The following is a 72,089-nucleotide window of genomic DNA, read 5'->3' on the forward strand; positions in this document are numbered from 1 at the left end:
TACATATGTTAAGCAAAATATTGGAGAATGTGTTCACCAAGTATTTGGTATCCAATGGTGTTTATGCTAACAGAAACTCAACATATAGTATTGTGTTTATGTTTATTATTTGTTTTTTTTATACACCTACTTTGCTCAATACAAATACTAGCATATGGAACAAATCTCCGTGATTTTAAAAGCTCTCATGGCGTACAAAAAACGAAAACGACAATGTTTAACCTTTATTCGACTCGAAGTTAAACAAATAGTTGACCTAAAAAACAACAACAAAAATGCCCGAGTTTTATTACGGTTGTGATTTTTTTAAAACGCTATATATGGAGACCCATCGCCCTTTAGTTTGTGATTCCACTTCATCAAAAAGGTAGCTACGCCCCTGCTTAACTTTGTTAAGGTGACTTATTGTTATGCTAAAATAATCTGAATATAATTGTAAACATGAACACATGTTCCCAATCTAACAACAAACCCATGTGATATTGATAGTTAATAAATACATTAGAACACGGAAAGGGTATGTACTATGAAACTTAGAAGGCAAATTCAAGCAATTTGATTGGACGAGAAGTTGTAAGTATGTGATAATACAATATTTTTGTGTGTTAAAAGTGCTCTGACACTCATACAGGTGAATATACTCATCCACGCACGGTAAACAGTATATGTGTAAGCAACGAACCGAATGGTGATTTTTGGGCCAGTATTGTGATGTAAACATACGCATCCACGACTGCGTAGTCTTGATTTATTCAACTCGGATAAAGTAAAAGATTACCTCTATAAGTGAGAGATCTTATAACACACAAAGAACACATTGTTTTGTCATACTTTGAAAAGTGATTGACACTGACGAAGGCCATTTGTTGTGCCGAAATGTCTATCAATACGATTTCGTGTTGTTCGTATATTTTAACGATGCACAAATCTTAGTTAACACTTTTTAAATTTTGACCGTGTGCGATGTATCGACGTTAGACGATCCGATATGCATTAAATTTACTGGTTGGTTGTTACAGGTTTTCCTAAATTTAGGCTTTTTGTAAAATGCCTGAAAACTTTAGGTATTTTCTATCTTACAGACATTCTAATATTGACTATTTTTTCAGCCATTTTTAAAAAGTCTGGAAAAATTGAAAGGCATTTTACCAAAGGCTGGAAATTATTTTACAGAATGAAATGTCACAACACTTAGCCATTGAGAGTATTGAACAATAGAGCAGTTTTATCTATGATGATTACTGAATTTTCAGAGTTTTAATAATAATAAAAAAAATCTACAGAACAATTAATATTCCCACAACAACTGAACTCAACAAATATTTATTATTTCATTAAATGTTTGGATGGCAGGATCTGTTTCACATTTTTCCTAATTTATTTTTGCAATTAATCGTTTGGCGTTTAATTTGGTCTAAGCACACACCATATTTGTTGAAACCAGACCCTGACACATTCATCTCTTATTTCTCAATAATAATAAAGCTGGAGAACATGCAATTTGACAAAGTGATATTCTAATTCAATTTTCTCAAAGGCCTACCAAATGTCACAAAACGGCAGACAAAAAAACATTGACATTTCAGGATTAAACCCAAAAATAAAAAAATCGAACCACCAATAGTTAGTAAATGATTTTATTTATTATATATATACACTACAAACACCACATTGTTTTGGTTTCTGACTCTTATTTACACACTCAAGTAAAGAAAATTTTCACAAGAAATGTTCGGGCGTTACTTTTTACACTTTATCTGATCCTTGTCCATATATTCATTTAATAAAATTGATGAAATTTGACGATCATGATCATATGTTTTTGTTTCAAAGTGCATTACGTCATTTATTCAATTAAACGGAACGGAAATGTTTGAAAGGGTTATCATTTAACTCCATTGTCAGTCCTCGGTTCCGATATTTACAACAACTTCGACAAAAACATTTCCTTCATATTCAATGGTTAGCATACTTCACGAAAGACCTAGAAGAAAAACATAAAATAAGTTCAAATGATTACTCAAAGTTTGAGCATAAAATATTTTCTTGGATGAATTCAAATATATCTTTGCCTGGTTTTCAAACTCAGTTTGATGAAAACGTAACCGTTATGAGTCGATATTAGAAGTCTACGGAAAACACCTAGACGATGTTTGCCTTAAAATATGAAAGTTGCTATCGAAGATTTTACCGAGATATGTAGTGTTATGGATGTTTTTTTGTTAGAAATGAATTGTATTTTAGAAATGATATATATAACTAGTATCTCAATTGTTTGTAAAACAATTGAAAGGTCTTTCCTGTTAAAGTGATGTTTTCGTAATGTACTTTGTACGACCTTTCATTTGATATACGACAAGCATACCTTCTGAAACTTTTCGCATTTTACACTTAATGACCCCATCCGCCTTAATTTTCGAGATCGGAAGTATGATATATGTAATGTAGACTTGATGATCTTTCATTTGATATGCGACAACGCCATGTTCTAGAAAGTTTGATTTTAGCACTTAATAACCCCATCCAACTTATTTTTTTGAGGACAGAAATCTGATATTTGAAATGTACACGTTACGACCTTTCATTTGATATACAACAACCTTACCCTTAAAAACAAATTTATTTTTTGCACTCAATGACCCCACCCAACTCATTTTTTGGGGACGTCAATTTGATATTTGAAATGTACGCTTCATGGACTTTCATTTGATATGCGACAACCTAACCATCTGAGAAGTTTGAATTTTTTGCACTAAATGACCCTACCCTTCCCACTGGAATGAAAAAGGGGTTTAGAATTTTCATTTTTGAGTAGAGCCTATTAAGACCTTCAATTTCATATATCAAATGACTCCATTTGGCAAAGTGCCAAAAATGATGCAATATCAATTGTATAAATAGAACTTATGAAACTCACAAAGTCAATGCAAAACATGAAAATTTCAAATTGATTTTTTGGTTTTTTTTTTCGTTGAATGTTTTTGGTATTTGGTCAAACATATGACCATGTTAAACTCTTCACTTTCTGAAAATTTCAGGTGGTTACCTGTTGTTAATTCAGAAATACATGCCTCCGCTCGCAAAATTTCAAACTGCATTATCTCTAAAACGACAATAGATATCTCAAATCTGTTAAATGATAAATGATCTGCAGTTGAAGGGCAACATTGTATAAAAATTTGGGACAATTCCAAAGTTCATCAAGGTCACAAGGAATCGTCAAATATATGATGCAATACCAAACTTGAAAACCCGAAATCGTAGAGACATGGGACTACCACCATTCAACTTAAGACCACTTGACCTTTCAAATGTCACAAGGTCAAGGTCATAGTACACTTTCAAGGTGAAGGTAAAATTTCAACATGACCTGACATTGACCTCAAATTGAAGGTCGTGAATAACTGATAATTTTTGCAGTTTTTAGTAGGTTGATATCTGTTACCATTTAAAATATATTCACACAATACTATACTTTTAAGAATTATCTTGATGTAACTTTTGAACAGACGGTCGGACATGTTTGAGCTTAATGTATAAAATGTAGAGCTTGTCGAGAGGAACATTTTATACACAGTATGTATGCAGCAAACTCTTATCGTTTTCCTAATATGCAAGCTTGAAATTGCAGCGTAAATTTTTTTCGCACTCGGTGACCTTTGACCTTGGTTGCAAATTAAAGGTCACATGAATTAAAGATTATTGGTGAAGGTCCCAAGTCTCTACGACTTCCGGTTCTCGAAATAGATTTTTTTTTAAATTGTGCATAATTTTTCAAGGGAAATAACTCCTTATAAGGGTTGATATCAAAATAATTGTTTATGTTTATTAACATCGCCATCTGTTATTGTACATGTTGCCATTTTCAAATCGATTCTAGCTCTAACACTTTTGAAAAAATTGCAAATAAAAGAAATTGCTTCAAGGGGATATAACTCTCAAAAGGGAAGATGAAATCCTACGCAGCCTCATATGGTAATACATCATGATGAGATCTACCTATTGTCCACATAAAGTTTTGTTATCTTTAAAAACAATGAGGGGGGGCCATGTCGAAAAAAAACAATAAAAGGGAGATAACTTCTAAAGGGGATGATGAAATCCTTAACAGGGTCATCTGGTAATACTTCATGATGAGGTCTACTGATGGTCCATATTTGGTCTTGATAACTTTAACGGAAACGGGGGTAGGGCATGTGAAAAAAATGTTGGAAGAAAAAAAAGAAAAAAAAAAAAAGAAAAAGAAAAAGAAAAAGAAAAAAAAACATTAGAAAAACAATAAGGTCTTTCCTAACGGAGTGGAAAGACCTTAAATATCTATAATGATATGCAAATGTCTACTGCAGAGATACAAAGGAACATACATGATTTTATTGTCTATTTAGAAGAGGAGGCCAAGAAAAACCCATATTTGAAGGAAAGAGTAAGATTTTTCCAAAAAAATATGTCCATGTTAATGTATTTCATGCAGTTTATACAAACTGACAGAAAATCTTCCCTGTGCATGAGAATGTTTGTAACACAAGCTAAATATGCTGAGAAAATGGATTTGTAATCAATGAAATACTATGATGAAATATTTCATCCTTGCAAAATTACAAGATAAAGAAATATTGGTTACTATATCATAGCTTTATTACTTTAGTACCAATACTAATTTTGTATAAATATCTTCATTTTTAAACGGAATATGTGTTATATGTAATATAATTATTTTGATAACTGAATATAACTTTCTTTTTTTATCAATCTAATTAAAATATAGATCTCGGATTTCGTTATACTACGTTACTACATACGAGGCTCGTATGTAGTAACGTAGTATAACGAAATCCGAGATCTATATTTTAATTAGATTGTTTTTTTATGTCATATAAAATCTTATCTAACCGCACTGATTCCAAAAAAAAATAAAAATACACCGAATATGATATCATCAAAATGCTGGACTTTTTGATAGACAACATATTTGTTAAGTTAAGTGGATTGATATTTCAACAGACAGTCGGTATTCTAATGGGTGCTTATTGTGCATCCCTACTGACCGACTTGTTTTTATTTTTATACTCATATGAAGCAGTATTCATACAAAACCTTCTCAAAGACAAAAAGAAAAACATATTGAAAAGTTCTTTTATTTCACTTTCATATATATTGATGATGTCCTGTCACTCAATAACCCACATCTCAGTGATTGTATCTCATATATGCCAGTGAACTTGAGATCAACGATTCTACCGAAACTAGAATGTCAGCTTCTTTTCCTCGATATTGACACAGATTGACGACTTTCAACTAGAATCTATGACAAACGAGATGATTTCAACTTTCCAATTGTCAAATTCTCATTTTTCATATTACTTTGAATATTTTTGAACGAAAAAGAAGATATTCGCGTGTGTGTTGATTGCAAAACTCCCATGTTTTCGTACGTTAAGTGTTTTATCAGAAACCGTATTGACAGAACATGTCAAGGATCACTTCAAACCTATGAGTAGGAATAATTTGTGTAGATTTATTGAGAAAAAACTCTTCAAAAGTCACTGTTTGCCCATTATGCTGTCTGTCAAAATATGACCTAATTTTAAACTTTGTTTACTGTTGAAGTGCAATGTCTAATATAACCCTACAAATGTACAGGAACCTACAAATAATTATCCTTTAAATCTTTTTTAGAAATATTGCATTCAGACATAGATATTTCAAAAGACGGCATTTCAAATTTTCTAAAGTTTTGTCGGTCAAAAAGTAACGGGCGATCAAACTGTCTATATTTACATGAAAGAGTGGTATATATCATCGCATCATGTGCTTTGTAATTGGTTTGGGTACACATGATTACTATGTCAATGATCTATGTGTCAAAAATGGATAGTGTAACTTGCAGATGGGTAAGTTTAGTGTCGGTCAAATATTTTTTTCAAGAATAACGGGCGTTCTAATATTTAATGATTGTACAAAGTGTCTCATTTGAGATAAAACCACTAAGTATCATGCTATGGTTATATTTAATATAGATATTGTGAAAGTTATTGACAATAATTGTTAGTTAAAATGAAATATTTTAATGAAAACAAGGAAACTATTTTTGCCAATTACTATTTGACAATTAATCAACGAACGCCCGTTATTGTTTGACCTCCCTGTGTAACGGGCGAACATTTGCAAGTATCTAACTCATTGTTTTGAACAGAGAATATCATGATACCAGTGAACTGTTATTATTCTACCCTTACATAGAAATTGTGCAATAGAAAGTCGAAGTTGAGTCATTCAGTTCCAAATTCCACAATCATATAGAACAGGTGTTATTTTTGACAATATTCCCTAAAATAATTAGTTTATAATTCCTGTCGAACTGTGTTGATATACGCAATGTTATTTAGTAGTATGCAAGAAATGCTGGTTCTACATCTTTGATTAAGTACCAAAGTTTTCAGCACATCATTTCTTCTATAATTCTCATGTATGAGTGTAAAATTTAACTTGTAAAATGTCAAACTGTCAAACAAAACTTCTGTCACACTATACAAATGAATTATTATTAGTATCTATTTTCTATTGATTCTTTATGTTTTACATACAACCATTTTGAAGTATGTTACCAATTCTGACTCTACCAGTGTCTAGTTGTGAGAAATTAGGTTGAAAAATAACAAAATACACAGAATATACAGAATATTTTTGTGACGCCCGTTACATGGATGTGACATGTGACTTATAAAATGTCAAACTGTCAAATAAAATTTCCATCACACTATACAAATAAACCATTATTAATATCCATTTCCCATTGACTCTGTGGGTTTTCACTACTACCAGTTATATAATCTTAACCATTTTGACTCTCCTGATGTCTAGTAGTGATTAGTTGGAATGGAAACTAAACAAATATACATCATATTTTTGTGACGTTCATTACTTTTTTTAACCTCATTATTCTTTTTAACTTTAAACTGCCAAGATGTGCATTTTCATGAGTTCAGAACAAGAATGAAAACCATATAATTTAATTAATTTGAAATACATTCAAAACTTTCTTTAATCTAAAATTAGCATGTCAAACTTGTCAATGTAACGTCCATCATAAAATAAATTATCATTTTTTTCAGTTCTGTTTTCCGATATGTATTGCAGTACTTGATATGGAGAGCTTTTACTATAGCGCAAAGGCACGACATCATTTTCTAGAAAAGGAGCTTTGATTATTGAAATACTTTAAGCCGATTTGCCATGACGAGACAAATGTATTACATTCATTCCTTTTTTCACTAAGAATTGTGTTCCCAACAAGTTTCCTTCCATGGCGGCTCGATGGAGCAAATTATATCCATCCTTATCAAAACACTTGTCCAGTATTTTGCAAGAGTAATCTTTCAAGTATTTGTTCAGAAACTCAAGATTATAATACATTGTCTGTGTATTTCTATCGTTCATAATAATCTCATGAAGAGGGCTAAAGCTGTCGTTACATTTGAGGGAATTATCTGTCGTTAAAAAGAATTCTGCAATATCTGGCCCGTCATATTCTGTAATGAAGTGTAGTAATGGGGGGTTGTTTTGAACAATATGTTGAAATTGTTCTTTAGCGTAAACCGTAAGCATCAAAATCGGGTAAATCCTAGATTTCCGGATTGCTATTGATAGCAATTTAGTTGCATTGAATTTTGCAAATCCGTCCTTTTGATCAGAGACCTATAATACTATGTATGTTTACTTATGTTAAGCAACATATATGAGAATGTGTCCACCAAGTATTTGGTATCCAATGATTTATGCTAACAGAAACTCCACATATAGTATTGTGTTTATGTTTATGTTTATTGTTTGTTTTTTTAAATCTACTTTGCTCAATACAAATACTAGCATATGGAACAAATCTCCGTGATTTTAAAAGCTTTCTCGTACAAAAAACGCATACGACAATGTTAAGTCTTCATTCGACTCGAAGTTTAACAAATAGTTGACCAAAAAACCACAACAAAAATGTCCAAGTTTTATTTCGGTTGTGATTGTTTTGAAACGCTATATATGCGGAGCTTCCGGGGGGCTTCGCCCCCTGGACCCCTACCAGGGCTTTGCCCTGGACCTACTGGGAGCCTAAGGCGGCCCCCAGACCCCTCGCCCTTTAGTTTGTGATGCCACTTCATTAAGAAGATAGCTACGCCCCTGACATCTCTTATCTCACACCCTGAAGGGATGCGTATAGGATCGAAGAACTTACGTGTTTGCATTGCCTGAAATATTTCGTCAACAGGCGTATTTTCAGATGTGTCATTTTGGGTCAAAAGCCTCATAACACCATGTCCAGATAAACTACGAAATACATTAATAAATCCAAAGTAATTTCCGTATTTAGCAGCGTAGTGCAGAAAATTCTTTCCTTCATTATCAATATGGAGAAAGTTATGCTTAGAATTGAGACAAACCTGAAACATTGCAAATATAAACCCATTCTCTCTAACACCGGTATACAGATCATCATGAGTTTGTCTCAATGGAAGTAGCATACTGTAATGTAAAATACTTCAATTTTTATAATCCAAACAATCAGGAATATTAAATTGATATCGGTCGTATCTATGAAAAAGAAACAATGTAATGACTGGCATATGGCTGCTGAGTGATATACACTTGAACCGTTAACAGAACTAGAAGAAAAAATTAAATTCAATTATTTCTTCATATAATTGAAAACTATGAAAATATAGTTATAATGGCAAAACGCAAAGTGCATCGGAGTAGCTTCATCGGCATCCCGTTGTTCCCAATCTACAAATCTATTTTCATCTGTTCATACATGAGCAACATCATGTCAAAATTACCATACATTGCTATAAAATGAACGACAGTTGCTCCAGCGGGACATTGTTCAGTAGTTAGCAACATTAATTCTAATAGATCTAATTTGGATCGCATTGCAGACAAACTTTGGTTTCAATCCATTGAACAGTTTCAGGGGAGAAGATTTAAAAAAAAATAAAATCAACGGACGACAGACGCAAAGTGATGGCAAAGCTCACCTGGCCCGAAGACTATAAGTCAATTTATCAGTAAAAGTTGGAAAAAAAAGAAAGCTAAATTGCATGGCCTTGCTCCAGATGATTCTTTCTTAGTCATGAAGAAGTATTGACGTCTAAATTTTTTTAACCCAAATCTAAATCTCATTGTTCACTGTAAAAAAATGTATATAGAGATAAGGAGATGAGGTATGATTGCCAATGAGACAACTATCCACCAAAATTCAAATAAAGGGGATGTAAGCAATTATAGGCAACCGTACGGCCTTCAACAATGAGAAAAACCTATACCGTATAGTCGGCTATAGTTCATTTATTAGTATAAAAAATATACAAGTAAAAACACTCAAAACGTTTGACCTGGATGCTGTCTCTTGATCTTGATACAACTTTCGTCAAAGTTTCGAGCAATTTCATGAAGGTTCGTTATTGAATGTTTAAAAAATATTTAGACAACGGCACGACGACGTGACGTCGGCAGAAAAGTAGATCGCTTTGTCTTGACTACAACGAAAAAATGTGAGTCTGAAATCCTTTCAGGAAATTAACAAAAATAGAAATCACTTTCTTTTCAAAATTGAATTGTTCTAGATCTATCTCCAAATTTAGGTCATAACAAATTCCAATTTTCATCGTTTTTATGTGATCCGCGATATCGTTATTGTTTTGAGAGATGTCGAGGGAAAATCAATCAAAAGTTGGTATCAAATTCTTTTTGAAATTCAATTTGGGTAAGATTTTCAAACTATTTTTGGTAGGTGCTTTTCTTAATTCATTTTAGTATCTCACGTTTTCTTTTCACCAAAATCACTAATAACAACATCGCTTGCATCTTTTGTAGAAAAAGAGACAGAAGAATCCAAGGAATACAGCGATGGACAAAAAGAAAAACAGCGAAAAGAAAACAAGTCCACAAAATATTACAAAAAAAAAACCTAAAGATTGAGCAACACGAACACCACCAAAAAACGTTGATGATCTCTGCAGTTTCTGCTCAACTCGTAACACCCGCCTGTTGCTCCTGTAAATAAAGGTTGACAAGTCTAATCCACGGATAAACATCTTACCAAGGATTTGTATAGTTAGACTAACTAGCATGACCAAAAACTTTAACCTGAAGTGGGACAGACGAAGGGACGCACAGACCAGAAAACATAATGCCCCTACTACTATCGTAGGTGGGGCATAAAAACAAGAGTGCACACGCTGAAATGTCTCGCCTGTTTTACTGACCATTGATTTTATGTTGAAAGTCTTAAAGATAAAGGTTTTACTACAAGTATCACATAAACGCATCCAGGTCTTCTACCTTCTGAAATATAAAGCTTTATACAAATAGTTTAGGCCACTGCAGCCGGATAGTAATACTTATGTCTCGCATACTGCGACTTTCGTCGCAGGCGAGACAAAAACTTTTTAAAATGATCTTACTAGTGAGTTGAAGACTTGAGAGCAATTTCCGATATATTCATTATTTCCAAGGGAAACTCATTAAAAACATTTGATCGGCACTTATTTTTGAAATGTTTCCAAGGGGCATAACTTTTTTGAAAATAATTGATCAGCTGATTCTCAAACTCGTTAAAGACATTGCTGATATAAACCTATGATATAAGTTTTATAAAATTCTGGCAAGAATTGTACACATGAGAGTGCTCACAAGGCAATTTTCCATATAATTAATGTTTCCAAGGGGCATTACTCTTTTAAAAATAATCGATCAGCACTGATTTTCGAACTTGTTAAAGACATTGCTAATATTAACCTATGACATATGTTTCATAAAATTCTGGCAAGAATTGTACAAATAAGTGTGCTAACGATGCAATTTTCCATATAATTAATGTTTCCAAGGTGCATAACTCTTTCAAAAATAAAAAGATAAAGAAATATTGGTTACTATATCATAGCTTGATTACTTTAGTACCAATACTAATTTTGTATAAATATCTTCATTTTTAAACGGAATATGTGTTATATGTAATATAATTATTTTGATAACTGAATATAACTTTCTTTTTTTATCAATCTAATTAAAATATAGATCTCGGATTTCGTTATACTACGTTACTACATACGAGGCTCGTATGTAGTAACGTAGTATAACGAAATCCGAGATCTATATTTTAATTAGATTGTTTTTTTATGTCATATAAAATCTTATCTAACCGCACTGATTCCAAAAAAAATAAAAATACACCGAATATGATATCATCAAAATGCTGGACTTTTTGATAGACAACATATTTGTTAAGTTAAGTGGATTGATATTTCAACAGACAGTCGGTATTCTAATGGGTGCTTATTGTGCATCCCTACTGACCGACTTGTTTTTATTTTTATACTCATATGAAGCAGTATTCATACAAAACCTTCTCAAAGACAAAAAAGAAAAACATATTGAAAAGTTCTTTTATTTCACTTTCATATATATTGATGATGTCCTGTCACTCAATAACCCACATCTCAGTGATTGTATCTCATATATGCCAGTGAACTTGAGATCAACGATTCTACCGAAACTAGAATGTCAGCTTCTTTTCCTCGATATTGACACAGATTGACGACTTTCAACTAGAATCTATGACAAACGAGATGATTTCAACTTTCCAATTGTCAAATTCTCATTTTTCATATTACTTTGAATATTTTTGAACGAAAAAGAAGATATTCGCGTGTGTGTTGATTGCAAAACTCCCATGTTTTCGTACGTTAAGTGTTTTATCAGAAACCGTATTGACAGAACATGTCAAGGATCACTTCAAACCTATGAGTAGGAATAATTTGTGTAGATTTATTGAGAAAAAACTCTTCAAAAGTCACTGTTTGCCCATTATGCTGTCTGTCAAAATATGACCTAATTTTAAACTTTGTTTACTGTTGAAGTGCAATGTCTAATATAACCCTACAAATGTACAGGAACCTACAAATAATTATCCTTTAAATCTTTTTTAGAAATATTGCATTCAGACATAGATATTTCAAAAGACGGCATTTCAAATTTTCTAAAGTTTTGTCGGTCAAAAAGTAACGGGCGATCAAACTGTCTATATTTACATGAAAGAGTGGTATATATCATCGCATCATGTGCTTTGTAATTGGTTTGGGTACACATGATTACTATGTCAATGATCTATGTGTCAAAAATGGATAGTGTAACTTGCAGATGGGTAAGTTTAGTGTCGGTCAAATATTTTTTTCAAGAATAACGGGCGTTCTAATATTTAATGATTGTACAAAGTGTCTCATTTGAGATAAAACCACTAAGTATCATGCTATGGTTATATTTAATATAGATATTGTGAAAGTTATTGACAATAATTGTTAGTTAAAATGAAATATTTTAATGAAAACAAGGAAACTATTTTTGCCAATTACTATTTGACAATTAATCAACGAACGCCCGTTATTGTTTGACCTCCCTGTGTAACGGGCGAACATTTGCAATTATCTATCTCATTGTTTTGAACAGAGAATATCATGATACCAGTGAACTGTTATTATTCTACCCTTACATAGAAATTGTGCAATAGAAAGTCGAAGTTGAGTCATTCAGTTCCAAATTCCACAATCATATAGAACAGGTGTTATTTTTGACAATATTCCCTAAAATAATTAGTTTATAATTCCTGTCGAACTGTGTTGATATACGCAATGTTATTTAGTAGTATGCAAGAAATGCTGGTTCTACATCTTTGATTAAGTACCAAAGTTTTCAGCACATCATTTCTTCTATAATTCTCATGTATGAGTGTAAAATTTAACTTGTAAAATGTCAAACTGTCAAACAAAACTTCTGTCACACTATACAAATGAATTATTATTAGTATCTATTTTCTATTGATTCTTTATGTTTTACATACAACCATTTTGAAGTATGTTACCAATTCTGACTCTACCAGTGTCTAGTTGTGAGAAATTAGGTTGAAAAATAACAAAATACACAGAATATACAGAATATTTTTGTGACGCCCGTTACATGGATGTGACATGTGACTTATAAAATGTCAAACTGTCAAATAAAATTTCCATCACACTATACAAATAAACCATTATTAATATCCATTTCCCATTGACTCTGTGGGTTTTCACTACTACCAGTTATATAATCTTAACCATTTTGACTCTCCTGATGTCTAGTAGTGATTAGTTGGAATGGAAACTAAACAAATATACATCATATTTTTGTGACGTTCATTACTTTTTTTAACCTCATTATTCTTTTTAACTTTAAACTGCCAAGATGTGCATTTTCATGAGTTCAGAACAAGAATGAAAACCATATAATTTAATTAATTTGAAATACATTCAAAACTTTCTTTAATCTAAAATTAGCATGTCAAACTTGTCAATGTAACGTCCATCATAAAATAAATTATCATTTTTTTCAGTTCTGTTTTCCGATATGTATTGCAGTACTTGATATGGAGAGCTTTTACTATAGCGCAAAGGCACGGCATCATTTTCTAGAAAAGGAGCTTTGATTATTGAAATACTTTAAGCCGATTTGCCATGACGAGACAAATGTATTACATTCATTCCTTTTTTCACTAAGAATTGTGTTCCCAACAAGTTTCCTTCCATGGCGGCTCGATGGAGCAAATTATATCCATCCTTATCAAAACACTTGTCCAGTATTTTGCAAGAGTAATCTTTCAAGTATTTGTTCAGAAACTCAAGATTATAATACATTGTCTGTGTATTTCTATCGTTCATAATAATCTCATGAAGAGGGCTAAAGCTGTCGTTACATTTGAGGGAATTATCTGTCGTTAAAAAGAATTCTGCAATATCTGGCCCGTCATATTCTGTAATGAAGTGTAGTAATGGGGGGTTGTTTTGAACAATATGTTGAAATTGTTCTTTAGCGTAAACCGTAAGCATCAAAATCGGGTAAATCCTAGATTTCCGGATTGCTATTGATAGCAATTTAGTTGCATTGAATTTTGCAAATCCGTCCTTTTGATCAGAGACCTATAATACTATGTATGTTTACTTATGTTAAGCAACATATATGAGAATGTGTCCACCAAGTATTTGGTATCCAATGATTTATGCTAACAGAAACTCCACATATAGTATTGTGTTTATGTTTATGTTTATTGTTTGTTTTTTTAAATCTACTTTGCTCAATACAAATACTAGCATATGGAACAAATCTCCGTGATTTTAAAAGCTTTCTCGTACAAAAAACGCATACGACAATGTTAAGTCTTCATTCGACTCGAAGTTTAACAAATAGTTGACCAAAAAACCACAACAAAAATGTCCAAGTTTTATTTCGGTTGTGATTGTTTTGAAACGCTATATATGCGGAGCTTCCGGGGGGCTTCGCCCCCTGGACCCCTACCAGGGCTTTGCCCTGGACCTACTGGGAGCCTAAGGCGGCCCCCAGACCCCTCGCCCTTTAGTTTGTGATGCCACTTCATTAAGAAGATAGCTACGCCCCTGACATCTCTTATCTCACACCCTGAAGGGATGCGTATAGGATCGAAGAACTTACGTGTTTGCATTGCCTGAAATATTTCGTCAACAGGCGTATTTTCAGATGTGTCATTTTGGGTCAAAAGCCTCATAACACCATGTCCAGATAAACTACGAAATACATTAATAAATCCAAAGTAATTTCCGTATTTAGCAGCGTAGTGCAGAAAATTCTTTCCTTCATTATCAATATGGAGAAAGTTATGCTTAGAATTGAGACAAACCTGAAACATTGCAAATATAAACCCATTCTCTCTAACACCGGTATACAGATCATCATGAGTTTGTCTCAATGGAAGTAGCATACTGTAATGTAAAATACTTCAATTTTTATAATCCAAACAATCAGGAATATTAAATTGATATCGGTCGTATCTATGAAAAAGAAACAATGTAATGACTGGCATATGGCTGCTGAGTGATATACACTTGAACCGTTAACAGAACTAGAAGAAAAAATTAAATTCAATTATTTCTTCATATAATTGAAAACTATGAAAATATAGTTATAATGGCAAAACGCAAAGTGCATCGGAGTAGCTTCATCGGCATCCCGTTGTTCCCAATCTACAAATCTATTTTCATCTGTTCATACATGAGCAACATCATGTCCAAATCACCATACATTGCTATAAAATGAACGACAGTTGCTCCAGCGGGACATTGTTCAGTAGTTAGCAACATTAATTCTAATAGATCTAATTTGGATCGCATTGCAGACAAACTTTGGTTTCAATCCATTGAACAGTTTCAGGGGAGAAGATTTAAAAAAAAATAAAATCAACGGACGACAGACGCAAAGTGATGGCAAAGCTCACCTGGCCCGAAGACTATAAGTCAATTTATCAGTAAAAGTTGGAAAAAAAAGAAAGCTAAATTGCATGGCCTTGCTCCAGATGATTCTTTCTTAGTCATGAAGAAGTATTGACGTCTAAATTTTTTTAACCCAAATCTAAATCTCATTGTTCACTGTAAAAAAATGTATATAGAGATAAGGAGATGAGGTATGATTGCCAATGAGACAACTATCCACCAAAATTCAAATAAAGGGGATGTAAGCAATTATAGGCAACCGTACGGCCTTCAACAATGAGAAAAACCTATACCGTATAGTCGGCTATAGTTCATTTATTAGTATAAAAAATATACAAGTAAAAACACTCAAAACGTTTGACCTGGATGCTGTCTCTTGATCTTGATACAACTTTCGTCAAAGTTTCGAGCAATTTCATGAAGGTTCGTTATTGAATGTTTAAAAAATATTTAGACAACGGCACGACGACGTGACGTCGGCAGAAAAGTAGATCGCTTTGTCTTGACTACAACGAAAAAATGTGAGTCTGAAATCCTTTCAGGAAATTAACAAAAATAGAAATCACTTTCTTTTCAAAATTGAATTGTTCTAGATCTATCTCCAAATTTAGGTCATAACAAATTCCAATTTTCATCGTTTTTATGTGATCCGCGATATCGTTATTGTTTTGAGAGATGTCGAGGGAAAATCAATCAAAAGTTGGTATCAAATTCTTTTTGAAATTCAATTTGGGTAAGATTTTCAAACTATTTTTGGTAGGTGCTTTTCTTAATTCATTTTAGTATCTCACGTTTTCTTTTCACCAAAATCACTAATAACAACATCGCTTGCATCTTTTGTAGAAAAAGAGACAGAAGAATCCAAGGAATACAGCGATGGACAAAAAGAAAAACAGCGAAAAGAAAACAAGTCCACAAAATATTACAAAAAAAAAACCTAAAGATTGAGCAACACGAACACCACCAAAAAACGTTGATGATCTCTGCAGTTTCTGCTCAACTCGTAACACCCGCCTGTTGCTCCTGTAAATAAAGGTTGACAAGTCTAATCCACGGATAAACATCTTACCAAGGATTTGTATAGTTAGACTAACTAGCATGACCAAAAACTTTAACCTGAAGTGGGACAGACGAAGGGACGCACAGACCAGAAAACATAATGCCCCTACTACTATCGTAGGTGGGGCATAAAAACAAGAGTGCACACGCTGAAATGTCTCGCCTGTTTTACTGACCATTGATTTTATGTTGAAAGTCTTAAAGATAAAGGTTTTACTACAAGTATCACATAAACGCATCCAGGTCTTCTACCTTCTGAAATATAAAGCTTTATACAAATAGTTTAGGCCACTGCAGCCGGATAGTAATACTTATGTCTCGCATACTGCGACTTTCGTCGCAGGCGAGACAAAAACTTTTTAAAATGATCTTACTAGTGAGTTGAAGACTTGAGAGCAATTTCCGATATATTCATTATTTCCAAGGGAAACTCATTAAAAACATTTGATCGGCACTTATTTTTGAAATGTTTCCAAGGGGCATAACTTTTTTGAAAATAATTGATCAGCTGATTCTCAAACTCGTTAAAGACATTGCTGATATAAACCTATGATATAAGTTTTATAAAATTCTGGCAAGAATTGTACACATGAGAGTGCTCACAAGGCAATTTTCCATATAATTAATGTTTCCAAGGGGCATTACTCTTTTAAAAATAATCGATCAGCACTGATTTTCGAACTTGTTAAAGACATTGCTAATATTAACCTATGACATATGTTTCATAAAATTCTGGCAAGAATTGTACAAATAAGTGTGCTAACGATGCAATTTTCCATATAATTAATGTTTCCAAGGTGCATAACTCTTTCAAAAATAAAAAGATAAAGAAATATTGGTTACTATATCATAGCTTGATTACTTTAGTACCAATACTAATTTTGTATAAATATCTTCATTTTTAAACGGAAGATGTGTTATATGTAATATAATTATTTTGATAACTGAATATAACTTTCTTTTTTTATCAATCTAATTAAAATATAGATCTCGGATTTCGTTATACTACGTTACTACATACGAGGCTCGTATGTAGTAACGTAGTATAACGAAATCCGAGATCTATATTTTAATTAGATTGTTTTTTTATGTCATATAAAATCTTATCTAACCGCACTGATTCCAAAAAAAATAAAAATACACCGAATATGATATCATCAAAATGCTGGACTTTTTGATAGACAACATATTTGTTAAGTTAAGTGGATTGATATTTCAACAGACAGTCGGTATTCTAATGGGTGCTTATTGTGCATCCCTACTGACCGACTTGTTTTTATTTTTATACTCATATGAAGCAGTATTCATACAAAACCTTCTCAAAGACAAAAAAGAAAAACATATTGAAAAGTTCTTTTATTTCACTTTCATATATATTGATGATGTCCTGTCACTCAATAACCCACATCTCAGTGATTGTATCTCATATATGCCAGTGAACTTGAGATCAACGATTCTACCGAAACTAGAATGTCAGCTTCTTTTCCTCGATATTGACACAGATTGACGACTTTCAACTAGAATCTATGACAAACGAGATGATTTCAACTTTCCAATTGTCAAATTCTCATTTTTCATATTACTTTGAATATTTTTGAACGAAAAAGAAGATATTCGCGTGTGTGTTGATTGCAAAACTCCCATGTTTTCGTACGTTAAGTGTTTTATCAGAAACCGTATTGACAGAACATGTCAAGGATCACTTCAAACCTATGAGTAGGAATAATTTGTGTAGATTTATTGAGAAAAAACTCTTCAAAAGTCACTGTTTGCCCATTATGCTGTCTGTCAAAATATGACCTAATTTTAAACTTTGTTTACTGTTGAAGTGCAATGTCTAATATAACCCTACAAATGTACAGGAACCTACAAATAATTATCCTTTAAATCTTTTTTAGAAATATTGCATTCAGACATAGATATTTCAAAAGACGGCATTTCAAATTTTCTAAAGTTTTGTCGGTCAAAAAGTAACGGGCGATCAAACTGTCTATATTTACATGAAAGAGTGGTATATATCATCGCATCATGTGCTTTGTAATTGGTTTGGGTACACATGATTACTATGTCAATGATCTATGTGTCAAAAATGGATAGTGTAACTTGCAGATGGGTAAGTTTAGTGTCGGTCAAATATTTTTTTCAAGAATAACGGGCGTTCTAATATTTAATGATTGTACAAAGTGTCTCATTTGAGATAAAACCACTAAGTATCATGCTATGGTTATATTTAATATAGATATTGTGAAAGTTATTGACAATAATTGTTAGTTAAAATGAAATATTTTAATGAAAACAAGGAAACTATTTTTGCCAATTACTATTTGACAATTAATCAACGAACGCCCGTTATTGTTTGACCTCCCTGTGTAACGGGCGAACATTTGCAAGTATCTATCTCATTGTTTTGAACAGAGAATATCATGATACCAGTGAACTGTTATTATTCTACCCTTACATAGAAATTGTGCAATAGAAAGTCGAAGTTGAGTCATTCAGTTCCAAATTCCACAATCATATAGAACAGGTGTTATTTTTGACAATATTCCCTAAAATAATTAGTTTATAATTCCTGTCGAACTGTGTTGATATACGCAATGTTATTTAGTAGTATGCAAGAAATGCTGGTTCTACATCTTTGATTAAGTACCAAAGTTTTCAGCACATCATTTCTTCTATAATTCTCATGTATGAGTGTAAAATTTAACTTGTAAAATGTCAAACTGTCAAACAAAACTTCTGTCACACTATACAAATGAATTATTATTAGTATCTATTTTCTATTGATTCTTTATGTTTTACATACAACCATTTTGAAGTATGTTACCAATTCTGACTCTACCAGTGTCTAGTTGTGAGAAATTAGGTTGAAAAATAACAAAATACACAGAATATACAGAATATTTTTGTGACGCCCGTTACATGGATGTGACATGTGACTTATAAAATGTCAAACTGTCAAATAAAATTTCCATCACACTATACAAATAAACCATTATTAATATCCATTTCCCATTGACTCTGTGGGTTTTCACTACTACCAGTTATATAATCTTAACCATTTTGACTCTCCTGATGTCTAGTAGTGATTAGTTGGAATGGAAACTAAACAAATATACATCATATTTTTGTGACGTTCATTACTTTTTTTAACCTCATTATTCTTTTTAACTTTAAACTGCCAAGATGTGCATTTTCATGAGTTCAGAACAAGAATGAAAACCATATAATTTAATTAATTTGAAATACATTCAAAACTTTCTTTAATCTAAAATTAGCATGTCAAACTTGTCAATGTAACGTCCATCATAAAATAAATTATCATTTTTTTCAGTTCTGTTTTCCGATATGTATTGCAGTACTTGATATGGAGAGCTTTTACTATAGCGCAAAGGCACGGCATCATTTTCTAGAAAAGGAGCTTTGATTATTGAAATACTTTAAGCCGATTTGCCATGACGAGACAAATGTATTACATTCATTCCTTTTTTCACTAAGAATTGTGTTCCCAACAAGTTTCCTTCCATGGCGGCTCGATGGAGCAAATTATATCCATCCTTATCAAAACACTTGTCCAGTATTTTGCAAGAGTAATCTTTCAAGTATTTGTTCAGAAACTCAAGATTATAATACATTGTCTGTGTATTTCTATCGTTCATAATAATCTCATGAAGAGGGCTAAAGCTGTCGTTACATTTGAGGGAATTATCTGTCGTTAAAAAGAATTCTGCAATATCTGGCCCGTCATATTCTGTAATGAAGTGTAGTAATGGGGGGTTGTTTTGAACAATATGTTGAAATTGTTCTTTAGCGTAAACCGTAAGCATCAAAATCGGGTAAATCCTAGATTTCCGGATTGCTATTGATAGCAATTTAGTTGCATTGAATTTTGCAAATCCGTCCTTTTGATCAGAGACCTATAATACTATGTATGTTTACTTATGTTAAGCAAAATATATGAGAATGTGTCCACCAAGTATTTGGTATCCAATGATTTATGCTAACAGAAACTCCACATATAGTATTGTGTTTATGTTTATGTTTATTGTTTGTTTTTTTAAATCTACTTTGCTCAATACAAATACTAGCATATGGAACAAATCTCCGTGATTTTAAAAGCTTTCTCGTACAAAAAACGCATACGACAATGTTAAGTCTTCATTCGACTCGAAGTTTAACAAATAGTTGACCAAAAAACCACAACAAAAATGTCCAAGTTTTATTTCGGTTGTGATTGTTTTGAAACGCTATATATGCGGAGCTTCCGGGGGGCTTCGCCCCCTGGACCCCTACCAGGGCTTTGCCCTGGACCTACTGGGAGCCTAAGGCGGCCCCCAGACCCCTCGCCCTTTAGTTTGTGATGCCACTTCATTAAGAAGATAGCTACGCCCCTGACATCTCTTATCTCACACCCTGAAGGGATGCGTATAGGATCGAAGAACTTACGTGTTTGCATTGCCTGAAATATTTCGTCAACAGGCGTATTTTCAGATGTGTCATTTTGGGTCAAAAGCCTCATAACACCATGTCCAGATAAACTACGAAATACATTAATAAATCCAAAGTAATTTCCGTATTTAGCAGCGTAGTGCAGAAAATTCTTTCCTTCATTATCAATATGGAGAAAGTTATGCTTAGAATTGAGACAAACCTGAAACATTGCAAATATAAACCCATTCTCTCTAACACCGGTATACAGATCATCATGAGTTTGTCTCAATGGAAGTAGCATACTGTAATGTAAAATACTTCAATTTTTATAATCCAAACAATCAGGAATATTAAATTGATATCGGTCGTATCTATGAAAAAGAAACAATGTAATGACTGGCATATGGCTGCTGAGTGATATACACTTGAACCGTTAACAGAACTAGAAGAAAAAATTAAATTCAATTATTTCTTCATATAATTGAAAACTATGAAAATATAGTTATAATGGCAAAACGCAAAGTGCATCGGAGTAGCTTCATCGGCATCCCGTTGTTCCCAATCTACAAATCTATTTTCATCTGTTCATACATGAGCAACATCATGTCAAAATTACCATACATTGCTATAAAATGAACGACAGTTGCTCCAGCGGGACATTGTTCAGTAGTTAGCAACATTAATTCTAATAGATCTAATTTGGATCGCATTGCAGACAAACTTTGGTTTCAATCCATTGAACAGTTTCAGGGGAGAAGATTTAAAAAAAAATAAAATCAACGGACGACAGACGCAAAGTGATGGCAAAGCTCACCTGGCCCGAAGACTATAAGTCAATTTATCAGTAAAAGTTGGAAAAAAAAGAAAGCTAAATTGCATGGCCTTGCTCCAGATGATTCTTTCTTAGTCATGAAGAAGTATTGACGTCTAAATTTTTTTAACCCAAATCTAAATCTCATTGTTCACTGTAAAAAAATGTATATAGAGATAAGGAGATGAGGTATGATTGCCAATGAGACAACTATCCACCAAAATTCAAATAAAGGGGATGTAAGCAATTATAGGCAACCGTACGGCCTTCAACAATGAGAAAAACCTATACCGTATAGTCGGCTATAGTTCATTTATTAGTATAAAAAATATACAAGTAAAAACACTCAAAACGTTTGACCTGGATGCTGTCTCTTGATCTTGATACAACTTTCGTCAAAGTTTCGAGCAATTTCATGAAGGTTCGTTATTGAATGTTTAAAAAATATTTAGACAACGGCACGACGACGTGACGTCGGCAGAAAAGTAGATCGCTTTGTCTTGACTACAACGAAAAAATGTGAGTCTGAAATCCTTTCAGGAAATTAACAAAAATAGAAATCACTTTCTTTTCAAAATTGAATTGTTCTAGATCTATCTCCAAATTTAGGTCATAACAAATTCCAATTTTCATCGTTTTTATGTGATCCGCGATATCGTTATTGTTTTGAGAGATGTCGAGGGAAAATCAATCAAAAGTTGGTATCAAATTCTTTTTGAAATTCAATTTGGGTAAGATTTTCAAACTATTTTTGGTAGGTGCTTTTCTTAATTCATTTTAGTATCTCACGTTTTCTTTTCACCAAAATCACTAATAACAACATCGCTTGCATCTTTTGTAGAAAAAGAGACAGAAGAATCCAAGGAATACAGCGATGGACAAAAAGAAAAACAGCGAAAAGAAAACAAGTCCACAAAATATTACAAAAAAAAAACCTAAAGATTGAGCAACACGAACACCACCAAAAAACGTTGATGATCTCTGCAGTTTCTGCTCAACTCGTAACACCCGCCTGTTGCTCCTGTAAATAAAGGTTGACAAGTCTAATCCACGGATAAACATCTTACCAAGGATTTGTATAGTTAGACTAACTAGCATGACCAAAAACTTTAACCTGAAGTGGGACAGACGAAGGGACGCACAGACCAGAAAACATAATGCCCCTACTACTATCGTAGGTGGGGCATAAAAACAAGAGTGCACACGCTGAAATGTCTCGCCTGTTTTACTGACCATTGATTTTATGTTGAAAGTCTTAAAGATAAAGGTTTTACTACAAGTATCACATAAACGCATCCAGGTCTTCTACCTTCTGAAATATAAAGCTTTATACAAATAGTTTAGGCCACTGCAGCCGGATAGTAATACTTATGTCTCGCATACTGCGACTTTCGTCGCAGGCGAGACAAAAACTTTTTAAAATGATCTTACTAGTGAGTTGAAGACTTGAGAGCAATTTCCAATATATTCATTATTTCCAAGGGAAACTCATTAAAAACATTTGATCGGCACTTATTTTTGAAATGTTTCCAAGGGGCATAACTTTTTTGAAAATAATTGATCAGCTGATTCTCAAACTCGTTAAAGACATTGCTGATATAAACCTATGATATAAGTTTTATAAAATTCTGGCAAGAATTGTACACATGAGAGTGCTCACAAGGCAATTTTCCATATAATTAATGTTTCCAAGGGGCATTACTCTTTTAAAAATAATCAATCAGCACTGATTTTCGAACTTGTTAAAGACATTGCTAATATTAACCTATGACATATGTTTCATAAAATTCTGGCAAGAATTGTACAAATAAGTGTGCTAACGATGCAATTTTCCATATAATTAATGTTTCCAAGGTGCATAACTCTTTCAAAAATAAAATGCTCCGCTGGACTCACACCTTGATACAACCGCAGAGGTCATCCCTTGAACAGTTGGGGCAAGTATGGACACTACATTCAAGCTTGATACAGCTCTGGATTTGGATTGTCATTGAATATTTGACATAGCATTGGTTTCTGACACAGAATGAATGTGGTTGAAAAACTGAAAAATTTGAAATTGGACTTCTACCTATCATGGCCCAATTTCCAAATTCTAAATACACGGTTAGACTCAGCATATCAAAGAATCCCAAGAAATCATTTTTTTTTAATTCAAACTGAGTTTAATTTTGAACCCTTTAAGTTTTAACATCAATGTGGACCAATTTGATAAAGGGGCCCAAAATCCAAAATCTAAATACATTCATTGTTAGATTCAGCATATCAAAGAACCACATATATTCAATTTTTGTTGAAATCAAACAAAGTTTAATTTTGGATCCCTATTTAGACCAACTGAAAACTTGGCCCGAATTCAAAAATCTAAATACATGCTTAGATTCAGTTTAGCAAAGAACCCCTTGAATTCATTTTTTCATAAAATCAAAATAAGTTTAATTTTGGACTATGTGAACCAATTTGAAGACCGGTCCCAAAATCAAAAATTTAAAATACACAGTTAGATTCAGCATATCAAGGAACACCAATAATTTAATTTTTAAAGAAATCAAAATGAGGTCAAGGTCAGATGAACCATGCCAGACAGACATGTACACCTTACAATCAATTTATGCATTAAATATAGTTGACCTATTGCTTATAGTATCTAAGAAACAAACTTCACCATGAAAACTTAACATTGACCAATGAACCATGAAAATGAAGTCAAGGTCAGATGAACCATGCCAGACAGACATGTACACCTTACAATCAATTTATGCATTAAATATAGTTGACCTATTGCTTATAGTATCTAAGAAACAAACTTAACCATGAAAACTTAACATTGACCAATGAACCATGAAAATGAGGTCAAGGTCAGATGATACCTGCCAGACAGACATATACACCTTACAATCATTCCATACAACAAATATAGTTGATCTATTGCTTATATTTGAAGAAAAACAGACCAAAACACAAAAACTTAACACTGAGAAATGAACCATGAACATGAGGTCAAGGTCAAATAAAATCTGCAAGACTGACATGTGCATCATAAAATATTTCCATACACCAAATATAGTTGACCTATTGCATATAGTATTAGAAAAAAGACCAAAACACAAAACTTAACTTTGACCACTGAACCATGAAAATGAGGTCAAGGTCAGATGACACCTACCCGTTGGACATGTACACCTTACAATCATTCCATATACCAAATATAGTAGACCTACTGCTTATAGTATCTGATATATGGACTTGACCACGAAAATTTAACCTTGTTCACTGATCCATGAAATGAGGTCGAGGTCAAATGAAAATTGTCTGACAGGCATGAGGACCTTGCAAGGTAGGCACATACTAAATATAATTATCCTATTAATCATAATAAGAAAGAAATTAACATTACAAAAAATGTTGACTTTTTTTTCAAGTAGTCACTGAACCATGAAAATGACAAGGACAATGGACATATGACAGACGGAAACTTCGTAACATTAGGCATCTATATACAAAGTATGAAGCATCCAGGTCTTCTAGGTTCTAAAATATAAAGCTTTTAAGAAGTTAGCTAACGCCGCCGCCGGATCACTATCCCTATGTCGAGCTTTCTGCGACAAAAACCGCTAGGACAATACCCCACAAAAACAATCCCAACCATCCTTTAGTGGTATGGAACCTTGTGCTCAAGTTTCATAGAGATCCATACACTTATATTCAATTTATTGTTTGGGGAACCAAAATGTCTTCAGACGCAGACATCACCATAATATAATATGAACGCAAAATATTTTGCAATCATATAAAAATATCAAAATGGCCATAATTTGGTTCTTAAATGGATCTAAATCAAAAGCCTTACTACTAGGTTAAACAAATCTCTTCATTAGAGTACATTCTAGGCTTCAAAGTCAACACATTTTGGATACATTATCAAACAAGAGGCTTTCAGAGTGACAGCAAACCGGATTTTCCTGCATGAAAATGATATTTGCAAATCTGGACCCCCAAACAGGATCAAGTAAAAAAAATATATATAGCATTCAGAAAATTAGTTTATACAGAATAACAAACAAACCTACCTCAAAATTCTTCAAAAAATTTACCAAGAAAAGAAAAAAAAAATTTCCAAAATATCTTAATACAATGTCTTTTAAAAATCTATAAAAATTATCTGTAATTATCTTCAAAATGTCTAATAATGAACAGTAAATTTCAAACTATATTTATACAGTCCTACAGAGCTTATCATCAACAACACTTAGGAAACACAAAATTTTCAAATAAATCTGTCACTCCAATTATAATTGTGATTGAAATTACCACATGTTTGTTATCTTAAAAACACTTAGTGTAATCAAACTTTATATATATAATCAATAGTTCCCAATATTTTTTCTTTCATTTGTCACAAACTAATATCTGCAACTTATCTATCAATGTCAACAACTTTATCTACACAATGTATTGTAACGAAATACATCCTTTAATAAAAATAGATTATTATCTAATGAAAATGATAATTGCAAATCTGGACCCCCAAACAGGATCAAGTAAAAATTAAACATTAACACACCCATCAAAAATAAAATACCACATAACAACTGTGACATCTACCTTCCAGACACACATGACTTAAAAAAAATAGTTATAAAGAAATTTTTGACAACTCCTGACTAAAATCAATTGAAGAGATACAATCATTGATAGACTATCTATCCATATACTTATTAATTACACCATTTCTGTTCAAAGGGAAATAACTCAAAATAAAAATAAATCATATAATAAATATCCGATTTCGTCAAAGCGTTTTCATGTTTATGAACGGACACAGTTTGGCAGCCGCCCGCCGTCGGACATCCTCAAATCAATAAAAAGATGATTTTGTGCATTTTTGGGACCAAAAAGCTTAAGGAAACCCTTGGCCGCAACCTAGGATCCAAAATGTTCTGTAGTCAAAAGTTGCCAATAATAATATTGAATCCCTATACACACAAACTTTCTGGATCAGGGGTGGCCGCCAAAGTAAATTATGTGAAAAAGTGTTGAAAATTATTGAAAATATGACCAAAACTGACGCTACAACACAAATAATACTTGAGGGGTCATTTCTTCGTCATTTTTAATGTGATGTGTCAAAAAGACGTCAGTTTGTACTAATAGTTACATCACAATTATTTCTATGTGAAATTTGTAGAATTTTGGCCAAATCAAAAAAACATCAACTTCTTAGGGCCAATTTTAATCCTTCGTGAACTTAGTCCTCTAAATGTTAATCAAAGAATTGATCAAAGGTAATTATAAAAATGTACATTAAATATCAGTTCTGATAGAAATTATGCCCTCAACAATGTCAGTACGGTACAAATAAAACAATACTAAATAATACAGTTTTAGATAATGCTTGCTTACACCTAATTTGTCAATACAGTTTACATGCATTCCTACACTAAAAAATTTGCCAACTTACACTGACAGATACAAAATAAATCTGAGAACCAAAAATATACTTTTATTCATGAATCAGTACCACTGTGGTCATGGTGATGATGTTTTCTCTCTTTACGCTTATGATGTTTTTTGTGCTCTATCTCACTACTGTCACTATCAGCTGAATCTGAGTCACTATCAGGGTCACACTGATGCTTGTATTTCTTTTGTTTTTTATGTCTTTTCTTTCTTTTACTATAATCATCATCACTTGAATCAGATAAGTCACTGTATTTATGTGAATGTTTCTTCTGACGCGAATATTCATCCTCACTGTCAGTTGATGATTCGCTGTAATGTTTATGCTTTTTGTGTTTTTTATGAGATTTTTTGTGTTCATCACTTTCTGACTCTTCAGAGTGTTCAAGGTGCTTTTTATGCTTTTTTCTCTTCTTTCCTTTATCTTTTGCCTTTTTCATAATAGGAGATCTTGATCTTGACCTGAAAATAGATATTACTGACAGCTACAGTTGCAAACACTTAGATAATATATGCCATTTTGATATTTATTGTAACATTTTTCAAAATCTTTTTTTTTTAAATGAAACAAATATTGCATTTTCAAATATATATTTGTTTTTAGTGTATTCCAGTGTAATCAAGGCCAACTATTTGTTTAAATTGGGTCAAATGTTTCAGAGGCGAAGATCTTTGAAACAAACTTTCAAATTATGTGTAAAAACACCCATTCAAGGGCTAAAACTTTAATGAACAGCCAATTGTCACTCACATAAAAGTATGTTATGCTTCTGCAGAACAGGGGCCTTAGTGGCAGAGGGGTCTAAGTAGTTCATCTACAGTGTAACTAGCTTTTCAACACTGAGGTTGTGTGTTCAAACACAGCACAATGTAGGTGTGTTCGACTTCAATCTTAATTGACTAGGATTGCTAGTTTTCCTGTCAAAGGTCAGAAGTGCTTTCCAGAACTCCAATGAAATTTAACTGACATGACATAGCCAATAGTACAACAATCTATCTATAGATTGATAGATTGATCTACTGAACAAAGCAATACATATTACCTATTTTTCAGCAAAACCAAAATATAAGTAACAATTAGATGGGCTGCTATATCCATGCATGTACATGGGAGTAGATTTGACATTCCAAGTTATTTCTAAAGCTTTATAATAAACCATGAAATTTAGCTACAAATTTAATGATTTATACATTAACAGTTTATGTAGGCCTTACAAACCTCTTTATATCAATGTTCCATCAGTGGTAATTCTTTGTTAAGTATGCCAAACCAGAAAACAATTTTAATCCAAACATATTTGGTCTCAGTAAAGCATGAGGGAAAAGGGGAATGGAGAATATACAGCAGGCAACTTTCATGCATAATGCAAGGCCATCCTTAAGAAATTCTTTGCTTGATGTTGCCTACCATGCCTTGTAGGGTTGGGTATGTAGGTAGGGATTTCTTTTTGGCCAACATCATAATTTACATGATCTAGACACGAAAACGATGTTGGGGCAAGAAAAAATATTGACAAAAAAAATTGAAACAATTTGTGTCATAAATGTTTTGGGGTAGGCTGCTTTTAATAGGTGGGTGGGTAGGCAACATCGAACAATTTAAATTTTATTTTTGGCCCAACAGCATACCAAAGATCACTAAGACTATTAAAAATCAGAAATACTGCTTTAATAAGAAACATCATCAGAAAACTTTGTATATTTGTACGATTTAAAAATTTCAAAGAAACAGGAGTATAACTACTGAATTGGATAATGTGAGTTGCTTGGATACTACTGTCACTGTATACTGATAATGTGAGTTGCTTGGATACTACTGTAACTGTATACTGATAATGTGAGTTGCTTGGATACTACTGTAACTGTATACTGATAATGTGAGTTGATTGGATACTACTGTAACTGTATACTGATAATGTGAGTTGCTTGGATACTACTGTAACTGTATACTGATAATGTGAGTTGCTTGGATACTATTGTAACGGTATACTGATAATGTGAGTTGATTGGATACTACTGTAACTGTATACTGATAATGTGAGTTGCTTGGATACTACTGTAACTGTATACTGAAAATGTGAGTTGCTTGGATACTATTGTAACGGTATACTGATAATGTGAGTTGATTGGATACTACTGTAACTGTATACTGAAAATGTGAGTTGCTTGGATACTACTGTTACTGTATACTGATAATGTGAGTTGCTTGGATACTACTATAACTGTATACTGATAATGTGAGTTGCTTGGATACTACTGTAACTGTATACTGAAAATGTGAGTTGCTTGGATACTACTGTAACTGTATACTGATAATGTGAGTTGATTGGATACTATTGTAACGGTATACTGATAATGTGAGTTGATTGGATACTACTGTAACTGTATACTGATAATGTGAGTTGATTGGATACTACTGTAACTGTATACTGAAAATGTGAGTTGATTGGATACTACTGTAACTGTATACTGAAAATGTGAGTTGCTTGGATACTACTGTAACTGTATACTGATAATGTGAGTTGATTGGATACTATTGTAACGGTATACTGATAATGTGAGTTGATTGGATACTACTGTAACTGTATACTGATAATGTGAGTTGATTGGATACTACTGTAACTGTATACTGAAAATGTGAGTTGATTGGATACTACTGTAACTGTATACTGATAATGTGAGTTGATTGGATACTATTGTAACGGTATACTGATAATGTGAGTTGATTGGATACTACTGTAACTGTATACTGATAATGTGAGTTGATTGGATACTACTGTAACTGTATACTGATAATGTGAGTTGCTTGGATACTATTGTAACGGTATACTGATAATGTGAGTTGCTTGGATACTATTGTAACGGTATACTGATAATGTGAGTTGATTGGATACTACTGTAACTGTGTACTGATAATGTGAGTTGCTTGGATACTACTGTAACTGTATACTGATAATGTGAGTTGCTTGGATACTTCTGTAACTGTATACTGATAATGTGAGTTGCTTGGATACTATTGTAACGGTATACTGATAATGTGAGTTGATTGGATACTACTGTAACTGTATACTGAAAATGTGAGTTGCTTGGATACTACTGTAACTGTATACTGATAATGTGAGTTGCTTGGATACTACTATAACGGTATACTGATAATGTGAGTTGCTTGGATACTACTGTAACTGTATACTGAAAATGAAAGGTTAATCTTAAGTTATGAGAAATACATCTGTTTTTTTCAAACCTTTTATGTTTTTTCTTTTTCCTTTTCTCTACTATTATTTTCTTTTTCTTTTCTTCTGTCTTGTACTTCTCTAAAAAATACAGTTTAAAAAATTTACTTCTGTGTAATAATAAACTTCAACCATATGAATCTTTCTTTCACTCAATTGTCAGTTAGAATCACATAGAATAACTGATTTTGGTAGAAAACTTAACTCAAAGCTAAATCACTATACCAAGTTATATACATATTGTAGCACACATCATATTATTGAAAATCAGAAAGTAATTTAACTAAAACAATGTAAATGTAATTGAAAGTGTACATCTGAGTAAACATTTTTGTCTGGTAAAAACTTTCAACACCTCATACAGTTCTTTATTGCTCATTAACTCAATAGAATTTTTAAAAACTTATATAACTGAATGATGTAAAGTTATATATACACAAATTTTATTTGGCTGATCATATTTACTGATATATACCACCAGTGACCTCATTTCTCTACTACAAAACTAACTTTGTGGCATAAACATATCAAACCTTGCTGGAACTGACTGAGTGGTGAGATAAAGTCATCTTCTGAGGTATCTGAGCTAGTACTACTGACATCTAAAACAATATCTTTACCAGGATCTGCCTTCACAAAATTTCGACACTGAAATGTTAGATGTCCAGCTGAAATAATTTTAAAAAAGTCATCAAGATCAAAAAGGTTCTATAATACATATTCAGCAAAAAATAAAAAATGAAAAAAAGAAAAACATATCTAATAATAAAATTGAGAATGGAAATTGGGAATATGTCAAAGAGACAACAACCCAACCAAAGACTATATACTTAAATGGAAAAGAATGGAAAAGTCATGGATGGTAAAGTATTTCAATTACACTGCACCTGCCTTATATTTACAAGAATGCTGAAATGACTCAACTGCTCAATTGATTTTATAATACTAAATAGTAAGTTGACAGTCAATGAGATAAAGAATTAAAGAACCTTAGTGAGCGGGCTCACATACACCACGTCCCCACATTGTCATTGGAGAAATAAAATAAGTGTAAGAAAAAAAAATTGTATCAGAAAAAATAATTGAATCGTATTTTCCTGTCGATATGCACATCTAAGTAGTATGACCTTATTAACTGAAAAGGTTTCATGAAATTCTGTTGTGTGGTTTGAGAGGAGTTGCGATGACAAAAGGTTGCAGTAGTATATTTGGCAAATAAGTTCATAGGGGCGTAACTCCTGGAAAAAAAAGTGAATCGTAATTTCCTGTCGATATGCACAACTACATAGTATGTCCTTATTATCTAAAAAGGTTTTGTGAAATTCTGTTGTGTGGTTTGAGAGGAGTTGCGATGACAAGAAATAGGACTGACGGACTGACGGACTGACAGACGGACGGGTCAAAAACATTATACCCTCCACAACTCGTTGCGTGGGGTATAATAAATTAGGAATGTGTCCATGGGACACAGATGATGCCCCCGCTTGCATATCATATAAAGTCATAAAGGGGTATAACTCAAGAACAGTAAAAGTGACGCTACCCAAACATGTACTTGAACTGAGTTTTGTGGTAATAAGTATTGTGTATAAGTTTCATAAAATTTGGTTGAGGCAAACTTAAGTAAGAGAACGGAAACAAAAAATTCAGCAATTTTTCCATTTGTTTATGGGCATAACTCTAGAACAATAAAAGTGACACCACCAAAATTCAAACTTGATCTGTATTTTGTGGTAATAAGCATTGTATTGTGTATAAGTTTCATAGCATTTGGTTGAGGCAAACTAAAGTTAGAGAACGGAAACAAAAAATTCAGCAATTTTTCCATTTTTAAAGGGGCATAACTCTAGAACTGTTAAAGTGACGCCACCAAAATTCAAACTTGATCTGTGTTTTGTGGTATTAAGCATTGTGTACAAGTTTCATAACATTTGATTGAGGCAACTAAAGTCACAGAACGGAAACCAACTTTGGGACGTACGTACGGACGTACAGATGGACAAGGGTAAAACTTGATGCCCCCTCCGCTACGGCGGGGCCATAAAAACTTACTTAATTTTAATAAGAATTAAAAATCTCAGAATAATTTTTATACCATATGGTAAACAATACCATGCACACTGTCAGATAAAGTTATGCATTAGGTGTTTCTTGGTTAATGTACTAAGCTTACAACATTGTTTAACTTTGCATAATTTCTAATCTGACTAAATTCAGACCAGTCTGGCCTCTCATTTGTTCTTGTTTATTAATAGACATCAGCAAGTCATGCAACTGATTTCAGACATGCACAGCATATCAATAAACAAAAGCAATTCAGCAACTGATTTCAGTCATGCATGACAAATCAATAAACCAAAGCAATTCAGCAACTGATGTCAGCCATGCATGACAAATCAATAAACAAAAGCAAGTCAGCAACTGATTTCAGCCATGCATGACAAATCAATAAACAAAAGCAAGTCAGCAACTCAGTCATGCCAGACACATCAATAAATAAAAGCAAGTCAGCAATTGAGATGTCTGATTTAAGACCTCCCACTTGTTCTTGTTTACTGAGATGTTGTTAGTTGCAGCAGTGTATGTGTCATACAAGTCAGCAAGTGAGATGTATGACTATAGACCTCTCAATTGCTCTTGTTTTTTTAGATGTGGCTAGTGGGAGCAGTGTGACATATAAAAACAAGATCAAGTTGTGCCAGTGAGATGTCTTAAACAGTAGCAATGTTCAACATATTAATAATCAAAAAATATTTTAATCAAACTACATAATTTCATGATTATTGCAAAGTTTTAAGAAATAAAATAAATTAAGGACATGTATGTTGTTGTTGAGTTGTGCATAGCTTGATAAAGTACATATTTTTAATATTATATATTGCAACCTGCAAAATTATACATACCATAGCCACATTTCTTACAGGCTGGTTTGAGACCATCATTTGTTTTATTGGTGTATTTGCTGCCTATACCTGAAAGTTTCAAAAATATTAAACAATAATATCACAAACAAACTGCTTCGCTGAGCACAGCTAGATACGCCCGCAGAGGTCCAACCCTGAACAGTTGACTAATTGCCAAAAAGTATTTCCAGATGATAATTTTTAATCGTTACCTGCAAAATATATATTCAGACAGGCACTGATCTAAAAAATGTTTGATTTGCAAGAACTCTGTGAAATAAATTTAAACAATTAAATTATGATGTAAAACATTAAAGGGGCATTTGCTGTCAAATTCATGTTCCCTGAGTTGACTAAAATTCTCATATTTGATTTAAAACATACTAAAATGTATATCCAAATTACAATAAGTTTGAAATAAACAATTAAAAATGCATATGACTCGATAATATATATCAGCATTTCGTGTGTATTTTAGTCTAGACCCCATCTAATTAACCATCGAGATGACCTCCGAAGACTGATATAAACCATGGAAGTATTATATTGACAGGAACTACAACGATTAATTAACACTTATTTATAACCCGGGTAGCACTGTAGAAAAGATATGGAAACTGTCTAATTAGAACGCTGTCGTTAATTTCTTTTGTGACTATCTGCGATGCCACGGTCATAAATTGACCAGAGATACTTCTTATCAATCACATGGTTTTTATCAAGACAGATTAACATCAATACCTGTCGGAAAACACCATTACTTATTTCAATTGCATCGGTTGACTTTTATTCATGAACAACTTATTTAAACAAATCGACTGATGCATAAAAGATGAAAATCGGCCCAGAATTAATTATTCAACAACGATTTAAAATAGTGAGTGATATTATTTTATTTCTTCAGGGGTTAAGTTAAAACTGTCAAAAGGGTGTGTTCCGGTTACTGCCGGGTCACGAAAATTTTCCTAATAAATATATACACTGTGACGAACCGATTAATATATATATAGCAAAGGACCTGGATTACCCTGGAAAGTAGAAATTTTCAGTTTTAAATGCGAAAATTAATCGATCAAGGACTAATTATCACAGAAATTATATACAACAAATATAGTTAAAATGAAAAATCTACAATTTCAACAACACATGTGGACGCAAACATGCATGGATAGTATCCAGCTCTCAAGACCAATACTAGTTCAGGTTAATGAAAAATTTCCTTGATCAATGAGTAGTTAAATTTCAAACTATCAGCAAACAGGAAGTGGATGTACTGCAGATCTAACAAGATGTGTTGAAACGACATGAAAATCAGCAGAGCAGAACAAAACATAAACTTGATCTGTAACTCATCATGCATATGGTAGACTCACATATTAAAAATCAGCGCAAAATAAGAAGGCATATAGAAAAGAAGTCCCTATAACTGTGATTTTCAACAATTTTCAAAGTCCAAAACCTGTAATTTCAGCAATAATCAGCAGAGCCAAACGAGACTTAAACTCGATCTGTAACACATCATGGTTAACTCACATACCAAAAATCAGCCCAATATCTGAAGGCATTTAGAAAAGAAGTCCGGATAACTGTGATTTTCAACAATTTATCAAAGTCCAAAGTCCGTAATTTTGGCAAAAATTAGCAGAGTGGAATGAAACTTAAACTTGATCTGTAACTCATCATGGTTAACTCACACACCAAAAATCAGCCCAATATCTGAAGGCGTTAAAAAAATAAGTCTGTATAACTGTGATTTTCAACAATTTATCAGAGTCCAAAGCCCGTAATTTTGGCAAAAATTAGCAGAGCGGAACAAAACTTAAACTTGATCAGGAACTCATCATGGTTAATTCACATACAAAAAATCAGCCCAATATCTGAAGGCGTTAATAAGAAAAAAAGTCTGTATAACTGTGATTTTCAACAATTTATCAGAGTCCAAAGCCCATAATTTTGGCAAAAATATGCAGAGCAAAACGAAACTTAAACTTGATCTGTAACTCATCATGGTTAACTCACATACTAAAAAATCAGCCCAATATCTGAAGGCGTTAAGAAAAAAAGTCTGTATAACTGTGATTTTCAACAATTTATCAGAGTCCAAAGCATGTAATTTCGGCAGAAATTAGCAGAGCGGAAAGAAACTTAAATTTGATCTGTAACTCATCATGGTTAACTCACATACCAAAAATCAGCCCAATATCTGAAGGCGTTTAAAAAAAAATTGTGTATAATGGTTTGTTGCGGAATGACGGAATGATGGAATGACAGAATGACGGAATGACGGTCAAGGGTTAAACTATATGGCCCCAACAACTTTGTTGCGGGGCCATAAAAAAAAAACCACCTCATTATTTATATATATATATATATATATATATTCAATATTAAAGGGGCACTAGCTGCCAAATTCATGTTCACCGATTTGACTCAAATTCTCAAATTTTATTTATAACAATGTAAAACATTTATCCAAATTATAAAAAGTCTAAAATAATCAATTAACAGGGCATGGGCTCGATAATATGTAGCTTCATTTTGTGTGTATTTTAGTCTAGATGCCATCTAATTAACTATATAGTTGGCCCCCGAAAACCTCTGATGGCCATATAAGCGATATAAACATAAATATAGATATAAATAGAAAGCCAACTCGTGCAATTGGATTTTTCTAGGTCTGTTTAATTTCATATTATAGATTAATAATGTATGTTAATCATCTTTTTTACCTGTATAAGAATGATATTTTGAGGATCAAATCCCTCAATCTAATGATTTACCTTTGTTTCACTTTCAATGTTGACATTCTTTTCCTTTAAATAACTGAGCACGCACGATCCATGCATTATCCATCTCTAGCTAAGGGGTTAAATTGAAGTTCACACGAATACGGATTCAAAGAGGTCGAATTATTCACTTGCAAGTGAATAATTCATCATCAATGTTTCTTAGCTTATTTAGCAGGGTTTAAGAACATCCGTTGTTCGACCTGTTAGTCAAATGCGTTTTGTTTAAATATACTTTTTCACTTTTTTGGTCTTTTGGAAAATGTTGTATATATATATATATATGAGTGCGTTTAAATTTTTTGACATTTGTGATAAAAACTGATAAAATATTCGTATTTGAACGAATTTTGTCAGATAATATGCAGCCTGTGTCAGTATTTCTATTTGTCATTTATGAATGTGCCAATCATGACTTATGGTTTGACCCGTATCTATCAATTTGAGAAAAAATTGAGACTTATATAATGTTATGGAATAGCTAAAGCATCTCTGTCCCATAAAACATTTTATCACTATTTGTCCAAATGATACTAGTCAATATTATTGAACAGTTGCAGTACTTAAAAAATTTCAACACATCGGGGCTCAGCTGAAACATTCGTATACCAACCAATGATCTTACCCTGGATTTAGAGCTAAGCTTAATAATTCCTAGATATATTTAAAATCTCTTTGATCTTTGATTTTTATCAGAACAATCATTTTACAATCGTCTTAAATATGCATGAAATGTGTGCCACTGGAGTAAACATTAATTATAAAATCACAACTTGCAATATATATTACATTTAGTGCAATTTCTACCGAAAAAAATAAATCAATAAACATGGGGCGTTTATTCAATTAATATGGTACAAATTTCCATCGTCAATGTGTTTTTCTATAGAATTAATGATGTCTCGCATAAATCCATCAATCTATCAATCGGCACACATATGCAGATGTAGGGTAACGGAATCTGCCGAGGTTTGCCGATTGCTGTTTCCTAACAATTTATCACAACTTTCGATTTCTTCCTTTATTACCGTAATCGCGAAAGCAACTGAGAATGACAATATTGTAGGGCGCCACAAGCTGGTGTGTAAATAACATGCCATGTTGCAAGTTGATTAACATGTCATTAAATTGAGCGCGGCATAGCAGATGAAATGTTTGATGTCGGGTCATGGTAGTTCCTGTCAATATAATACTTCCATGTATAAACATAAACATAATAGATCCTTGTGCAATTGGACTTTTCTAGGTCTGTTTGATTTCATGTTATCATGGTTATAGGTTGAAAAAATAAGTTCATCATCGTTTTTACCTGTATTAGAATAATTTTTTGTGGATCGAATCAGTCAACGAAATGGTTCATCTTTGTTTCACTTTTAATGTTGACATTCTTTTCCTTTTAATGGCTGAACACAACTAATACATGCGTAACCAATCTCTAGTTAATGGTTTTTAATGGAAGGTCACATGAATAGATTCAATGAGGTCAAATTATTCACTTGCAAGTGAATAATTCATCAGCGATGTTTCTTAGCTTATTTTGACAAAATTGAACTAAACTGGCTGCTTAAAGCGAATTATCATTTCACTGTTTCACTTTCATTAATGATTGAACAAAAAAAAATCATATATTAATTTTTGCTTATATCTCGTAGCTAATGCCCCTTTAACATGATTCAACTTCCAAATGAATTGACCAATATGAGGTTCAATTTTGCCATAGGGGATGGATTAAACCAACTTACTATTCTTAATCAGAAGGACAATTTGTTGTTCAAGTTGTGAAATTTCTTACGAAATTGCTAGACAAGAACATTAATTTCAATCAGATCAAAAAGTGAGCCTTGGAAAATGCAAAGTAAATAAAATATCACTGTAGGACATAGCAGAATGGTACCGTTTAGTATGTGGTATATATATGGATCTATAGTTTGCGACAGGCTACATACTGGATATGCACGAAGTGCCACCAAATAAATAGCTAAAAGAGTTCTAAATATGTATAAATGTGACTCCAATTTATAATTGCTATGTTCAATAAATAATTCAAATGAAACAACATATACAGGAAAATGACCCAAAGACAGTTCAGAGTATCCTGATGCTACACACAAAAGACATTATTTGCAAATGTAAAATTTGCAGGTAACAATACAAAATGATATTATTGTTGCCTGCAATTTCAGTGTGAAATCGGGTCCCTGTTCAGAAATATATTTCGCCAATTATTCTCTGAAGTAACAATAATCATTTCTTATTGTTACTTTTTGTAAATAAAGTGCCTTAAAAAAATTGGGTGGAGCATCAGCCATGGAAAAAAATCTAAATGAACATGATGTGGCATAGCGTAGCTCCACTTACTTCCCTCTTAAGATTCTAGTTGGGTTTCATGTTTAGATGTTCAAGTATGGTACGACATCAAATTGCAGATAATACACGTTATCGTTATTTACTTATTTAGAGTTACTTGGAGTTGATTTCCTGTACAGGATCCCTAAGGTTCCTCTTCACCTGACTCATAATTTAAGTTATTTCTAATACTTTTTTGTCCGTGACTTCACGGATAATTCTGTTCTATAGTCATTGTAATAGATCTCTTCGTCAGACCAATATTTATCTAATCGGTTTTTGAAGGTATTTATGGATGGGGCTTTAGTGATTTTATCTGGTAGTTTGTTCCAAGTTTTAGCAATTCTAACAGACATGACAGAGAACGAGTGTTTGCGGATATTAGATTGAAATCTTTGATGGATGACTTTGTTGCTATTTGTCCTGCTACTGGTTCTATGTTGTGAATCATCTGCCATTTTTAAAAAGGGAGCTTACTTCCTTATCATTATAAGTAGCCATTGATAGTTTGATATTTGTCCGCCATTACTGCATCACAAACAGGTCAGGAATAACCATTAATTGGTGGATTATACCTCAATTCAGGTATAATCCACCATTCGACAAATAATGGGATACACCAAATGAGGTATAATGCAGTTTTTATCCAAAATTGTGCTGCAATTTGTTATAGAAATCTAAAAACTAATATGACCCTCCTTTTCCTACTTATAAATTTTTAGTTTTCATTTATAAAGTCTTATTTTTGTTCTGTAGTCTCTTCCTGTCAATTTCGACTAACAGTTCTCAATTGAGGTATAGTCCACATTTTTCAAAACGCAGCACAGGAAGTCAGAAGCAATTACATGTCACTAATGAGTACTCATCAAATTAAAGCTTAAGATGGTATTTGCAAAAAAGATGCTCGAATATCTCTTAAAAAATTTTTATGATAAAACTGCATTATACCTCAATTGGTCTATCTCACTATCATGACTATATGTCAAATGGTGGATTATACCTCAATTGAGGGGGTTGGTCTTTTCACCACCGAACACCGCTGAATACCCAAAAAAAACATCAACCACTGAGAAAATCAGTGATTTTATACAATAAAACGGTAAAATCAATTAAATTACGTCTAATTTAACAATTTTTTAGATGTTTATATGCATCATTTTTCTGTTAAAGTCGATTATCAATATAATCCATATAAAGAAAAACGTCTCCGGATTCATCACTTTTTTTCCAGATTACATTGTGTGTGTATAAGAATCATTTGACATCAATTACTGATGAAGGATATTAGTTACCCGAAATATTTAACATTTGTTCATGTCTCTTTTCTTGTTATTGGTACAACTATTTTATAAAAATGAAGAAAAAATATTATTTGAGGTGTCCAATGGTGGTTTGCAGAGACGGAGTGTTATAGACTCTCCTTTTCTGTTCGATGTAGATATATGTTCTCTTAACCTTATTATTTGTTGAATTAATAACTTAAATATTCTATTTAGGTCACATTTATAACAATAAGATTATTAAAAAAAAAAATTGGGGGTGTTCGGTGGTGTTCGGTGGTGAAAAGACCTACCGCAATTGAGGTATAGACCTAATGATCAATCAATTAATGGTTATTCCTGACCTGACAAAGGTTCCCGTAAAATTCATAATGGAAAATTTCTAACGCCAGAAAGGAAAAGTGATTGTTGTATGAAGTAAATAGTTCAAGTGGCGCAGATTCTCGGGTCAAGAGGTGCAGATTCACTAAATAGCGATATAGATCATGATTCCCCCAACACACTTTTTACTTTTAGTTTTAGGCATTTTTTTTTTCTTTAAAACATCAAATGACACATTGTATCAAATATTGTCTTTGTTTGTTTACCTTGCATTATCTCATATAAATCACACTGGATTAATCTAAGACTTAGGTTCTTCTTATACAGCTAGTGAACTGATAATTTCTGCGAAACCGTCCTAAAATTTAACTAAGGGAGATAATTTGGTAGTGTTTAAGTCAAAAGTAAATGAAATTCAACATAAACTTTCGATTAGTATTGTGAAATACATTTTGTATGAATAAAAATCCCTAACATAATTTAATAAGAATTTCATTTTTAAAATAAGGAAGTGAAATTGGTAGTTAATTACACAAATAGACCAATTACTAATTTTATCTTTTTGTTAGACCTAAACAAAATGTCTGCGCCCATTTCCATTTCCAAATAATGGTCTAGTTTGTTCGTGTTTGACAGGCAATGAGCAATATCTATATACAAGAACCGCCTACAAGCGGAAAGGTTGAAATTTTCTACTATAAACAAGAGTTTCAAAAAATAAAGTGAACCCTTCTGCCATTAATATGTAATCCAACAGACAGTTTACAATTATGACAACAGCTGTTATGCTACATGGGGCTGCTACATGTATATAAGGCTTATCAAGTTATGCAGTAATAAGTGGAGACATTTCAAAACTCTAGAGAAAGTCATTTGAAAGTATTTTTTGAAAATCTGTATTCATTATTTCAATATTTTAGAATGATCTTCCAACATAATTTTGTTCTTTTCTACAAAATTTTGACATCCCAAAGCAAATGTCTTTATGTCACAATGTGCTATCAGGTGTTTCCTCCCAAATGAACCCAGGTCAATTCAGACAGTACATTTATAAAAACGTAATTGGAATCTTGTGCATTTATATTTAAAGAGTAGGAAAAATACTTTTTCACTATTAGATAAGTAACATTGTATACACGTAAAATTATTATAACAATGCCAAGAGATAGATTTTTTCTTCCTTATCCCACTGTGTGGTTGCTGAAGCACTACATACAGAAAAGCTGTCATTGAATTAGAGTACAGGAAGTCAATAAATCAATAGCATTATATTTCTGAAGATTTGGATAAGATTATTGAAAGGATTTTCTTTTAAAAGAAAGTCCATGTACATGTGTTTTATAGTAAAGCTTAGCCACTCAAGTATATAGAACATATTCAACTTTTGTAAGAATTTAAGTATATCATAGGACTGATACATAAACAATCTTTTCTTTAATCACAAGACTTAAGCACACACAATGTTTTAAAAGAAAAAGTTTTTAAAGCATTTGTTTTCATTTATATGTTAAAAAATCTGAAGTGAATGGACAGGACAGGGGCTGCCCATGGTAGGCAGATGAAAATGACAAAACCTGCATGAATTGTACATTTATTTACATTTATTTATTTACCTAAGAAAATTATTACACTGACTGAAGACTAAATTATATTTTTTTATTACAACTTTGCAACTCACAGAGAATGTATAATTTGTTTCATTTGTGGTGTTAAAACTTGTTTATTAGAAAGATTGACTATAATTTTAGAACTATAATTTTAGACAATCATTTACATTGGCATTTGCAAAATTCCAATAAATATGAACTCATTAATTATTTTCAGCTTATGAAAAGCTGAGAATAAAAACCCATAGTTTATGAATAAAATTCAAATAAGGTTTCATGAGGAGTATCTCTCATCAAAGAATTGTCATATAAGAAGAATCACAAAGCAACATGGGCTAATAAGAAGTTAAAAAGGATTTACATGTACGTTTATCCTCATATAATTTTCTCTTCAAACAATATAGGAAAGCTTGCCTAATTGAGAGATTCAATGTTTAATTTTATAAAAGAAATCGACTTGACCCATACTTTGCTTTCTTCATACGACCACACCATCTGTATTATATTATATCTATTTGCAGGTTCTATTAGATACAAGTGTAGGAGACATTGACATAGAATTATGGTCAAAGGAAGCCCCAAAAGCATGTCGAAACTTTGTTCAGTTGTGTATGGAGGGATATTATGAGGATACAATTTTCCATCGCATTATCAAGGATTTCATTGCACAAGGAGGGGACCCATCAGGCACTGGAGATGGTGGTGAATCCATTTATGGTCATCCTTTTAAGGTAAAATGTTTTTTTTTCTTCAGTTTTTGACAGAGTCAAAAAGCGAGACATAGGTATGATGTTTCCGGCGGCTGCGGCGTCAACAATGTTTTAGTTTGTGATTAGGTCAATGATATTTGGTATGCAGTAGTTTAAAATTTGGAATATTTCATTTCCATGGAGATTATTTGGCTCCACCCCCTTAGTCATGGTCTATTGACTTTGAAAATTTTGCCAAGTTTACATGTATTAGTTTGTGATTAGGTCAGTTCAAGGTAAACCATTAGTGATAGGCCAATGTTAATTGGTATTCAGTTGTATAAGCATTAGCACATCTCATTTCCATGGAGAATATTCATGGTCTATTGACTTCGTAACTTTTGTCTAGTTTACATGTATTAGTTTGTGATTAGATCAGTTTAAGATGAACTGCTTATGTTAAGTCAATGATATTTGGTATGCAAATTTATTGGCATTTGCAAGTATCGTTTCCATGGAGATTATATAGCCCTACCTCTGATCATGGTTCATTGCCTTTGAAACTTTTACATAGTTTACAAGTTAATGTTTGTGTTTAGGTTCGTTTAAAAAGGGAACGACTTATAATAAGTCAATGGTATTTGGTATGCAGTTGTATTAGCATTGGCACGTCTCATTTCCATGGAGATTGTTTAGCTATGTACCTTCAGTCATGGTTCATTGACTTTGAATATTTGCATAACTTACATGTTAAAGTATTACTATTTTAATTTCAACATTTGCATTATCAAAATTACAAAAAAGGCAAGACATATCTCTGTGATAACAGTTTATTTACTTATTGAAAAAGAATTTGATTCTAACTGTACTTATGATCTGTATTTTGTGTTAGATAGAATCTGCAAACTAAAAAAAATAGAATAGATTTTAAATATGAATGTGTACAAATACTGAGGAAATTTACTAAAACATCACTTTTACCTTTCTATTTACATGATTTTGTGTAAAGTATAATCAGAATTTGTTTTTCAATATGTTGTACATGTTACATGTATGTGGACTTGAAAACTTATCATGCTTATTCACCAGACTAGTATCCACTAACTGTGTCTTTTAACAAAGTTTTCTTTCACAAAATAATAATTTTCTTTTCATTTTCTTTTATTTTAAAACTTAAAGTCAGACAAATTAGCAATGAATGAAAAATGTTAATAAGTTTTTGAATTTAGTGATATAAACACAGTATGGTTCAGACTTTAAGCTTATTTATCATGTTGATATGTATGTTAGTGTGGATTAATTTTAATGATTGTCAAATTTCCATTTGCCATTTGATCGTAAATGTTTATAGAAGCAAGTCATTTTTTTTTTAATAATAGTTAAATAATGATATAAACAGGAATTACCAAAATGAATATTGATATAACTTTTCCTAAATATATTTCATTATGGAACTGTAAAAGTGTATTTAAATGATTATCATGTTTTTGTTTATGAATATATGCAAATATGGTGTGTGTGGCAGTTAGACAAAACATGATGAGGAAACAATATAAAACATATGTCAACTGTTTTGTAATCGATAACAAGTTTTATTTCTTTCAGGATGAAATTCATTCAAGACTACGATTTGTTAGAAGAGGACTGGTTGCCATGGCAAATGCTGGGTCGAATGACAATGGTAGTCAGTTCTTTTTCACTTTGGACAAAGCACCAGAGCTACAAAATAAACACACCATATTTGGAAAAGTAAGATTTATTATAGGTACTGTTTTGCATTGTCAATAAAAATTCTTGAAATACACAATTATATGTGAGTGTATCCCTCTATGGGGTTATATTTCCAGTTAATGTGTTAAAACAGAGCATACATGTAGTAAGAAGAAGAGAAATTGCTTCTAAAGATATCATTTTTTTTTTATATTTTCAGATTCTTACTCATTGAATACATCTTATCTTGACATATTGTTTCTTTTTAATGAAGAGAAGAGACATTTCACAAAGAGCATGCAGATATTAACAAATAGCTTTTCAGCATAGATTTAGTTGCCACTGAATAAACTTCAAATTTTGTATCTAAAAAACTTTAAAGAGCCTTATTAATTTCTAACACTTCAATGGTGCAATAGTAACACATTCTTCTATAGTACAGGACATTGTTGGTTTGATCCTCAGCTGGGTCAAATCAAGGACTATAACAAAAGTATTTTCTTTCTTCACAAAACACACATCATTTTGTATAATGATTGGCTTAGAATCAGAATTGAATGTCTGGATTAGTTACATGTATTCCTATGGACTTATACACAAGGAGCTAGCCCAACAAAGATTTGAAATTTTGTTTGTTGGATACAAAGCAGAACATAATATGACATGAACATGTTATCACACTGAATATGCATGTACATTTGTCATTGGACACAATGCTCCTTTCTATAGTAGGCAGAACATAAAAAAATAGTCATCTAAACATCTAGATAACATAGCTATAGTTTTGTGTAATTGATACATGTAGCAGTATCCAAGATGTTTGATTTTTACAAAATAATATGATCATTACTTTTATTTGGCTTGCTCTTTTTGAGATTTGTATTTACAATACAAGTGGTAGATTTAAAAATATTCCTTTATTGGTATAGTATCTAAGTATTGCAGACAAATCATCTTAGATTTTTATAGTTAACATTTATTTGTTAATGTCTTTAATAGGTTACTGGTAATACAGTGTATAACATGATTAAACTTAATGAGTGTGAAACAGACGGTGCTGACAGACCATTATATCCACCAAAAATTAATAAAGCACAGGTAAATTTAAAATACTGAAACCCATGCTTCAAATAGATGAAACACAGATAGAAGGAACAAGAGATCAAGGAACCAGTTCCCCTTACTTACCTTTTATCTATGTCATATAAAAATGGCAACTACACAACAAAATTAAGTATATTTACTCATGTCTCCTTCAGATTGTTTGGAATAGTTCATTTTCAAAGTACAGACTTTGTTTCCAACTTGATAATTTTTCCAAAAGATAAAAAAGTCATTCATAGGACACACTAAAAGTTGTCCCTGCCAATACAAAGCTTAGAGCATGTAGGAGGAGCTGACCATAATTTTTGATCTCATAAGAGCATCTGACATTTATGGCAAAACTATGTTTGTAAAGCAGGCGGGTACTGTATGACAATTCTCAGCTGCAAGGTATATCAAGAATGTTAAAATTCTATGAATATTCATCATGGAAGAGTTAAAATATACATCTTGCAGACAGAAAATGACTGGTTCATTTCTGAATTCAGCTGGTTTCTTGGCCTTAATAATGTCTTTGAACTTATTTAATTGCTGCTTTTATACTATTGCATGTGTAGGGTTCAACCGTTGAGTCCCAGAAAGAAACAGACCTTCAAAATGCAGTTAAACAGCACATTTTGCTAAAATCCTGAGATACTTTTGATGCTACCAATACTTTCTAAAATATGAAAATGCAGAAACAATGTTTGACTTAACTTTGCATATTTAAGTTTGTAAATGCAATGTATTGGTTTTTAGGTGGTTTATGAAAAAGTTTAATGTTTAAGGCCAAATGGTCACACTCCTTTTGGTTGTTTTAGATTTTATCGAATCCATTTGATGACATAGAACCAAGGACTACAGGTAAAGACAAGAAAAATGAAGACAAGAAGATCAAAAGTAAATCAAAAGCTACAAAGTAAGTCTGCATGTAGGCTTTCTGTTTAATAGGTTTTTCATTCGTTAGTACAGTAAACAAGCAATTCTCTACATGGGATAGAAATGTTATTATTTTGTCTTAGAACCAAGCCAATCATGTAGTAAGAAAATATCTGTTGTGAGTTTTAGATTACTTTTGTAAGATACAAAACAATAAAGTATATTTTCTTTCATTAACAATCAGTTTAAATTTCTGTGCACTGTATATAAAGATGTAGTGAACATTCCCAGCATAATACACATGATTTTTTTATTACTTTTATCACTGTCAATAGCAGTGATGATAGGTATGTTAACAGGTTGACATCATCAGTCAGTCTGTTCAGATAGAACACTTATGGTCAAAGGAACTCAATAAGATATCAGATAATTTTTGTTAGTGACCATCATGTTAGTGAGCTACATTGTTGGAATTATTACCATATCCATAGATTAACTGTTTTTTGTGTTATGTATTCTCATAATGCATATTAGATAAAGCTATATTTCTTTTATAAGGCATTGAGCTCCATTTAGATCCAAAGTACCATTTATGAACCTGCCACTAATCTTCTTCCTGTTTACTTTATACTTTTAAAAAAGTTTTATTTCTATTTGAGTTTACATTGGTAAATAAGTTCAACTTTGTATTATCAGATTACTTATATAAAATAAGGAAATGAGGTTTGATTGCCAAAGACACAACTATCCACCAGAGATCATAGGACAAGCATGCAAACAACTATAGGTCACCATATGGCCTTCAACAATAAGCAAAACCCATACCTTATAGTTAGCTATAAATGATCCTGGCATGACAAAATGTGAAATAATTCAAAAAAGAAAAGTGACGACCTGATTAATGCAAAAACATTAAGCGAAAAACATATATGGCAGACAACCACTGAATAACATGCTCCTGACTTAGGCACATAAAGAATGTGGTGGTGCTAAACATGATTGTGAGTACCCAACCCTCCACACAACCTGCTTGTTCATTAAAACCAATGCATTAATATGAATTAACAAAATATTTTTTCTTTTATAGAAATTTCAAGTTGTTATCATTTGGTGAAGAGGCAGAAGAAAATGAAGAAAATGACACAATAGCAACAAAGGCAAGAACTAAGATTTCAGGGGCAACAAATATTTGTGGACAAGAATGGTCTTAAAATGTCAGTGGCAGTCTGTTTTCCAAATGCAATACATGTAATACAATAAAACACTAATGAACAGCATCTGGAAAAGAGATTGACACGACAAAGGCCATTTATTGTGCTGAAATAATTTGTCAATACATGTACCGGTACATTATTATTACAAATGTAATATTATTTCTTTCCACAAAAGGAAACATTATGTTTTAGTAGTATTTCTTCTGGTTCTGGTTCTGCTTCTCATACAATCTTGTCTAAGCTATTACTTTTTGTCGAGCTTGTGAAATTTATTTTGCGAAAGCGAGACATAGCGATCCTAGATTCAGTTGGTGGCGGCGTCAGCATTTAGGTTCAGTCTGTGGTTAAAATTTATTTGGACATCAATAACTTTGTCAAACATACATGGAATTTTATGAAATTTGGACAGAAGGTTCTTTATGACCAAAATACAGTATCCAGGGCAAAATTTTTTAAATAATTATTTTCCCTATTTTACTAATAAATGGACTTAGTTTTTTTACAGTTAACTTCAGATTTTGTCTGAGGTTAAAATTTTTCAGTCATCAATAACTTTGTCAAACCTTCATGGAATTTTATAAAATTTGGACAGAAGCTTGCTTATGACAAAAAGACAGTATCCAGAGGAAAATTTTGCAAACATTTATTTTCATTTTTCCATATTTTACTGATAAATGGACTTAGTTTTTTTACAGTTAACAAGTAGATACAGTCTGGGGTTAAAGTTTGTTACACATCAATTACTTTGTCAAACCTTCATAGAGTTTTATGAAACTTTGGCAGTAGCTTTTTAACGATTAAGAGATAATGTCTGAAGCAAACCTTTGAAAATATATTTTTTTCATTTTTAGTATTTTTCTGATAAGATGGACTTCATTTTTTACAGATAACATTTAAAGACAGTCTTGGATAAAAAAAAATTTACATGATAAATTTGTAAACCTTCATGGATTGTTATGAAACTTTTACAAAAGCTCATCTTCAAGACCCAAAAATAGCATCTAAAGAAAAAGTTTGAATTTTTTTTTAAATTCTGTATTTTACTGATAAATGGACTTTCTTTTTAAGTCAACATTACACTTGAACACTGACAGCAGTAATTGCAGGCGAGACACAGGATTCCGTGGAACCCCTTATGAATTTTTTTATATTTTGACACAGGCCTCTTATATTCGGCATTGAATTTATTTAACCTTAAGATGGTGTCCCATATCATGAACTCTATTTGACCTTAACCATTGACCTCAAGGTCAAAATACTTTATTTTTCTGTACATTTTTGTGCATTGAACATAACTTTTCTCATATGATTTAGACTTATGATATTTGGCATAAAAAATGAAAACAACACGTTATGGATTTAATGCGTAAGGATGCAGAACCTCAGGGCAATGTATTGCATATCATGGAAGATAATCTTGAATGTCAAATAGATTAAAAATCAGTTTAGTAACAAGTTATGTATTAATTTATTTATAGGAAATGAGAGGAAAGGGTAAAAGTAGTCATGATTTAACCGATGATCCCACACTTAGTACAGATGTGGAAAATCTAGAGGAAAGAGCCAAAAGTCAAGAGGTATTACCATGATTACAGATGACAATTACGTAGTCAATTTAAAAAATTTTGATTCAGCCATGCTGGATCTATGTGATCACTCCAGATTTGGAGATGGTGCAAAATTCTTAGTTGAGGACATGTCATGAAAATAAGTATGTGTTTTTACATGTTCTATGACTTGCAGAAACTTTATACACCATTTTAATCATCAACTGCCAACTTTTAATATGATATTTGTCCTTAAATAAAGAAAAGGTTGGGTGAACAACTTCTTTATTTTAGATATACACTTGCCATTTCTCAATGTGGAAAATGTGATTTATCGAATTTGAGCAGTTAATAAGAATAATGAAAGTGTTTTATCAGTATCTTATGTTCCTGTTAGCCATTGAATTAAATTTGGTTCAAGATGTGTATCAATATCAGAGTTGATTCCCACACTTTTTAGCTCACTGTTCATCACTTGGCATCCATCTTTTGTAAACTATTTCAAACATCTTCTCCTCTGAAACTGCTGAACCAATTCCAACCAAACTTAAGCTGAATGATCCTTAGGGTTTCTAGAATAAAGTTTGTGTTTTATTTTCTGTTTCGTCAAAAAATATGGCCGCCATGGCTAAAAATAGAACATAGGGGTAAAATGCAGTTTTTGGCTTATATCTCAAAAACTAAAGCATTTAGAGCAAATCTGACAGGGGTAAAAATGTTCATTAGGTCAAGTTCTATCAGCCCTGAAATTATCAGATGAATCTAACAACCCATTGTTGGGTTGCTGCAACTAAATTAGTAATTTTAAGGAAATTTTGCAGTTTTTGGTTATTATCTTGAATATTATTATAGATAAAGATAAACTGTAAACAGCAAAAATGTTCAGCAAAGTAAGATCTACAAATAAGTTTATATGACCAAAATTGTCAATTGACCCCTTAAGGAGTACGTCAAGAAACATAGCCACTATGGCTAAAATGGAACATAGGGGTAAAATGCATTTTTTTGCTTTTGAAGAAAATATGACAGATACAATATATATACATTAATATATATTGAAAAGCAAAAATAATCATTGATGAAAGATTTAAGCAAAAAATTACAGGTGAGCAATTCAGGCTCTTGAGAGCCTCATGTTTGAAATGCTATTATTCCCATTCTTGCATTAGGCAAATGAGATTATTTTATACAATACCAGTATGATGGACAGCTGCCACGATTTTCAAACAATTACACTCAAAGGTGTAAGTATTAATTGGATTAAACTTCACTCAAATGCTGTCTTAATTGACCACAGTTATATTAATATATCATAACAGTTGATAATCATACTGGTATTGAGGTCAAAAATTTGTGGATTCAATTTATTACACATCTAACTGAATACACAAAATCTTGACCTCAATAGTTGTAAAATAAGTGTCATAATCACCTGACATAAGTTAATAATTAAGGTTTTATTTAAGTTATAATTATCAGTAATTTGGTTGAAGCACTAAACACAATTGCATAACTCTTACCTGAGCATTTTCTACAATAAATTTATTTGTATATTCCCCATTATAATGCTATTTAACAGTAATTGGAATTATCTCAGCTTTAGGTATTTATACATGTATATTTGAATACAGGAAATGTTTTTTTTTCCTTAATGAAGAATGAACACCAATTTAGATAAAACTTAGTTATTAAATCATACAAAATATGCTACACATTTGAAGATTTCCCTTAACATTCTTGTCAAAATTTCCAAACTTTCTAAAAAAAAAGATGTAAAAAAATCTGACTGTGTCTTCAATTGAAATACCAAAATAAATTGCTTCAATATTGCAAAATTCTCCACCTTTTGGCAATAGAATAGAAATTTTACATTGATATTATGGAAATGAAGATAACAAAATAATTATTGTAAGTATGGTCAGAAAAAATGTCAGACTAGCTACAAAATTGGATGAATCACAACATCCATGATGCTTTGATTTATAACTGTAATAATACATAAATAGATATAAAAATAAGTAGATTTGGTATGACTGCCAATGAGACAACTCTCCACCAGAGACCAAATAAATTAGAATTTAGCAACTATATGTCAGTATGTGGTATAGATCTTGATTCATAATAGGCATTTCAATTGCTAACTACACAATTTTGTAAGCTATGCACCTTAATATCAAAGGCATCAATTAACAGAGTGAAAGCACAAGCTTAAATAGATACAGATATTCAATTGCATGGATGTTAAGTTTCCCCAGTAGTGACTTAAAAATGTAAAAGGCAACCTTGGTAGCCAAGAAATTTATGTTTATGTAAAAATTAGACGATGTGGTATGATTGCCAATGAGACAAGTATTCACCAAAGTTCAAATGAAGTGGATTTAGGCAATTATGGGCCACCATACAGACTGCAACAATGAGAAAAACCCACACCATATAGTCGGCTATAAAAGTCCCTGACATGAAAAATGTAAAACAATTCTAACAAGAAAACTAAAGGTCTAATTTATAACAAAAGTTTTATGAAAAACAAAACAAATATGACAGACAACCACTGAACTACAGGCTCCGGACTTGGGACAGACACATAAAGAATGTGGTAGGTTAAACACGTTTGTTAGCGCTCTACCCTTCCCCTAACTTGGGACAATGGCGTAAAAGAGAGACTAAAGATACCAAAGGGAAATTTGAACTAATTAGTCGAAAAATAAACTGACAACACCATGGCTAAAAAAGATAAAGACAAACAGACAACAGTACATAAAACAAAACGTAGAAAACTAAAGACTGAGCAACACAATAACAGCATGACTTAAGAACAAACTGTTAAAATCAGATACAATTGGCTCTTAAAAGATGGGTACAAGACACAAAAAACAACTTGCATACAAACAATAGACACAAAGCACCAAAATAAGAGTACTCACAGTTTCGGACAGCTAGCCTATTACAACTAATAAGTAATTAAAGTTCTCCCAGACTAAAGTTTTTCATACCAAACTTCACTTTTCAAATGAAAAGAAAAAATAATATCTTCAGCTGAAGGGATAATCAAATTTATATTTAATACAGAAGAAATGTACAGAGTGATTACAATGAGTTAACTTTCATGGTATAATTTTAAAAAGTTGAATGTGGATGTTTGATGTGGTTTTGTAATTAACAGTTAAATTAACCATAATATTTGAATTTGTGGTTAGCAAATGCCCAAATAATTACAGAAAATTATAACACTGGGAATAATGATAAAAAATACAGTAAATGCTGTGAATTGTTATGAATAACTAATTTTATAAGAAAAAGAAGATTGTTTTGTTTGATGGTGAGGTAAACAGTGGCATTAGCTACAATTTCGACTGTATACTTTGAAAAAAATAAAGTATGTTATTTTTGTTTCAAGAGCAGAAAATTGAACACTTATTTGCTATTAGCAGTCAGTTTAATTTTTTATTTAGTTTTGTAAAAATGAGCTTAAAACATCACCAATACATTGTTGTCTAGCAAGACCATAATTCAACCTCATTTTAGTCTGACTGGTTGATCTGGAGTTGGAAAAATGTGTCTGGGTAGGGTGACATGTCTGACTGCGGACTTTGACCTTGTGAACTAGCAAGTTCAAAATTGACGACAACAAATTCCTTTTGGCTAAGCAATACTCTTATAAAGGTAGAATAATGATTTACTGATTTTTTTAATGAATGACATGAAATCAAACAGACATGGAAATTGTTATTATACTATTGCACATGCTTGTCTGTCTCTTTATATTTATCTTTATGTTTTGATCAGGGTCACATTACCACCAACAATTTCAGAGGTCATCATGATGGTTAACTAGATGGCATTAAGTCCAAAAATATATATGAAATGTTGATACTTTATATTAATTTTCTGCATTGTTTATTATTTCCTACTGTTTTTTATGCCCCCCTCCGATTAAGTTTTACCCTTATCCGTCTGTACGTCCATACGTCCCAAAATTGGTTTCTGTTCTCAAACTTTAGTTTGCCTCAACCAAATGTTATGAATCTTATACACAATGCTTATTACCACAAAACACAGATGGAGTTTGAATTTTGGTAGCGTCACGTTTACCGTTATAGAGTTATGCCCCTTTACAAATGGAAAAATTGCTAAATTTTTTGTTTCCGTTCTCTAACTTAAGTTTGCCTTAAATAAATGTTATGAAACTTATGCACAATGCTTATTACCACAAAACACAGATCAAGTTTGATTTTTGGTGGCGTCACTTTTACCGTTCTAGAGTAATGCCCTTTACAAATGGGAAAATTGCTGAATTTTTTCGTTTCAGTTCTCTAACTTTAGTTTGCCTCAACCAAATTTTATGAAACTTTTACACAATGCTTATTACCACAAAACTTAGATCAAGTACAAATTTGGATAGCATCACTTTTTCTGTTCTTGAGTTATGTCCCTTTATAAGGTTATATGCAAGCGGGGGCATCATCTGTGTCCCATGGACACATTCCCTATTTATTTTGTAATCATATATATGTTTTAGTATGTTATAAACCAAATGTAAGAGTTTGGGTCAATTCAGTTTACAGGAACTTTGCAGCTAACACCTTTTAACATCTCCTTCTGTACAGCTAGTGACATAAACTCATGATATTTGGCATGAAGGTGTATTACAGTACAACAGAATGTCACATTTCATCATGATCTTCATGTTACATTGACCTCACAACTCAAGGTAAAAAAGTTGACCTTTTGGGACATTTTCTTGTCCAGGTTGTAAATCTTTTATCCTTTGACATAGGCTTTTGATGTTTAGGTGTATCACCACAAGATGACCTGTCTAGTACTATTCAAGGTGACCTCTCTTTCAGACAAAATTTTCATGTCCATCCCAAACCATATACCGCTATATTCTTTTGCCAAAGCAAACTTATATATATTCTTAGTTGTGATGACAAGATCTTAACAGTGCACTATAGATTTTAGCCTTTCAGTTATGGTGTGTCTTCTATTGATGAAGGGGAGACTTATGTATTTTTCCACTAAACCAGATCCTTTAAGTTCTTAACAAACATGTGTAAGTTAGAGTCCTCCTACCTTTATTCAGTAAAACTAAAGCACATTTTTCTGCCTGGAGAAGAATTGTATTCTGGCATATGAATTGTTTATTTAAAGGAAGATGAAGCTGGTAGACAAGACATAGCAAAAACAGTGGCAGAAAAACTGAGAGAAGGAAAGGATAAAAGAAAACATGAAGAAAATAGTGATGATGAAGATGATCATGATACAAGTACATTGTAAGTACAATATGGTTAAAGTATTGTCATGTATTAAAGTCATTTGAAGTTAGATTTTCTTTGAGAACAAAAACTCTCATCTCCACAGTTGGATAATTTGACTGATAAAGTATTTCCACTAAGAAAACCACAAGATTTGTTGTCATGCAAAAAGTAGAAATACTAAATGGCTTTAATTACCCACTTCATTTAAACCTATTCAGGGGAATCTAAACATTAATTATCATAAAAAAACTACAATATCAATAGAGTCTGTATCAAGCATCTGGCGTCCAAGAAAATAATATATTTCTGACACATGGGTGGATTCAGACGAAAGGGTTACCACCAAATATTAGAAGAAATATATTTTTAAGCTTTATACATGTCCATTTTATTTTATTTGCCAGGGTTGCACCCTTTCTAACCATAAATTCTAGATCCGCGTCTGTGACAAGTAATATATAACTGTTCTTTCATAGATGGCCATAATTTCAGATCATTGAGGAAGATTTATTTAAATTGGATGTTAAAATTGTTTAAAAGCAGATTTTTTGTTTGTACTGCATATGCCTTTAAAGGTCATAAGATTTATACTTAAAAAAATTAGCAATCCGAGTTACATTCTTTTCAATACCCATTCTAAGAGGTAAATCAATGATATAAATAAAATATCATTTCAAACAATATATTTACTATAATAACTACACCCATATGGGTTGTCCAATTCAAAAGACCATCTAAAAAAATTTGTTCATTATAGGTTGAAAACTGCAGAAAATAAGAATGAAATTTGATGTTTTACTCCTTAGGTAAAGTCAATTGGATGTGGAAGACCCTAGCAATAGTATTGTTAATAGTTAAAGAGGTCTTTATTCAGTTGTGTTTAACAAATAAATTCATTATTATATTAGGTTCGAAATGTGAGGGTACACCTCTGACAATGATACAGCAACCAAACTACACAAGGAACCAATAAGACACTGAAATCCGTTTAATAGAAGTCACTGCTTCAGATACTTTTGACATGTAAAAATGGGAAAAAATTAAAACATATCATTCTAAATTATACATACAAAAATACCTAATTATGTAAATAAGGTATATACTGAAATGCTAATGTGTAATATTGTTATATTTTATACAGAGATGAGCTAAAAAGAGAGGCAAGAAAACTGAAGAGGGAATTGTTAGGAAAAACAAAGACAACAGAAGATTTGACACAGTCAAAAACAGGTAAGTTGTTTTTATGATATCAATGAATATAAATGTAAGGTATATGCTGATTAGATCAAATATTGATAATATTATTAATGGAAAAAGAGCTTAAAGAAGATGTATTCTTTACTGTATTATTGACTGAGTATTCTATTGTAACAATTATGGTTAACCAGATATTTATAAGTAATTGCAAAAGTTATTTTTTGTACATCTTTATTTGTAGATGAGACTTGAGAATGATATGAAAATAAAAATATATATTACAAAAAAAAAAAAAAATGCCAATTAGACAGCAAATAAACAACACAAATAATAGAAAGCCATTTAGAAAATGAAAATAACACTGTATAAATATTGTGCAGTGGAGGGGCTTTTCTGGATTGACCTTCATCAGGAACACTCAAACCTAAACAGTTAAAAGCTAGGGATTTATAAAATATGCTGAAATGTTAGGAGCTCTTGGATCAAATAAGACTAACAAGAATAGCTGAATACATTAAAGTTAACTTTGCCGTAGGTAGATGGAATGTTAGTTTCTTAATAATTTCTTAATTTATCAATAGGGAATTTTAGAAAATATTTAAAAAAAAAAAAATCATGTCAGTACCAGAACAGTGTTCTCCCATGTATTTTCAAATACCATCGTGAGATTCCAGATAGCACCGTTTCCCCAAATTACAGCACCACATGTAAATACCTTCTATCATAACATCTTTTCAGTAGAACTATGGTAAAAATAAATATAGCATTATGGCACCATATTGCAATAAGGCCCTGGGGAGAACACTGCCTAAGAAGTCAAAATACAGGTTTGAATAATAGATAAGTATCTATACCATTGGTCATCCTCTTAATCATCACACGTCTCTACAAGGCGTAAACAAATTATAACAAAGATTATAAAACCTCCAGTTTACACAACATTCTTCAAGTGTAAAAAATGACAATATTAACTAAAGCAACAACTTCTGATGTTACTGACTTCAAGCACATCAACATGCAGCAGTATTAAACTAGCATTTTGTCTTTTGAAAATTATAGAAATTAGTTTCCAGTGAAATGGAAGATAAGTTAGAACCATGTTTGCATAAAGGCATTTGCAATTTCATATTTTATTTTAACACTTTTGAATAGTTGATTTTGTATTTCCTTAACACAGGAGGCAAAGGTTTTTTATTTGATTAATGAATACATCCAAGCCCGCCTCCAGGTGCGGGATTTTCCCGCTGTGTTGAAGACCCATTGGTGGCCTTCAGCTGTTTTCTGCTCTTGGATGGGTCATTGTCTATTTGACACATTCCCCATTTCCATTCTCAATTTTATTCAGAACCTCGTCAATGGTTGTCTTATGTCATATCTTTATCTTGTGTACACCCTCTACGGCCCCTCCCCCTGAATCCACCACTTCTACTGGGAGATATCCATCAATACTTACAATATCCAGCCATCAAAACCAGAATTTTAATTAATGTATAGGGAAATGTTAATCTACAATACCTACAATATCCAGCCATCAAAACCAGAACTTTAATTAATATATAGGGACATGTTAATCTACAATACCTACAATACCCAGCCATCAAAACTTCAAGTTCGATTTTTAATCTAAAAACAAAATACTCTTTAATTTTTGAATTTGACAAGAACATGATCAGTTGTACATGTATTAAGATTTATAAGACTTTTAACTTTAATTCTTTGTTTTTGTAGAAAAGCCAAAAATAAGTGAAGTTGTTGAAAGTTATATGAAGGAAAGACAAAAGTACCAGGATTTAAAAAAAGTACAAGGAAAGAAAGGGAAAGATAGAGAAGCCATGACACTTGAAATGTTATCAAAATTTAAAAGTAAACTAAGTTCTGCTAAACTTTTGGGTGGTGATTATGATGATGATGAAGAAGAAAAGGCAAATGAAAAGGTAGAAGAAAAGAAGGAAGAAGGTGAAAAGATGGAAGAAGAAGATGATCCAACAGATTTGTCTTGGTAAAAACAAATAATAGGAAAAATAAGATTAAGGCATAAAAACAATTTGATTTGAAATAAATTTTGTGTAAAAAAAATCCAAATAATGAATTACTAAAATTTTATAACTTTTTCATTCATTAAACTAAGAATAAAGAAGTTTAACCTTTTCATAAAGGTATGGAGTGCTTCTCAGTTTCACAAAATAAACATTAGCTTTTATTTTTATGATTTTTAAAGGAAACAGTATTCTTGATATCTTTTTAACAGAAGTATTTATTATTTTTTATACCCCGCCGTAAAGGAGGGGGCATTAAGTTTTACCTTTGTCCGTCTGTACGTCCATACATCTGTGCGCCCGTACGTCCAAAATTAGTTTCCGTTCTCCAACTTTAGTGTGCCTCAACCAAACTTATACACAATGCTTATTACCACAAAACACAGATCAAGTTTGAATTTTAGTGGCGTCACTTTTACCTTTCTAGAGTTATGTCCCTTTACAAATGGAAAAATTGCTGAAATTTTTCGTTTCCGTTCTCTAACTTTAGTTTGCCTCAACCAAATGTTATGAATCTTATACACAATGCTAATTACCACAAAACACAGATCAAGAGTGAATTTTGGTGGCGTTACTTTTACTGTTCTAGAGTTATGCCCTTTACAAATGGAAAACTTGCTGAATTTTTCGTTTCTGTTCTCCAACTTAAGTTTGCCTCAACCAAATGTTATGAAACTATAAACAATACTTATTACTACAAAACTCAGATAAAGTACGAATTTGGGTAGCATCACTTTTACCGTTCTTGAGTTATGTTCCTTTATTACGTTATATGCAAGCTGGGGCATCATCTGTGTCCCATGGACACATTCCCCATTTATTTCATTTTCAGATACTTTTATTTGAGTTTCATTTTCAATAATGTTATTAATATGATACAAAATGCTACCTAACAGGGAATATGTTCTGTTCTGAGGTCACTAATTAAAGGAATGTGAAAGGAAAGTGTAACATAAAATAGTTTCACTAGTAAATAATTCATTTAACAAAGGAGTTTATATTTGGATCTCCTTGACTGATGCATGATACCAATACTTACCAAATATTTTTACTCTCTGAATTCATTTTTTTCCTGTCAGATACAAATGAATGAATACTCTCTTCTTCTTCATCACCTAAAGTACACAGCGAGAGTAACCCATAAATTGATGCTTTAAATTAACCATGTTCCTTGGGTTCCACTTACAATGTTGAAGGTATATTCTTGTTTGTTTGTTGTTTTCCTGTACTGTTTTTTGAAGTGCCGTTTTAGAACCATAATTTCTAAATTGTATAATGTGATAGTTTTACAAATTATGTTTAACAAATAAATATTAAATAATAACATATGGGTCAGCATTGAGTAAACCATCAGTGAACACAGCTATCATTTTCATATATTAAATGTAATGACTGATGATATGTAATTAACACCATACGTATTAAACAAAGGTAATTATATGAATAAAACTAATCCTATTATACAGATTAAAACATAGGAAATGCATTATAGTAAATGTATCAATTTTAACTATCAGCACTTATCCAATGATATGTAATTCTATAGCAACATATTCAGTGATCAGGTCTCAAATACCCTTACTATGATACAATCCACATAGTATTTCTTCTCCCCTTCCTGACTTGTTCACTCCAATCTGAATCGAATAGGATTGCCTGTTTTCTTGCTGAATGTCAATCTTGCTTCCTCCTCCAATAAAAACAAAAACTGACCTGCACAATATAGCCAATGGTGGCCATGCTGAAATAGGCATTAAACACCATCAATCAATCAATCAATCAATCAATTAATCAATCATTCCTGACTTGTTACCAATTTTATAACTCATTCAAGCCAGTAGAATCTTAGTCACACCAATAAGCTGTAAAGCAATCAATCAGAACTAACTTTTGTTTAGTAATTTCAAGATGGCGTGAATATCAACTGAAACTTTGCAACATGATGTAAATCAATGAATTTCCAACAAATTTATCATTTACATTGGCTGTCACTGAATAAATCTATCTGAAATATATATAAATCTATTTGTTGAAAAGAAATATCTACTTAGTGCAGAATTAAATGTTTGTTATGATTGAGTATATTGGATCATGAAAATGATACATGATTTTATCGTATGTACAATGTATAAATTTGTAAACTTACAGGATGAGGCACAAGCTAAAATTCATGGATGATGAACGGAAGAGGAAAGTCATTGATGCAAATGTTGAAGAGTTGGACAGATATGAAATTCATGATCCAAGGAACCCATTGACTAAACGAAGACGTGAAGCAAGTAAACAAGTGATGAAAGAGCGGAGATAACACATGTTAATTGTTTTGAATCTGGTGTTCTCTTCACAAACAATTGGACGTCTGTGTTTTTTAATACTGGATAAGGCATGTGCAAAGATCTCTTTATGCTAACTGAGTATTAGCAGAGAAATAAATTTTTCAGTTCTATAAAACTAATACCACATTGAAGTTTGTATCAAATTCAAAGCTTACAGCAATTGAAAAAGGCTTGCAATTGACATTTATTGCATAACTAAAACCTCAAAATTTGGATTGAATTTTATTTATTTTTTGGTTTTCAAATTGTTATTAGAATAAAAAAACAAAACAATTCCAGCTTGTTTAAAATAAGATAGCTCAATAAAGATGTTAATTAAAAAGAACTTGCACTAAGATTTAATTGCATTTGTTGATACATGTAGTTATATTGAACATATTATTTGATGTTATGTTGTCAGATTTTTTTTATGTTATAATTAAAAAAATATAATAAAACTGGAGATAAAATTAAAATTGAAGCTGTTTTTAAACAAGTAAAGAACTGTATGTGTTGACACACAGTCTTTTATTAAATAAAAGGAAACTTATTTTGTAAAAACTGTCTCTTTTGAGAATGAAAAGAATTTAAAAGTTACACATTCCCATGGTCGCGAAACACGTGACTTCGTCGTGATCAGTTTCACGGAAAAATGGCGCCCGTCAAATTATTATAGTTCGCTTGGATGTAAACTGTAAACGTAAGTATTTACATATCATCGTGTTCACACATAGGACCCCCCTCATCATATGCACATTTTTACTTGCGAATATTTTGATGCATATTAAGTTATATTTCACTGTTGGTTTCATAGAGAACATTCACGAAATATTTCAGACCTGCTGAAGATTGTTTGTGGATTGTGTAAACGATATGACCGTAAAATCACTGTAAATCCATTTGTGTGTCTTATTTTCACCAATCGTGTAAAGAAACTTACCTATATTTACTAAATCATTCATATAAAGTAGCGTCAATGTATATTTTTGACATTATTGCGAGCTGAACGCAATAATTTTTTTTTTGTCAATAAATGATCAGTGTTCACGGTTAGAGTTTAAGTGATCAGTTCCACGGTTTAATTCTGAAATATTTCGTGAATGTTCTCTATGAAACCTATAGTGAAATATAACTTAATATGCATCAAAATATTCGCAAGAAAAATATGCATATGATGAGGGGGGTCCTATGTGTGAACACGATGATATGCAAATACTTACGTTTAAAGTTTACATCCAAGCAAACTATAATAATTTGACGGGCGCCATTATTCCGAAACTGATCACGACGAAGTCACGTGTTTCGCGACCGTGATACTTGTCTTAAAAAAAAACAAAGTTAATCATGAACTAACAGATATAAGCATTTATTACATACTTAGTAGTAAATACAGATAAATTGTATGTGTAATACAATCATTGGCAATCATGCTCTATTTATTGGTTTACTTTGTCAGAATCTGGATATAACAGAATATATGGAAATTTTCATCAGCATCTGAACAATGTCCAGAATGTCCTTACACATTACCCTGATATTGTTAATTATACTTTTAACAGCAGCTGATTTTTTTATGTTGTTTTGACAGTTAAGAAAAACAAAAACTTGGTAACAGAAATTATCATTCATTTAGATGTTGCAAATTCTTCACTAGTCTCGTTGCACCAGAGTTATCGTTCTTACTGCGAACAATAATGTCTGGTAGCAATTGTTGAGATATTTGTTATATTCATGAGCCTCGACTACGATCTGTAGGTTTTTTTCCTAATACGCGATTGGATGGCATTTACATGTTGAATAATAAACTCCTCCCATACTTCAATAACAACAACATGGTCGAAGAGCACATGTATCGTGCTGTTTTATTTTAAAGACGAGAGTTATATCTTTTATTTAGATGCATTTAGTAATGATTTGTTTTAAAAGGGAGATGAACAAAATATTTTCAATGAATGTGTAAAACTCCTGTTTTTAGATATTAAAGAATCTTAAACAAGGATTTAAAAAGTATTTCTATATAAATCCTTGGTTAAAAAATAATATATTTTGTTGTTTTTGGGTATAAAAAAAGCAATATAAATCTCAAATCCATTCTCCACCTCATCAAAAGATGAATGATAGAACTATTTATTAATAGCAAGTTTTAATTTCAGCTTATTGACACCCCTAATGGATTTTTTTTGTGGGAAAAAATGGGCTGATTATACTAGGGAATCGCTGAAGCAGACTGCAGCGGGCCCCATCTAGGCAGTCAGTGAAAATTTCTGGATACGCCATTGCCACTTCATGTAAAATTACGTATTGATTTGGTTTTTTACGTTTTGTTTATTCTATCAACAAAATTGGGTTTTAGTGGGGTGGGGTGGTACACGAATCTTTTGTCAGTATCAATACAATAGCAAATATTGTGTTTATCTTGACAACAACTGAACTGAGTGCTTTTACTTCCCCATTTTCTATTTTTCTTTTTTTTAGTTTGGGAAGTTGATTGATTTGTTGCTAGAAAAATAGTTCAATCATATTCTAGAAGACTGCAAGCTGTATACCAAGCAGCTATATATATATATATATATATAAACAGATTGGTCACTATTGGTATCAAACATATATTAAATGTTTTACATTTGATTTATTTATTTTGTTTCTTTCAAATTTCTAGATTTGTATACTTTGAACGCTAAACCAAGGATTTTTATAGTTACTATACAAATCCTTGGTTAAACCTCATAGATTTAATCATACCTTTATTTAATTTTCAGTTTTGCTATTATCCTGACAGGGTAGAAATTGGACATAACTGCTCAAATTAAACATGATGCGTTTTTTGTATATAATTAAGTGAAAATAATCCGGCAAGGGAGGTGGGTTGCATTTGAAAATGCATATTTTTCACATTAACATATATATTATAAAGATTTAATATAATTCTTCAACATTGTAAATCTTTAATTTTATACAGATTTTAATTTTTTTTACTAAATACTAACATTGTCTCACTGTTTTACACGGCTAATAATTTCATGCGATGGTAAAGGCCCTTCTCTATTTCTTTGGAAAGAAAGAGGGGGCTTTACCATCGCAAGAAACAGATGCCTTTGTTGCTTCTTGTTGACGTCGTCACTGGTTTTGAGACAAAAAAAGCGCTGTCCATTTGTTTTTATACGCCCGTTTACCGGACGTATTATGGTATACCGTTGACCATCTGTCCGTGCGTCTCTGTCTGTCTGTCCGTACGTCGTCAACATGTCGGACATTAACTCAAAAACACTTTACCCAATTTGTATAAAACTTTGGTGAATTGTATATATCTATTGACAAAAGCTCCCTTTCGTTTTTCATAAATTTTAAATTTTACGTTTCAGAGAAATGGGGTTTTGTTCATTATAAAAAGGGGGGTTTCCAGTTTTCGGACAATAACTAAAAAATGCTTTCTCCAATTTGCAAAAAACTTTGGTCAATTGTTTTTATCTATTGACCTGAGCTCCCTTTCGATTTTTATAAATTTTAGATTTTAAGTTTTCGAGTTATGGGGTTTTATTCATTAAAAAAAGGGGGATTTTCCAGTTTTCGGACAATAACTAAAAAATGCTTTCTCCAATTTGCAAAAAACTTTGGTCAATTGTTTTTATCTATTGACCTAAGCTCTCTTTCGATTTTTATAAATTTTAGATTTTACGTTTACGAGTTATGGGGTTTTATTCATTAAAAAAAGGGGGATTTTCCAGTTTTCGGACAATAACTAAAAAATGCTTTCTCCAATTTGCAAAAAACTTTGGTCAATTGTTTTTATCTATTGACCTAAGCTCCCTTTCGATTTTTATAAATTTTAGATTTTACGTTTTCGAGTTATGGGGTTTTATTCATTAAAAAAGGGGGATTTTCCAGTTTTCGGACAATGACTATAAAATGCTTTCAGCAGTTCTCATGAAACTTTGGTGAATTGTTTATATCCATTGATGTAAGCTGCCTTTTGATTTTTATAAATTTTAGATACTATGTTTCCGAGTTATGGGGTTTTATTCATTAAAAAAAGGGGGATTTTCCAGTTTTCGGACAATAACTATAAAATGCTTTCAGCAGTTCTCATGAAACTTTGGTGAATTGTTTATATCCATTGATGTAAGCTGCCTTTTGATTTTTATAAATTTTAGATTCTATGTTTCCGAGTTATGGGGTTTTATTCATTAAAAAAGGGTGATTTTCCAGTTTTTTGACAATACCTTTAAAGTGCTTTGAGCAGTTTTCATTAAACTTTCGTGCCTGGTTTATATCTATTAAGATAACCTCCCTTTATTTGTTTATAGTCTGACAACAGATTTACTAAGTATTGCGCAACAGCACAGTGTATTGAACAACAGCAAGAAATCTTTAATTGAATATAAATTCAATTCATATAACCAATTTCAAGTTCTTTGACTTCATTTATTCAGAAACATATAATATGTCAAATATTTGATTACAATCCAAATTCAGACCTGTATCAAGCTTGAATATAATATTGTGTCCAGTTTGGACAAAACTGTTCAGGGTTGGACCTCTGCGGGCGTATCCAGCTGCGCTCAGCGAAGCAGTTTATTATATGTGTGTAGTTATTTTGCCAAAAACAAAATAGAGAAAAAGTAACTGAAATATGTCAATGATGACCACGGAGACAGAGTAGGGAATTCATAAACAAGACCCATTAGTGGCCTTTGGCTGTTTTCTGCTCTTTGGTCGGGTTGTTGTCTCTTTGACACATTCCCCATTTCCATTCTCAATTTTATCAAAATAAATCAGTATGACTGCTGTGGATAGTGAACTTGAAATTGATAGTAAATAGCAAATACAAGTTATTTGTAGTATATTAAAATTCATATGACACAGAAAAACGGGAAAATTTTGTAATTTTTTGGGAAAAAATTTACGGGTATTGGAAAAAGGGCGAGGGCTAAAAAATTGTCCTGTCCCCAATTACCTATGAAATGACGTAGGTTAAAGCAATTGTAGTCCACCATACGGCCTTCACTGAACTATCGGAGCAAAACCATTTCCGTATAGTCATCTAAACCAGGCCTGACATAACCAAATGTATAAATATTCAAAAGGAAAGACCAACGGCATAATGAATGACAAAATAATATACGAGAAAAAAATGACAGGCAGCAACCTTCTACAACTACTGAGTTCCTAGCTTTCATTAGCTAATGGCGTACAGAATCGTGCTGTGGATTGACATTTTTGCAAGACACACACATAAGAGCTTACTTGAAAGTGCTGAAGCATCACAAAGTTAGAATAAAATGTAGAAATCAGTTGGAAATTGCTGAACTCGTTAAGATCGACACGATACATAAAAATTCTGCAAGTCATATCATCATTGATAAGTCTTAAAAGATTAAATTAGTGAAAATTGTTACTGTAACAATTAAGAAAACCACACCAGTTTTATTTATCAGCCATTTTTATAGATGAAGATCAATGCATGGAAGTATGGGGCACTGAGACTGGTCAGAATGTGAATAAGTATATGGTGACATTCTTAATGCAGTTGCGGATCCAGACCTCTTTTTTTGACGATTAATGGGTACATATGGAACTCACCTATTTAAAATGGCTGGATCCGCTCCTCTAATGTGTACCTATAGAACAAAGCAGTGCTTATATTCATTTGGCACGAACTTGTTATTATCCTATATGCAGATGGATGTTATATTTGGTGCTGCACAGCCATAAATTAGACTGTTAATGACGTCTTTACACTTAATCCATTGGATGTTGGATGTGTTCTTATTGATTCTCAAGTCTTAGATACAGTTTTTTTTACAAGTTGTTATTGGCTTTGAACTAGCTGTCAGTAACTGCCAGTACTATTATATCTGTACTTAGTTTCTTTTTTGTTGTAGGGATGTATAAATACAATATGAGTTCAGCCCTAATCAACTGATTTTCATAGTTTGTTCATATATTGTACTGTTAAACCGCTGTCTCAGGTTAGAGGGAGGGTTGGGCGCTGGCCAACATGTTTAAGCCCGCCACATTCTGAATGTGCCTGTCCCAAGCCAAGAGCCTGTAATTCAGTGGCTGTATATCATATTTGTATTTCGTTAATTGTTTTTTTTTACATAAATCAGGCTGTTATTTTTCTCTCTGGAATTGTTTTACATTTCTCATTTTGTGGCCTTTAATAACTCACTATGCAATATAGATTTTGCTCATTGTTAAAGGCCATATGGTCACATATAGTTGTTAACTTCTATGTCATTTGCTCTCTAGTGGAAAGTTGTCTCATTGTCAATTATAAGCACATCTTCTTATCTTCATATATATTAACTAAGTTATTGATGTCTAAAAAATGTAAGTCCAGACTGTATTGTATGTTAATGTTCACTGCAAAAACTGAAAAGACTGAACAATGAAAAGATATATTTGTAAAATTTGCTTCAAACAATATCTTCCATACATCAATTTTAAGCAAATCTGCCAAAGTTTCTTTACATTCTAGGACTGTTTGACTTGTTTTTATACGACCGCAAAAATTTTTGCGGTCGTATATTGGTATGACGTTGTCGTCGTCGTCCGAAGACACATTGGTTTTCGCACTCTAACTTTAGCTTTAAGTGAATGGATCTCTTTGAAATTTTACCATAAGGTTCAATACCACAAAAGGAAGGTTGGGATTGATTTTTGGGGTAATGGTACTAACAGTTAAGGAATTAGGGACCAAAAAGGGGCCAAAAATAAGCATTTTCTAGTTTCCAGACAATAACTGGAACGGTGTATGGATCTCTCTGAAATTATACCACAAGTTTCCATACCACAAAGGGATGGTTAGGATTTGCTTTGGGGGGTTATGGCTCAAACTGTTTAACTGTTTAGGAATTAGGGGCAAAAAAGGGGGGAAAACAAGGTTGTCCTGGTTAATGGACAAATAATTTAGTACAAAACATAATTTAAAGCAGTGTAAGGGAGATAAATCAAATACATCATTTGAATTACATCCCTTACACTGCTTTTAAATTATGTATGAAGTAATGGTTAATGAACAATTAAGATAATTTAAAACAGTGTAAGGGAGGTAATCCAAATACAACGTTTTGGTTACTTCCCTTACACTGCTTTTAAATTATGTTTAAAGAAATGCATATTTATAAAGGAAGACCAGTAAAAATATCTGCAAATGTTGCATCTTTTTTTTTACAAAAAAATCCATATGAAAGATTTGACACCATATTTTAAATTCTATTATAAAATAGATTAAGTTAGCACTATGGTAAATTTAAATGGGTAATTATGGTTGCAAACTCCATTGGAAATTTGAATTGAGATTATGACCATATCTTGAGGGAAAGATTTTTTTTGGGGAAAAAGGGGGGGGGGGTAAAAAGAAATTGTGGGGGGTAAATTTTTTCTCATTTCAGATTTCATAAATTAAAAAGAATGATTCTTCATATATCATTTTTTTTTTCAAATTTCAAATATTGAAAAATTTCAAGAAGTGATCTTTATACATTAAGGTCCAAAGGGTCCAAAATTAAACTTTGTTTGATTTTAACAAAAATTGAATATATGGGGTTCTTTGATATGCTGAATCTAAACATGTATTTAGATTTTTGATTTTGGGCCCAGTTTTCAAGTTGGTCCAAATTGGAGTCCAAAATGAAACTTTGTTTGATTTCAACAAAAATTGAATATATGGGGTTCTTTGATATGCTGAATCTAACCATGTATTTAGATTTTTTATTTGTGGACCCCGCTATCAAATTGGTTCATATTGAGGTCAAAAGGGTCCAAAATTAAACTTTGTTTGATTTTATCAAAAATTGAATTATTGGGGTTCTTTGATATGCCAAATCTAACCGTGTATTTAGATTTTTAATTTTGGGTCCCGTTTTTTAAATTGGTCTACATTAAGGTCCAAAGGGTCCAAAATTAAACTTTGTTTGATTTTAACAAAAATTGAATTCTTGGGTTTCTTTGATATGCTGAATCTAAACATGTATTTAGATTTTTGATTTAGGCCCAGTTTTCAAGTTGGTCCAAATTGGAGTCCAAAATGAATCTTTTGTTTGATTTCAACAAAAATTGAATATATGGGGTTCTTTGATATGCTGAATCTAACCATGTATTTAGATTTTTTATTTGTGGGCCCCGCTAACAAATTGGTTCATATTGAGGTCAAAAGGGTCCAAAATTAAACTTTATTTGATTTTATCAAAAATTGAATTATTGGGGTTCTTTGATATGCCAAATCTAACCGTGTATTTAGATTTTTAATTTTGGGTCCCGTTTTTTTAAATTGGTCTACTTTAATGTCCAAAGGGTCCAAAATTAAACTTAGTTTGATTTTAACAAAAATTGAATTTTGGGGTTCTTTGAAATGCTGAATCTAAACATGTGTTTAATTTTTTTATTATGGGCCCAGTTTTCAAGTTGGTCCAAGTTGGGGTCCAAAATTAAACTTTGTTTGATTTCAACAAAAATTGAATATATGGGGTTCTTTGATATGCTGAATCTAACCATGTATTTTGATTTTGGATATTTTACCATAATAGGTATATTAAAAAATTTTAAGTTCTTAGACCACATTCTCTCTGTGTCAGAAACCTATGCTGTGTCAAATATTTAATCACAATCCAAATTCAGAGCTGTATCAAGCTTGAATGTTGTGTCCATACTTGCCCCAACTGTTCAGGGTTCGACCTCTGCGGTCGTATCAAGCTGCGCCCAGCGGAGCATTTTATTTATGCATAAACCCAAGAATGTAATCTTTATCATGTTTATATAAAAATTGCAAAAAACTCAGTCCCTATCAGTAAAATACAGCAACATAAAATAAAATATTTTGCACTGAATACTTATTTTTGATCATAAAAAATTTCTGTTAAAGATTTGAAAAAAAAATTTAAGAAAGTTTCACCAAGTTATTGATGTCTAAAACAAGCTGAAATGTGTTGCCTGCTTAAATGATTTACATTATTAGCCTTAAAGATAAAAGTTTATTACAAGTTAAAAATTATTAATGATCCATGACAATGAGGTCAATAGATATTAGAAGATGTGGTATGAGTGCCAATGAGACAACTCTCCATCCAAGTAAAAATTTATAAAAGTAAACCATTATAGGTCACAGTACGGTCTTCAACACGGAGCCTTGGCTCACACCGAACAGTAAGCTATAAAGGGCCCCAAGGTCAGATAAACCAAGCCAGACAGACTTGTACACTTTGCAATCATACCATAAACCAAATAGACGTTTATAGACATTTTGTTTATAGTATCTTAGAAGAGGATCCAACATTTGAAATATTACACTGACTTATGATCCATGAACATGAGTTCAAGGGCAGATGAAACATGCCAGACAGACATGTACACTTTACAATCAATCCAAATAATAGCATTTCTGGTGTTCATTATATTTCATTAGGTAAATGTTGTCACTTTTTAAACAAATTGTAAACTCAACACAGTTTTAATCATTTTATAGTTCATAACTTTTTTGTTTTGCACCATTGAAAATATTTACAGCTTTTTCTTGTTCAATGAAATAACTGTCATCGCTATATGAATTTCATCAATGCATCCAAATTTGATTTAGTCATCATCCACAGCAAATTGCAAAGATCATTCATAGTGCTGAATCTCCTCTCTTCTCCTACTGTTGATGGTAGAATTAGCAAGCAATAGTAGTGTAATGTTATCTTAAGGGCTGGAGTTATAGCTCTGGAGAAAATTGTAAATATCAGTATCATATATATACTTCATGAATGGTTCTCTGCATCTTATTTTCCCAAAAAGATATGACACAAGATCAGACAACTGCTTTATTAATTGGAGACACACATTACGTATTTGAAGAATTACCGCATGCTTTTACTCTTTTAATTGCTTGGAATTTGACTATAGGGAGCATTAGGTTAAGACTGTTAAAAATGTATGTTGATATGTTCCTTTGGTTATTTTTGTAGTTGAGTTGCTGTCTCATGGGACCCCACATCTTTTCAAACATGTTAGCTCCATTTAATGATCTTTAAAAAGGTTCATATGAAAGCTAAAATCAAAAAGGTTATTGTGTATAAATTAAGTGCTGTACTTCTTCCAGTTAAAGAGAGATGTATCAAAATGCATTGAACAAAGTTAAAACATTATATTTTTCATAAAATATGTCTAAATAAAAAAGTTAAGACTTAAATTATATTAAATGTTTTTATGGAAACAAACTTAAGACAGGACCATATGTATATACATTAATTTCTTAAAGCCTTAAAATTTCAGCTTTTAAAGTCTTAGGGCATGGAAAGTCTCCTATCCTTTGGCAAATGAAATTATTCTCCTTTAGTTGTCCTTTGACAAATGAAATTATTCTCCTTCAGTTGTTCTTTGACAAATGAAATTATTCTCCTTTAGTTGTCCTTTGACAAATGAAACTATTCTCCTTTAGTTGTCAATCATGTCCATGGAACTGTGGTAACTTTTTGCAATTCCATCATGTTAAAAAGAAGTGCTAGAAAAATACAAGTAATGGAATAATCAATAGTTTTAAAATGTAGAATTTTTGAGTCACAATTTATCATAATAAATGGTTAATTTTAATAAGTATACAATGAATAAGGTCTCTGTTCTAATTTGCATGGTGGCAAAATAATGAATAATAGCCCACAGCCATAATATTTATAGTAATTATAAACAAATGAAATTATATTCACACATTGTCAAACATGGTTGTGGTTGGAACAAAAAAAAATAAAAATTACATAATTACTACGGTAATATTTCTTTAATCGATAAGTTCATCATAAATATCTTGCAATTTTCTATGATCTAGAATACCAAAATATCACTAACCAGTGAGTTGTGGAATGCATGCTTGTAGAGTTCTTGAAATATTTTTTTCCATGGTGGTCCTACAAGAAAACCTGCTGGTCCTCACTATAATTTCTGTTGCAAATGATAATCAAAGTTGTGTCGGTCCTTTAAAAAAAGTTTGGTGGTCAAATCTTTGGACCACCACTTTTTCGAGAATTCTGTGCTTGATACATTATAAATGATTAAATCAGCTTGTAAATGAAATGAACTACATGTACATGTTGTTATTTAAATTCTATCGGTTATTTCAAAGTCATTTAATCAAGTATAGATTCACCATATCATTAAATTTATCAAATAAAAGCAACATGCAGTAATTATAACGCTGTTCAAAAAATCTTCATATTCAGCACTCATCAAGTATAATGTCCACTTTGCTACATTCCATTGTTTGTTTTAATTTCTCTTCAAGATGTGCAAAATTGATCTGGAATAAATATTAAATCTTTAAATGACAAAATTGTAACTTTAATGTAAAGGGACTATCAACAACAAACAGACATATCTACAAAAAAGTAATGCATGTACTTGAGTCATCTTCGCTAGCCAAGGGTTACGATCCACTTCCCTCCTCTCCACCCTTGGCGGATTGAGATAAATTTCGGAGACACAAGGTAATGATTTTCATTGTTTGCAGTCGAAACTCGCTGCATCCAATCAAAAAGCGCCTATAACATGATCACGTGTAAATGTAGAAAGTGTATGTAAACAATTGCCACGTGCTTATTGTGCAACAAGTCTTTACATCCCTAAACATACGACTATATTTAGTGACAATTTTGAATGTTTTTAATCAACTAATAGAAGTTCCAGTGTATGTTTCTTGCACAAATGCATGAATGTCAACGTATATTTTCGTTTCTTGCTTTACCAAGTGTGTAGAATCTATAGACGCTACCGTGTTTTCACCTCCAAATTGAAGAGTTCAAGTGCTACCATTGGTCAAGAATAATGTATTCGGAATGGGCGTGACTTTAACCTACCGATAGATGGCGCAACATTGTTATCACAAATGTTGGCTTAATCTGCCAAGGGTGGAGAGGAGGGAAGTGGATCGTAACCCTTGGCTAGCGAAGATGGTACTTGAGTGTGCAGTGTTTTATTTCTTTCAAGGTAGTTTTAATAAATGAAGTATTTAAAAGTATATTTACAAATGCTCATTACTTCAGATACATGTATATTGACCTAGATTTAAAAATTTATATGCATAATTGTATAAATTTTAAACATGTTTGTTCATAAATAATAACACAGTCGCTTGAATTTTAGTGATAAAAATATGATTGTTTTTTGATTTTTTTTTAAATATTTATACCACTATTTTTTTTATAATTTTCTTCATATTTTTATCACTTAAATTCAAGCAACTGTAATAATAATAAGAATCATATTAATATATACATTCAAAAATAATAAGAGTGTTTTTTTGGGGGTTATAGAAGCTACCAGTTTGTCCTGCAGCATGTGTTTTTAGTTGTAATTTCTGTCCTGCCTTTTTTATGTTTCACTCTATTAGGTCCTGATTTTTTTTATGGTATTCGGACTATTTTAACATAAATAATTTGTCATCCTGCCTTATTTTGCAAATTGTCTCATCCTTCCATTTTTTTACTCAAGAGTCATAACTCCTGTCCTGCCTTTTTTTCAAATTTCATCCTAGCCCCCTCCCCTTCCTCCCCATAACAATTAAATGCTAATGCAGATTACATGATTATATTCAAATACATAATTAGATTTCGAAATTTTGCTAAATACAGCCTTA

General features: G+C 32.0%; 2 protein-coding genes across 2 annotated transcripts; one reads left to right on the forward strand and one right to left on the reverse strand.

Annotated features, from left to right (window-relative positions):
* Positions 1 to 25,643: 25,643 nt before the first annotated feature.
* On the reverse strand, positions 25,644 to 40,350 carry LOC127730531 (protein SREK1IP1-like). Its single transcript, XM_052238968.1, has 5 exons — positions 40,214 to 40,350; positions 33,215 to 33,283; positions 30,845 to 30,979; positions 30,323 to 30,392; positions 25,644 to 27,540 (listed from the first exon to the last, which is right to left on the reverse strand). The coding sequence occupies exons 1-5, from the start codon at positions 40,218 to 40,220 to the stop codon at positions 27,126 to 27,128; spliced, it is 696 nt and encodes a 231-aa protein (XP_052094928.1). The 5' UTR covers positions 40,221 to 40,350; the 3' UTR covers positions 25,644 to 27,125.
* A 151-nt stretch (positions 40,351 to 40,501) lies between these two features.
* On the forward strand, positions 40,502 to 59,958 carry LOC127730474 (spliceosome-associated protein CWC27 homolog). Its single transcript, XM_052238902.1, has 11 exons — positions 40,502 to 40,628; positions 42,076 to 42,285; positions 43,849 to 43,992; positions 44,953 to 45,051; positions 45,858 to 45,955; positions 47,003 to 47,072; positions 48,608 to 48,706; positions 53,828 to 53,949; positions 55,076 to 55,164; positions 56,860 to 57,130; positions 59,316 to 59,958. Exons 1-11 carry the CDS (start codon positions 40,587 to 40,589, stop codon positions 59,473 to 59,475), a joined length of 1,404 nt encoding a protein of 467 aa, XP_052094862.1. The 5' UTR covers positions 40,502 to 40,586; the 3' UTR covers positions 59,476 to 59,958.
* The last annotated feature ends 12,131 nt before the right edge of the window (positions 59,959 to 72,089 follow it).

This window comes from Mytilus californianus, unplaced genomic scaffold, assembly GCF_021869535.1.
Source record: "Mytilus californianus isolate M0D057914Y unplaced genomic scaffold, xbMytCali1.0.p SCAF_1, whole genome shotgun sequence".
Classification (NCBI taxonomy): Eukaryota; Metazoa; Mollusca; class Bivalvia; order Mytilida; family Mytilidae; genus Mytilus; species Mytilus californianus.

Excerpts from the sequence above, each read along its gene's own strand:
- LOC127730531 (XM_052238968.1), bottom strand. Across the intron at positions 30,980-33,214 it reads CTGTAAGAAATGTGGCTATG|CTGGACATCTAACATTTCAG; the intron begins GTATGTATAATT and ends AAATTATTTCAG. Across the intron at positions 30,393-30,844 it reads ACTCAGTCAGTTCCAGCAAG|AGAAGTACAAGACAGAAGAA; the intron begins GTTTGATATGTT and ends TGTATTTTTTAG.
- LOC127730474 (XM_052238902.1), top strand. The coding sequence starts at position 40,587 with ATGAGCAATATCTATATACAAGAACCGCCTACAAGCGGAAAG. Across the intron at positions 53,950-55,075 it reads GATCATGATACAAGTACATT|AGATGAGCTAAAAAGAGAGG; the intron begins GTAAGTACAATA and ends TATTTTATACAG. Across the intron at positions 55,165-56,859 it reads TTTGACACAGTCAAAAACAG|AAAAGCCAAAAATAAGTGAA; the intron begins GTAAGTTGTTTT and ends TTGTTTTTGTAG.